The sequence below is a fragment of the Gracilinanus agilis genome, chromosome 1 (assembly GCF_016433145.1).
Source record: "Gracilinanus agilis isolate LMUSP501 chromosome 1, AgileGrace, whole genome shotgun sequence".
In the NCBI taxonomy this organism is placed as follows: domain Eukaryota; kingdom Metazoa; phylum Chordata; class Mammalia; order Didelphimorphia; family Didelphidae; genus Gracilinanus; species Gracilinanus agilis.
The window spans coordinates 523,011,404-523,064,034 of record NC_058130.1 but is presented as its reverse complement, the minus strand read 5'-3'; the positions used below and the strand labels follow the sequence as shown (position 1 = coordinate 523,064,034).

The 52,631-nt window shown below is 36.0% G+C and overlaps 1 protein-coding gene across 1 annotated transcript; it reads right to left on the bottom strand.

Annotated features, from left to right (window-relative positions):
• Positions 1-17,736: 17,736 nt before the first annotated feature.
• Positions 17,737-42,799, bottom strand: EFCAB1 (EF-hand calcium binding domain 1). Its single transcript, XM_044682785.1, has 6 exons — positions 42,727-42,799; positions 36,474-36,629; positions 35,761-35,865; positions 22,266-22,417; positions 21,672-21,776; positions 17,737-17,787 (listed from the first exon to the last, which is right to left on the bottom strand). Exons 1-6 carry the CDS (start codon positions 42,797-42,799, stop codon positions 17,737-17,739), a joined length of 642 nt encoding a protein of 213 aa, XP_044538720.1.
• Between the last annotated feature and the right edge of the window lie 9,832 nt (positions 42,800-52,631).

The window sequence follows — 52,631 nt, the reverse complement described above, 5'->3', positions numbered from 1 at the left end:
AGTAGTAGTAGTAGTAGTAGTAGTAGTAGTAGTAGTAGTAGTAGCAGTAGTAGTATGGGGCCGCATGCCAAGGATGAAATATTTGCTGTAGTGTAGTGTAGACACTGTGCACTATAGATGACAATTCTACCTACATTAATTTACCTATTTTGGTTTATTAAATACAGTTATATATTATAATTATATATTTTTGTTATTTAATCTATAAATATCATGAAATTATGTTGGTTTTTTTCAAAGTGACACACCACTCAAATTATGCTCGGTTTTGTGGTGAATTTTGACACAACAAGCTCAAAAGGTTGCCCATCACTGACCTACTGCCTTTACATTGTGTACATACAACATTGCATCTAGAGTCAGAGGATCGAAGTGCTAATCCCAGGCCTTCTACTTGCTCCAAATGTGATCCCAGGCAAGTACCATAACCTCTCTGGGCCTCTGTTTCCTCATCTATGAAGTGAGGTGGTTAGACTAGATCTCAAAAAGTCCTTTCCAGACATTTATTTATAAATCTGTATTAGACATACAGCTGTAATAATCACAGATTTTTACCATTCTTATCTTCTTAGGAAGACTTCAGCCTTCATGAATGACGTCCAGTCTTCATCCACAAATGAGCTATGAGATGTTATTTCTGAAGGCAGCCTCTGCCTGAAGGTCTAGTTCATAACCCCACCTGTGTCCTGTAATCTCAAGACTGTTTCTAGCTTTCCAGAATTACTGCCTATGCACATTAGGTCTTTTTTTTTTCTTTTCTGTTGGGTCTTCTGCAAAAAGACGAAAAGTGATAGGAAAAAAAAAACAAAAAACAAAACAGAAGCGAGAGAGAAGAGAATCAAATTACAGCTGCATTTGTTGCCTTCCCAAAATCAATGTACGCCAATGGAATATCTTACCCAGAAAGCTTCCCATATGGGGCCATTTGGAGATGAAGAAAGGCACAAAGGGTAGCTTTGTGGATATATCATGGGCCAAAGTCAGGCCATGTAAGAAAATCACCCGAAGCTCTCACACTCACTTTGTGATTTGGTAGCTTAAAAGAAATGATCTTTGAGACAGTTGTCTCCTGTGTGTTGTTTGTATGGCATTCTATTCCTAAGGAAAAAGACCCCTGGGTATGGCTGTGGGTGGTTCTTACCCAACAGTGGAACTGGTTTGGCCCAAGTTAAGCATATCATGGAAGCTAGCCAGTTGGGTCTTAGCTAAGTATATTTGCCAGGGAAGCTGTTGGTTTATCATATAATGGGGATGATGTATCTTCTTTAATCAGTTACTCATGGGTAGCTCAACTTGCACCTGCCTTGGCTATTATGAGGCATGCCCATTTATGATTGCTAATCCTTGGAGGAATTTCAATCCTTTTCAAGGATTGAGTCAGACCTTCAGTCAGTCAGCCAGGCAGTCAGTCAGCAGTATTTATTGAACGAACACTTCCTAAGTTCTTGGGGTGAGGGCTGGGGAGGTTACCAGGGTTATGGTCCCTGATTTTCAAGATCTTACAGTCATAAGGAAAAGGCAAGGCAGAAATAAATTGAAATTTTACAATCATAAGGGAAAGGTGAGGCAGAAATAAATTGAAATATACTTAATACACATTCATATTCATATAATTAATCATCTGCGTACATGCTAAGGGTCGTTGGAGCTAAGAAATGCTAGCCAAGAAAGGTTTTATGCTGGGGAAAAAAATCCTATTGCAAAATAAAATAAAAATATAGCTCAGGCCCTTCAGGAGATTTCCAGGATGCTATAGTCAGTCACTGACAGAATTGATTATTCCTCTACAGACACTTTATCATGATCCTATGATTTCCAGATACTCCACATGCATTATTTTCTTTCTTCCAATTCCCATGTGGTCAAAGACAAAATGTGGTTCCTGAATGGAAGTGATCTTTTCAATCAATTAACAATTGAACGAAAAAATCATTTATTAGGCACTTACTATGGGAGTGATAGATTATGGGCTAAGTGTTAGGGATACAAATGCAGAAAGCCAAGCAGTTCCTGCTTTAAAAGATTATATTTGTATACTGAAAGACAACGATAGGGGAATGGTGTTGATCAGAGAGGGGTGTTTTGGCATGTGAAGTCAGAGGGATGGCAAGTGGTACCATAGGCAAATTCCTTTCCAGGAATGGTAATGTTATTTTGATTGCTGTTCCCAGAACTAGAGGTGGAAAGTGAAAAGTAAAAGATGAAGAATTATTAAAATGGTGGGGAAGCAGCATAGCAAGTATGAGATGGACTAGAGAAGGATAAATCTCAACAATCTGGACCTCTGGGACCCCAGGCCCTGAGTTCTACCATTCCTTGGTCACTCATCATAGTCTATCATGGGATAGATACATATATACATACCTATATAGCATATATCTCTTGGTAATCTTATTTCTCTCTTAAGTTGTAAGCTCTTTGAGGGCAGAGAGTATACCTTAAGCATCCTTGCATAGTTGGAGTGAGCTTTGAATAGGGTAGTGCAGGAAGAAAGAGATACAACTCTGTTAAAAGAAAACAAAAACATGGAGATCTCTGATGAAAGCAACAAAGGGAAAAATAGCCGAGGGGTCTTAGCTTAAAAAAATAACCAAAAAAAATTGGAGAAATGCAGAAAGTTTATTGATTGAGATTTTTCCTTAGTGTAGGATCTTTTCTGGTTCATAGAGGTAGAGCTGTATGGATATCAAGGCAATCTGGTCTACTCCCTCCATTTTACAAGAGAGGAAAATGAGGGGGCCTCCCAAAATTAAATGATTCCCTAAGCTCATTCATTTTAGGGCTAAAGGTGAAATTTAAAACCCCAGTCTTCTGATTCCAAGTCTAAAGCCATTTCCACTATTCCATACTGCCTCAATCAGTCTTGGGAAATAATCTAAACTCAAAGCTCTCTGTTTCCCAGGTTGTTTCCTACCATTTCCATCTTCTATCTTCTTTTTAGTCCTTTTATTTTTGAGAAAAATAAATACTTGTTTTTAATTCAGGCTCTTACAAAATGTTGAACACCTATCCTTGGACCTTCTGGCCAGAAGATGCCCCTAGAGCCTGTTTAGCCCTGGAGACCAACATGCCCACACAATTATTCTATTGCTTCCTGTCTGAGCTGGGTGGTGTTGACATTGAGGACAGAGGCCAAGAAAAGGGAGTTTGGAGAGCAAATAACAAACTACGTTTGCTTTTGTGTAGACACAGTCTTAGTGAGCAGGACTCATAGTTTTCGCAAAGGCTAGGCCTCAGATCTGCTTTGCCTCTCCTTTTGGGAGGTGGTCCATCTCCTCAGGAGTAGAGCACCTGGCCTAGCTGAGGAGGGGGTGGGGCTGGACTGTCTCTGCTGCACCTGTTCTACCTGTGGCTGTGAAATAATGCATTTCCACTCTTACCTCGTAAGCTCCTTTCAGGGGTACTGTTTTAGTGCTATACTTTAAAAAAAAAAAAAAAGGAAAGAAAAGAAAAAGGAAAGAAAAAGAAAAAGAAAGGCTCACTTTCTTCCGGTATCCTTAAGGCTCTGCAATTTTGATTGTGCCAAATTCTGATTTTGCCTGTGACTACTAACACCCCAGAAAACAGGGCTCCCCTTTCAGCATTTTTAAGGGGTTTGACATTTTTGCATTCTTCACTGAGAAGGAACACGTCCTGACAAGGCATGTGGTTAGAGCAGATGCCTGCATGCCTTAGCTGGATTGGGAGGCCAAGGAAGAGGAGGGGGCAGAGGGAGGGAGGTAAATATGGGGAGCAATGGAGGGCAAGAACTCTGTTCACCTGAAAAAGAATTCAGCCCAGAATCATTTCTTTTTCCTCTTCGCTAAATTTTCTTTCTCTTCATTCTCCTTCATATCCCACACCCCTACCCCAGATATTTCCTTTTAACACAGAGGTCCCCCAAGGCTATGATGTAAGAGGGAATGCTCCACTGTTTAGTGCCTGCAACCCTTTGTGCTGCCTCTTAGTCATCTTTCTATTTTCAAAACCTGTGTATTCATAGAACTTCCCTAGGGGACCAATCTTAGGACCATCCCTCAAATTGTGGCATGTGCAGAGTGGGTCTCCCTGAGTCCAGAAGCTGTGAACTAAGGAAGTCAAGTCCCCAAAGCTAAGCATGTCCGGTTCAACCCCTCAAGAAATTGAGGCCCACAAATAACACTTGACATATAGTACTTTAAGTTTTACAAAGCTCTTTCCCTATTAGGTAAGTAGTGTAAGAATTAGTGTTCTCATTTTATGGATGAGGAAACCAAAACTCCAAAAGGTTAAGCTGCTGGCCCAAGTTCTGTAGCAAATTATTGGTAGAATTGGAACAATTTTTTTTTCCTTTAAAAAGACAACTTTTTATTTCTAGCCTTTTCCTTATTTTCTTGTTGGCTTCCTGGATTATATCTCCTCCACTTTAATCCACTGGAGCCCAAAACATAAATGTGATTTTGATGGATCACTACCTTTTAGTATAACATGAGGGAATTTGAAGAAACAAATTATATATGTCTGGGAAATATCATCAATATAGTTTTAGGTTTATTTTTTGACAGTTTAGCTCAGATTTAAATGCCCCCAATCACTCTACCACTGATTTAAAAATATGAAATATTCTTTTGGGTGCCACCTATCTTCACTCTTTACTTTTTCACCCGTTAATCCAGGGTCAAGTTAGGTTTCCTTCCTGTTTGGGGTCCAGGTCCAAATTTTTGGCTTCTGCTTGAAACCACACAGAAATTACGGCTACTTCTTTCACTGTGCAACTGTCTTACTCTGCCTGAAGCCCTAGAAAATCTAGTCTTCCTACTGCCTCTACTTTCTTGGACTATTTGATGGGTATCTCTTGGCTCCATGGCTCCACTGAGCTCTTTCTTTACCCTTCATTTTTTAAAATAACTAAGAGAAGGAGCTCCTGTTCCTTTACAGATTGAACTCCATCTCTTGTTGTTATCATCTTTTTGCCACTCTAATATATAGATATTTTGTATATAATATATATGCATATATATACACATACTTCTCTAAAACCACTTGGGACACCTTACTTACTCCCACTTTTGTCCTTTATAATTTTACAGCTTCAAAGCAGCCACCTGCACACGTCTCATTCTCTTAGATTTGAAAAAATGCCTGAGGCCTGATATTTATAGGTGAACGCATATATCTTTGCAGTGCCTCTCCCAAAACACACTCATCTTTCAGAAGAGGAGGTATTTTATCACAACCTCACAGAAAGCAATACTTTGCCAAAGTGCTCGTGATTGCAGGTCATCAGAGCAGACTGCAATTCTCAGCCCTTTGTCTCAGACACCACACTGGGGAGGCCAGGCTCTGCCACACCGGAAGGAGGACCAAGTGAGCCATATGGTCCTGGCACCCCACAGGGCTCTGAGCTGAGAGTGAGAGCGAATTCAGAGGCAGTCTTTTGGGGAAACAAATCTATAGAAGGCGGGAGAAAAGATACACCTGGGCTTGGATGAAAGGTAGCAGATGCTCTGTTTGTGACTTTTCCCAACATAACAAAGTGTTAAAAGGGGATATCACGCGGGTGACAGAATGCAAAGCCTTCAAAGTCGAGGCTGAGATACCACGGATGTTTGAGGTTGTCAGATTTTGTTAACAGAATTGAGACTCGTGTCAGACAGACATCTGGGCTACCCCCCAAACTTGGCCCTTGTCGGTTCTCTCCAAAGCAGCCTCCTGAGTCTCTTTCAGCTCCAGACCACAAGTTCTGCTGGCCTCGAGTCTCCCAAAGACTCCAGAATTGGAGGCTTCACCAAACCACTCATCTTTCTCCCCGCCCGCCCTCCCCCGCCCCATGCCCCACTGCAAACCATAATCTTGCAGGCAGACAATAAAGATAGAACAAGTATTCAAAAAAAATGAGTAGCTTTGGAGTCTTAGAACGTGTCCCAACATTTTCTGCTGGTTTTTCTTTTCCCCAGGCACTCGGGGCACTGCCTGCCTCCTGCACCTGCCACAGGCAAGTGTCTCTGTCTTTCAGTAAAATTACTTTATGCATTTTTAGTGCAGGTCCTGGCCTGCTTTACATCCTGCTTTACCCGAATGATTATATCTTCCTTACTTCATTAACTTTTCAGCAGACTTTGAAAAGCAAAATCATCTCTCTGATACCTGCCATTTGATATTCCATAATGTTAGCATGAAAACAGAGATGGGGAAAAAGAAGTCCTTGGTTTGGTCGTGCTTCCCTTCCTCCATTCACTTTATCTGTTCCTAGACAGATGAGATAACAGAGAATACTTTGCAAACCTTAAAACCCTACTTAAGTGCTGCCAATTGTGACTTTTCTCATTAATTTATCCCCAATGTGCCAATCATGGTATTTAATTAGAGGAACTCCAGTATAGAGGATAGAATGTTGGGTATGGAATTAGAAAAACCAGGGTGCAAGTCCCATTTCAGACTCTTAATGGATGTGTGACTGGACGGTGTCCTTTTTCATCTGGAGCTTCAATTTTCTCACCTATAAAATAAGAATGAAAACAATGGCATGGAGTATATATAATAGGTAGCATAGTAGATAGAGCACTGGGCTACCAATCAGGAAGACTCGTCTTAATTTTCATCTGGCCTTAGATGCTTACTTGCTATGGCCCAATGCAAATTGCTTTACTCTGTTCGCCTTAGTTTCCTCATCTTTAAAATGAATTAGAAAAGGAAATGGCAAAAACCACTCTGCCAAGAAAACCCCAGATGAGGTCACAAAGAGTTTGTCTGACAGGGACTCAATAACAACACATGAAGTGTTGAACTCATGGTCAACAGGCCATAAAACTCCCGAGTACACCAAACTAAATTAAAATGCAATGTTTTCCAATTCTGTGTAACAAAATAAATATGCCTACAATACAACAACAAAATAAATAAATAAGGAATGTTTGCAAAGCCTCAAAAAAAGGTGCTGAATCAAATGAGATACATATATATGCAAAAAACATATGCATTTATCATGGAGGATATGAGATTTATTATATACATATTCCTTATAAATTGTAAATTGATAAATAAATGGTAGCTACGATTATTTATACAGTCCAAATGCCTTTTCTTTTAAGGACTAGAAGATTATCAGAACAGTCTGCAACTGGGTGATGACAGAAATGGATAATGACAATCATTGGAAGGGCTGCAGGAAGACAGGCATGCCAATCATGGAACTAGAAACTGGTCCAACTATTCTGGAGAACAAATTGGAAATATGTCCCCCCCAATCAATAAACTGCCTTTTATTCAGTGATATCAATACGAGATCTATACAGCAGAGAGGGGGGAAAAAGGCCCCATATGTATAAATGTATTTATAGGAACTATTTTTAACATAGCTAAGAAATTTTAAACTAAGGGAGTCTCTGACCATTGGCTGATCAAATTACAGTTTATAAATGTAATGGATTACTACTTATACTATAAGAAAGAAATGAGGAAAGAGATGGAATTAGAGAAACCATAGAGGACTTATATGAACTCTTATAGAATGAAATGATCAGAACCAAGCAAACCATCCATAAAGAAACATTGTAAAGAAAAGTAACTTTGACAGAAGTAAGAACATTGATCAGTGTTATGACCACTTATGATTCTAGATATCCTTAGATAAAACCAAAGCAGTTAGTTGTTACATTGAACAGAGTATAATGCATTGGAGTCAGGAAAGCTTGAGTAGGTCCAATTCCTTGTCTGTTTTTGGTTTCTGTCTAAGGTATATGTATTGATGGACAAAAGAGTAATCGAAAATTAATTTTTAATTCTTTACTCCTGAGCAGAAGGTGGCAAACATTCAATCAAGCTGAGAGCAGGATGGACTGAGGACAATATATCAAAAAGAAGAATGCCCTCTTCTGCAGAACACCAACAGTGGCAAGGTCTAGTCAAAGAAAGTAAAATATAATCCATTTGGTATTATTGTAAGAACTCAGTACCAAAAGCTTCCACTTCAGCTTAAAAATGCAGGGCTTCTGTGTGCATCCGAAGAGGAAGATACTGTATCCTGTTTTATATCCTGCTTTGTCCAAATGAATATATGAGTCCCGCCATGGTGGTGACATAGAGATAGCAGGGGACTGATGCTCAGCAAAGTAGGAAACTAGGGGAGTGCCTCTGAGATTCTGCCTTTCACTTCATAAACTCCTTGAAGGTGCAATGGGCCAGTGCTCAAATATTTGTAGATTCGGACAGATTCTGTATGCTATGAGCATTCCTTAATCCTTTAATAGAAGAGGAAAAAGAAAAACAGCTTTCTGTTAAAGTTACAAATCTTCTTCAGAAAAGAGAAAAGGAAAATGCCAAAGGACAGGGTGGCATATTTAAAAACAAGATGTTTCCAACTCTCGAAAGCATATGAAAAGCTTGTCAAAAGGTTTTGGTGAATATTTTGTAAATAGATTATCTTACTGAAATTAATCTATTTTATTTGTGTGTGCATATGTATTTTTTTTTCATTTTGGAAAGAAGATGTAGAAAATTTCCTATCTGTGTGTCCCTGGAAGTCACTTAACTTCAATTGTCTAGCCTTTGACACTTCAATCAACGTCCACGGAATGGGAAGATTATCTAAGGAAGAAGCTCAGGGTGAGAGCCCATATATCCAAGTTAAGTATTTATCATGAAAGAATACCCTGGCAATGAAATTCATTATCCCATTCACAAATTGTAGTTCCTGTCCTTGAAGTGAGCTGTCAGTGGACTATACAAGGCTCTGTGTATAGAGCTCAGTTACAAATACAGAGGAACAATAACCCACTGATGAGTCAAATTGACTTATAGCAATTAGAGATGGGTAGTGACAATAATCAGGTATAAATTCAGGACTTATTACTAGCCAGAGAAGATGAACATGGATGTAGATGCCCTCTCCCAAAGGTTCTGAGTTTGAACATATTATAATGTCCATGGAAGGGTGAAGAAAATCTGTGACATATTAAATCATAGTTGAGAGTCTCAATAACTAGATGTTGTAAGGATCTGGACCTGGAGTCAGGAAGACCTGAGTTCAAATTTAGATGTGTGACCCTGGGCAAGTCACTTAACCCTATTTGCCTCAGTTTCCTCGCCTATAAAATGAGTTAGAGACAGAAATGGCAAATCACTCCAGTACCTTTGCCAAGAAAACCCCCAAAAAGGGGTCACAAAGAATCAGACATGACTGAAAATAACAACCACACAATGAGAGTCTGAGACTTCTCTTGGAAAGTATGCTTTTGGCACAAGTCAACACTGCAGTATTGTAGCAATCCTCATTACCCCAACTATCCTTGAATGATTGGCAACTAGAGTAGGTGTATGAGGAAAGTCTATAAGAAATGAACAAAAGGGGAAGTATGATCCTTGGATGATCTGACCTAGCTCTTCAGAGGAGATTCTATCTTTGAAAGAATAACAAAAGGTAGAGATATGCAATGGATTATCTACCATAAATGAGGTAGGAAAACTTCAAATGATCCATGATTATGAAAGCATTTCCATGACTATTTTGGACCCTAGACTAAGGCAAGCAGAGACACAGAAGCACTGACTCCTCTCCTGCCTATAATTGATAGTTTGACTATTCCTTTGTGAATTTCTCAAGAAATTTCTTTTTCCCCACTGGTTTCTTCTTTTTTGTAAGAGATTGCAAGCCTTCACATCCAGAGAAAGAACTGTGGAAACAAATGCAGAAGAAAAACATGATTGATCACATAGTTTGATGGGAATATGATTAGGATTTTGATGTTAAAAGATCACTCTACTAAAATTATGAATAACATGGAAATAGGTTTTGAACAAATGATACATATATAATCCAGTAGGACTGCTTGTCAGCTTCAGGAGGGGAGAGGAAAGAGCTGGGGGAGAGTGGGGGGAGAAATCATGAATCATGTAACCATGGGAAAATATCCTAAATTTAAAAAAAAACAGAGATTACAAGCTGATTTTGTTTTGGGTGTTGGGGAGACTGAGGATGATTCTATTGCCTTTTAATTTTTGGTGAATTACCTTGTTGAAATATTTTACTATGTGACTTGTTATTCTTACACAACTTGTGAATTAAAGATGCACTTAACTGGAGGCCAAAGTACTTTTTTTTCATAATTGGTTAATTGTACTGACACTAAACCTTGAAGTAGTGAGAAGTCTGAGAATTGTTTGGAGGAGGGGTTACACAAATGTTCACCTCTAAAGAATTCATTTTTTCAAATTTAGACTTCCTTCAGGGATAAAAATATAAACATATACACAAAAAATTGAGGGCACAAACCCTTGTAAACACACACTAATCATTAAGTTGGAAAGGACATCCTCTTGTAAGACTCATTTACTCCTTTTCTAAATGTTATCACTTCTCTTCTCTGTACTCTAGAAACTTGTCCATGTTTGCCTTTTATCCTCTACCCAAAGAGATTAATCTCTCCCTGACCAGTTTAAAAATTGTCCTTTTCCCCCCAGTTCAACTGGCTCTGGCTCACCTCTTCAGTCCTCTGCTAATATTTATCTGGCTTCTTTCCTTTTACCTTTAATTGATCACACAGTCACCAAGGTTTGGTAGCCAACTACTACTTTCTCTGCAACTGCTATCTGTGCTTCCCTATGTCTGGTGATTGGCTACTTCTGTAATCAAATGACCAAATTCCTCCTGACAGTCATGCCAAAGAAGACTCGTCAGGAAGAAATTGACTGGACAGTTTTTATTTATACTGATAACTGCCTTTTAATTTACTGTTCATCACTCCGATCCAGATATGGAGAACAGTTTGGTAATAAATGGCCATGCCTCAGCTGTCACTGTTTTGACCACAACAATGATCAAATTACAAAAAATCACTCTTGATTATTTGACTTGAAAAGGCCTTTTCTCATATTAATGAAGCTTTCAAATATCAGTTAGTGGTTTCTTTAAGCTCCATTTTGACTAGTTGTGAGGTGGTATAACTCTCACCTATTTGATTGATGCTTCAGAATCTTCATCATTCCCTGTGTATATTTAATGCTGGGGCCAGGTGATGCTCCGAAAAGTGTAGCCTAGGTTGAGGGAGGAGGCTGTGGGGTCTATATTTCACGCGTGTTTTGCAAGTGTACTTCATCTTGACAAGCCCCCTCGGATGAGGGAAAGCTCTGTGAGCCTGGAGGAGGCCACATAATAGGGGCAGTGTCGGGCTAAAGAGGCATGAGGGAGGCAAAAATCAACAACAGTATGTGTGTCTGAGGGGGAGGAATATTTTCTTGACGGATTAAGTAGGAGGCTTAAGGGTACACAGAAAGCCACAAATTACCTAGGACAGAGCAGTAAGAAGCTAACTGACACAGAAGGATGTAATGACACCCTGTTGAAGAAATTTCAAAGATGAAAAAAATCTCATTTTTCTTCTCATTATTTCAATTTTATATCTTATCCCCCCCACCCCGATCCTAAAGAAAAGTAAAGAAGTTTTATTGGCATAGTTTAAATGGATAAAGGAGGTTTTAATTTCTGCATTTAAGGTTATTGAAGGTAGCAACCATGTTTTATTCTATTATATAGTTTACTCAACCTGGAACATGGGGTCTTTAATGTAATTTAATGATCTTAATTCTGGACTATCTTCTTATAATATACTGATGTTATATAATAGAAATTATATAAAATAATGATAGCATATGATATTAAATACGTAAGTAATTATTATATAATGATAAACCTAAGACAGACAGATTACTCTCTTATCTTCTGAAATAATTAAGGATTCCAATTTCCCAGTCAATTCAAAGGTTTCTTCATACAGACAATTAAGAGTGACTTCCTTATATTTGATCAGACATGTTTCATTTGTTAGAAATGGAAGATTATTGGATAACTAAATGCACAGACTATCACCACTGACAATACCTCAATAGTTTCTTTTTCCTTGACTCCTGAAACATAATGGTACCTTGATGCCCTGTTGAATACTTAAGGAAGATAGTCCCCCAATTCTTCCTTTGGTCCTCTTCTTTTTTTCTTCCTTGGCAATTCCAATATATCTGAAATTTTTCAACTTTCACATAATGCAAATGACTTCTATTATCTATAGCTCCAAATCTGACTTGGCTGCCTAGCACCAGACCCACATTCCTAGTTATCTGTAGGATAATGTTACTTGTGTATCATTTGTGGACTTTGCCACCATGCTTCAGTGGCCTTCTTCCTCTGCCCTTGTGACTCTTTTCTTCTATTAAAGAATTCCTCCTGGAAGAAAGGACCAGATTAGCCATGTTTCATTCTCCATATTTTGCCACTGTACAAATGTCTCCTTCCCCTAATCTCCTTCAGTATTTTTTTATGTTGTTTTCCTTTTTTAGAAAGTCACTTCCTTGAGGGAAGGGACTTCTTTTTTTGCTTGTATGTGTGTCTCCAGCACTTAGTACATTGCCTGTCACATAGTAGTGTTTAATAAATACTTTGAACTCAACATTTCCTTTTTTTTTTTTTTTTAAACCCTTACCTTCCATCTTGAAGGCAGAAGAGTGATAAGGGCTAGGCAACAGGGGTTAAGAAACTCAACATTTCTTAAAGAGAGCTTTTCCTTAAAACCCAATCCTCTCTTCTTATTTTGTTGTTCCTATCAGTGGCATAGAATTCACCATTTACCATCTTCAAAATCTTGATTTACTTTTGATTTCCTTCATTCCTCCATTTTTTGTAGTCAATTGGCTATCAAATCTCATCAGATTCATCTCAGCAACATCTCTTGATTGCCAGTTCCCATTGCCACAACGATCCTAATTCTGCTGTTTTCTGACAGATCTTCACATCTCCTCTTTCTAATTCTTCCAATGAATCCCACATATTGGTAACTGATTTATTACTTACTATTTATATTTAGTTCTTATATATGTTACATATCCCATTTAGAATTCTATCCTCATAAGGGCAAGTACTATGGTTTCTTTTTTTTTTTCTTAAACCCTTACCTTCTGCCTTAGAATATATACTAAGTAATGATTCCAAGGTCTAGGCAGTTGGGATTAAATTACTTACCCAGAGTTACATAGCAGGGAAATGTCTGAGGCCAGATTTGAACATAGAACCTCCCCTCCCCATCTTTGGTTCTCTTTCCACTGAGCCACCTACCTGCCCCTGGCTTACTTAAGTTTTAAATCTTCCCCCAGCATGGAACAGGATGCTCTGCTTAAGTGTTTGCTATATGCTTGTGAAATTGAATGGAATGAGTATGTGAATGAATACAAAAATATGAAAGCTGGCAACTTTAGGGAGATCAAGAGGTCAGAGACAAGGAGGAAGCATGAAAGTAGAAGACAATTCCCAGAAGCCTCTTTTGTACGTTTAAATTGAATTTTGTGCTAACCCAAGAAAAAAAAACTAGCATAGGGAAAAGCTGGGTGTAGTCCCCTGGTAACAATTGAGTTAGAAAGGGGGTGGCTGCAAAGAGAACAGTTTTGACCTGGAACTGAAGGGGAAAAGTTAGAAAAGATGTAGGAGAATTTTATTAGGGAGGATTGTTAGGCTATTGATACTGGCATTACTTCAGATGCATGATTACCATCTGGACACATTCCCTATCTGCACCCAGCTAAAGTGAATACAAATATTGTTTGTAATGTCCATTTTGATTACAGTTAATAAACTTTAAGATCTCTGTATGCTATGGGAAATAGTCTTTGTACCCAACCTAACTACTAGTTAAAAGTTGTTGCCTACTTTTGTGGAGAAAATAAGCTCACAGAATGTTACTTTTTCTTTCTTTCCTCCCTCGTTCCCTTCCTTCCTTCCTTCCTTCCTTCCTTCCTTCCTTCCTTCCTTCCTTCCTTCCTTCATTTCTTCCTTCCTTCCTTTCTTTCTTTCTTTCTTTCTTTCTTTCTTTCTTTCTTTCTTTCTTTCTTTCTTTCTTTCTTTCTTTCTTTCCTTCTTTCTTTGTATTGGGACACTTTACAGAATCTCCTGGGGCAAAGTTCTTTTTTTTTTTTCTTTTACTTTCTTCTGTACCAAAATATTGCCTGGTACATAGTAAGTGCTTTATAAATACTCAATTGTTTAATTGAATGGAATAAAATATATTTAATTGATTTGCAAAAAGAGGAGTTCAGGAAGGCACTGACAAAATAACATAGAATAAGGGTTGGTGGAATTCAGGACACAATCTTCAAAGGAGAAACTCCAGTTTGCTAACAAAATTTCTTGGGAATATTTTGCATGGGGACTATTGTGGCCTTTTTTTCTCCATATGTGGTTTTGTAACATTAGTTGACTCAATGTCTTTAATAAAATACTCAAAACAAATTCCTCTTCTTTTTGATTAAAATATGCATATGAAATAATGAAAATACAAAGCCTAAAATTTGAAGTTGTGTGTGTGTTTTGGGGCATAATTATAGAATTGAAGAGTAAAAGGAGGGATGAGAATGCTATGAAATAAAAAATAATGAAAATATGAAATCATGATTCTTGAATGACCTCGAATTGTAAGATTGTAAACTGTTTAAGAATAAACTCTATTTTCTTATTCTGTGTGGGTTACATGCAAAATAGGTACCGAAAATTTTGTGGTGATTTTATGAGGCAAATAATGACAGGATCAATTTCTGACTAGTATAATCATATCTTTAATCACATTATTTGGCTAAATGAAGAATGACTAGTTTTCAGTGAAAATGAAAAACTGTTAGTAAAAATATGTGTGCATATATATGATATATATGTGGCACACGTATGTATGCATATGTATACCCATTTGTTTGCTTTCCAAAGCGAATTGTTTAGTTCAGCAGGAGGGGTGACCAATGCATGACTAGCCAAAGAGACCCATACCCGGGCTCTCCTCCATTTATTGCATATCACTGTTTATAACCTGGCTTCCTTCAGAAACAGCTGGAATGAGGAAAAAGAAGCCAAGATTTTGAGTATCAAGTAAGGGGAAGGCTCCACTCTGTTCCTTCTAACCACAACACCTCGTCTAGAGCCCCAGCTAAGCTATTTTCAGAAGGGGGAAGTAGGAGGGCTTAGCCAAAGTTGGATACACTTACTGGAAAGAGAAGCCAGGTCTGCATCTGGCAGGAGGGAAGGAAAAGCAGTAGGAAAAGAATAAGGAACAAAGAACATGTCACTAAGTAGAATTTTGTTAAATTTCAATTTGCCAATATATGAGCAGAGGATAGATTTTCTCTGCTTTTGCCAAGTGCATTTTGAATGTACTTAGACATTCTGGCCATTAATTTGATGGAACGTCCTACATCAAAGAGAAGCCAGGGAAGTGTGGTCTGTCATCTATTTTATGAAATCTAGAAATCAAAGCAAGGGGAAGTGGAGTTGGAATTGGAAACAAGGAGCGAGGAGGATTAATTCTATGGATATGGGGAAGCTCTAAACCAGGACTGTGCCTAGTTAATCAATGCAGACTACTCTACGTGTTTTTGCTACTAAAGCATGGCCATCATCAGTCTCAGTGAAAGGTCTGCCTTCTGCAAGAAGCTTTTTCTAGTCTTATTTAATCTAAGTACTTTCCCTCTTAGATTATCCCCAATTTATATCTAGTGCATACAGAGTTGTTTGCATGTTGTCTCTCTCATTAGACCTGAGAGGACCTGTTTTTGCCTTTCTTTTTTATCGCCAATCATTAGCGCAGCCCCTACACACAGTAGTGCTTAATAAATGCTTTTTAACTTGACTAAATCATACTAATTTTTTATTCATATAATACAAAGTAATCTAGGTATAAATATCGACTTGCAAGGCTACCTTGGTTTTAATTAACAATAAACACACCTCAGTTAAATCTCCTTGACTATGTATGATACTGCTACTGTGCAAAGCTTGCAGGGCTGCCTTGGGCCATGAAAGCTAAAGGAAGATATGAGTGGTGAAAACCTACTCTTATTTAGCCTCAGTTTTTTCAGATGATTATTTCTTTGGCCAAGATCATGTAAGAAACAAAGAAAAATAGAATAATATCCCTTGTTGTGGTGCTAGAAAAGTAAGGCTTCAGCCCAGTGGTAGATAAGTAGGCAGAGGATGCTAAGAATGGTGTACTTTTACATTATGTATAAAACTAAACTGTGGTATTCACAATGTGAAATGAATCTATATACCATTTGATCATTACCAATACTGAGATTTTTGTTGTAAATGAAATGAAAACAAGGATAACTTCAGGTTTTTCATTTAAACTCAATTCATTTATTAATTATTCCATTATATTCAATATATATTCAATTATTATTACTCAATTATTCAATATTCAATATTAATTAACCAATGCATTTATTATCTATTCTGTACCACACACTCTACCATATTGTTACAAAGGATTGAGATTGAACTCATTAATATACTTCAAATTATATATGTGTATATATGCATGTAATATGTATTTATATATACATTATTCGTGTTTATGCATCTCTGTGTATGTCTATAGTTGGCTTATACTATCAGTACCACTTGGTGTAACCACATCAATAAGATGAAGTTTAGAATGTCCTTAATATACGAAGAATTTTTATCCCAACTACCAGTGAGGAAGGTAAGGCAATTATCATTCACCACATTTTACAGAGAAGGAAATTAAAACTTGAAGCTTCTCCATTTTCACAAAGTAAATCTTGATGTTAAGATTACAATCATTGGTCTTCTGACTCCAAATTGCATTGGGTTTTTTTGTGTATATATCAATATATTGGCTCTCCTAAAAACTAGGACATTATCAGCATAATAAATAATTATGTCTGAAAACAAGTGTCAAGAAATCCTCTGTTGAGAAAATATTAGTCTACACAAAAAGATTTTTTTAATCAAGAAAACTGAATAGCAAAAAAAGCACCAAATGTTTTATTTCAAGAAAAAAATTTATTTAATTCAATTATTCATCATGATATTTTACAAATTATAATTTTAATATTTATACACAATTTAGAATGATGATGCATAATATAGACAAAGAATATATCAGTAAAAGCAAATGGTCTGTGATTTCATTAGCTGGGGAAACTCCCAGTATGGAAATTCTCTCCAGGAAGCAACCTATTTATAGAACTTGATAGATAAATCCTAGGGAGTAACCAATCAGAAGTTAAATGACTTGCCCCAGATCACACAGCTATTAAGTAGGAGAGTCAGGATTTGAACACAGGTCTTCCTTACTCCAAGTTCAGCACTCTATCCACCTTGCCAGTATTGGCATCTGAGCAAAACTGTTTGCATTATCTTTCCTCCTGCTGCTTATTATATATGTGCACTAAAGAAACAGAGACAAGAAAGGAAATAATAATTTAAAAGTAAAAACAAAAAGTTTCCTTAATTTTTTTTGTTTTGAAAGAAAACCACCCTCTGATAACCATTAGATAAAGATATACCTGAATTGCTCATTCATATAAAGAAAACTATGTACCACTGGCACAAAACCAAATTTAAGTTGTTTTCATATAAAAGGTATTAAGTATTTGGGGTTACTTCCTTTAATCTGGTACTCACAATCATACAGACATACTACTGGTGTCTTGTGATAGCTCTTTTTTGTTCATGATATCAAATTATTATTCTGGGTTCATATAGAAATGTATAGCCCTGTACATGATAAGTTGTAGAATAAATGTAAATCTTTTTTTTGTCAACAAGCATAACTGCTGGTCTTGAGTTCTGATCTTCCATCAGTCTGTCAATAGTTTATATTTAAATAATATATATTTTAAAACATTATCGATGCTTATTTAGATGACAAACTATAGAAAATAAGTATTTGGGAAGTGCTTTTTAATTTGCTGTCTTGAACCTAACACAGATGTTTAGATGTCCTTATTCTAGAGATCATGGGGGTCTTTGAAGACCTGGGCTTCAAATTCTAGATGTCTCTGCAAAATAAAAGTGAAAAAAATTAGATATAGCTTACACTAAACTCTTGTCGGATTCTTAAAGTGGCCCAGTTCAACTGATGACTTGGTCATAAATTTATTAAAAAGTAAAACAATGAAAATGTTTTAACCCTAATAAGAAGGGTAGGACATTTGGGGCAATGATGAGGAGAATTAGGAAGCTGCTGAGGGGAAAGAGTTATTGAACTATTGGAAGAAAGTATTTAAAAGTTTTCAAGTCCAGGGTCAGCTGGGTAGCTCAGTGGATTGAGAGCCAGGCCTAGAGACAGGAGGTCCTAGGTTCAAATCCGGCCTCAGACACTTCCCAGCTGTGTGACCCTGGGCAAGTCACTTGACCACCATTTGCCTACCCTTACCAATCTTCCACCTATAAGTCAATACACAGAAGTTAAGGGTTTAAAAAAAAAGTTATCAAGTCCATTCCATATTATAAGACAATGATCTTATTATCTGTTATGAATAATTTAAAAACAAAATATACAATTATCTACAAGTGATATCATCTATATCCAAAGATTGATTTCCTTACAATGCCTAGAAAGGTAGTGAGGGAATAGATGAAATGTATTCTTTTAATATCTTGGGAAATAATGAGAGAAATCTCAGTTCAATCCACTTCAGAGGTGAAGCCACTGACTTCCCTTCCCACATTGTCCTATCATTACTTATCCCCTTCTAAACCTCAGCCTTTAATTACTCTCAGTTTGATACTTTCACTCTTTTGGTCATTTGTTCCCGAATGACTTTAGAGTAAAATAAAAACTCCATTGTTGATGTTCGAAGATTTTCATAATCTGGTTTTAGCTTATCTTTCCAGGCCGATCATATGTCACTTTCCCTTTATGCTCCTATCAAATAGCTCTCTTTCTCTTCCTCACACAACATTCCTTTTTCCAGCTCTTTACTTTTGTACAAGCTATTCCCAATGTCTAGAGTGCTTTCGTTCTCCCCATCTCTACCTCTTAGAATACATAATTCCTTCGAAGGTGCAGCTCTTTTGCCACCTCCTTCAAGAGGTCTTTCCTGAAGCCACTAGTGTTGCCATTTGCCAAATCACTTCATATTGTTTAGATGTATACTGTATTTGTTGTGTTCAGTCATTTCAGTCATGTCCAATTTTTCATGACTCCTATTTTTGGGGAGTTTTTTTGGCAAAGATACTATTTTTTTGTCCAGTTCATTTTACAGATGTGAAAACTGAGGTGAGTAGGGCTAAGTGACTCATCCTGGTAGTGTCTGAGGGTCAGATTTGAACTCAAAAAGATAACTTTTTCTGACTGCAGGGTCCATATGCTACCTACAGATCCACCTAGCTGTTGGATGAGGCTTTATAAGTAGCTAAGAAAGGAAAAGATATACCCAACTGAATGGAGAATTCCTGAGAATAGCAGGCAGAGATAAGATTTTCTGAAGTGATCAATGCAGAGAAATAGAAACAAAATGGGAAACATAATAAATATCTTTAAAAAAATCAGAAATATCAATGTAATGATCCATGCAAAAATGGGCATGAGAAAAGACAATATGATAGAGATTTAACAGAAGTGGAAGAGATGAAGAAAAGGTAGCAGAAAAAGAAGAAGAACTCTACAAGAAAGATCTTAACATCGCCAATAACCATGATCTAGGTTACTGACCTAGAGGCCAGACTTCCTGGAGAATGCAGTTAAGAAGACCTTAGGAAACATTGCTAACAATAATGCTAATGAAAGTCACAGAATTCTAGACAAGCTGTTTAAAACTGTGAGAGATGTTGCTGTTACAGTGTTGCACTCAATAGGCCAATAAATTCAGAAAACTCAAAAGTGACCACTGGATTGGAAAAGAACAGTTTATGCCCTAGTCCTAAAGAAGGACAACACCAAAAGAATGTTTAAACTCCCAAACAATTGCATTCATTTAAAAAAAAAAACAGAAACGTTATGCTTACGAATCTGCAAACTGGGTTTCAGCAATATGTGAACAGAGAATTACCAGAATAGGCTAGTTTTTGAAGAGGAAGAGGAACTAGAGACCAAATTGCCAATATTCAGTGAATTATGGAGAAAGCAGGAGAGTTCTAGAGAAACCTCTACTTCTGCTCATGGACTACACTAAAGCCTCTGACTGTGTGGATCACAACAAAATGTGGCAAGTCCTCAAAAAGATGGGAGTATCAGATCATCTTACTTGTCTCCTCAGGAACCTGTATGTAGGTCAAGAAGCAATAGAGAGAAGTGAACATAGAACACCGTATTGGTTTAATATTGGGTCTACTAGGCTGTATATTGTCACCTTATTTAATTTATATGCAGAGTACAACATGCAAAATGTAAGGCTGGATGACTCAAAAGCCAGAATTAAGGTAGCTGGGAGAAATATGAACTATCAGATATGCAGACTATATATCTCCCTGATGGCATAAAGTGAAGAAGAATTAAGAAGTCTCTTTATGTGGGTGAAAGAAGAGAACATAAAATCTGACTTTAAACTAAAAAAATCCCAAAACTAAGATCTTCGTGACTGGTCCCATCATTTCCTGGCAAATAAAAGGAGAAAAAATGGAAGCACTATCCAATTTTATTTTCTTGACCCCAAAGAACACTATAGACAGTTATTGCAGCCATGAAATTAAAAGATACTTGGCTTTTTGGAAGGAAAGCTATGGCATATCTGAATAGAATAGTTTATTAAAAAGTAGACATCTCCTTGTCATCAAAGGTCTTTATAGTCAGTTATTTCTTTTCAATAGCAAGGCACAGCTGTGAGAGTTGCACTATAAGGAAAGCTGAATGCCACAGAATCGACACTTTTGAATTGTGGTGCTGGAGAAGACTTTTGAGAATCTCTTGAACAGCAAAGAGATCAAATCAGTCAATATTTAAAGAAACAAATTCAAGCTCTTCACTGGAAGGTCAAATATCAAAGCTGATGCTTACTTTGGTCACATAATAAGACAAAACTCATTGTAAAAGGTCATGATGGGAAACATGGAAGGCAAAAGGCAAAGGTGACAGCAGACAGTATAGATGGTGTCATGGAAACAATGAATATGAACATAGAGATTCAGGAGATAGTGAAGGACAGAAGAAACTGGCATTCATGGGATCATAAAAAGTCAGACACAAATGAACAAGAAAACCTGCTATACCCTCCCCCCTTGATTCAATGAAAGCACTGGAAGGCAGAAATCATCTCACTTCTATATTTGTATAGCCCCCTAGCTAGGACAGTGCCTTGTACATAGAAAGCATTTAATAAATGCTTGCCAACTGATATATGATGAAAATTTGAGGGGTGGTTCAAATGACGGGTTAGTTTGATTTTATGAATGAGGATAATAATGTATATATATTTTTTTTCAGGGAAGAAACTAGTAGATAGGGAAAAATAAAAAAAAATGAAAGAATGGGATTAATTGAAGAAAAAAGTTCCTAGAAGAAAAAGTGAGGGAAGACTAATGTCAAGATTAAAGTCTTTAGAGAAGAAAAAAGACAAGCCATATTAGGAACTTGACTGAAGGAAGCCCTGGATGAAACCTCATCTTGACAGATGGAAGCTTAAAATATATTTCCTGTGACAAGAGAGGACAACTGGTCTTATCCTAGTTTCACTGTGAGAACTCACCCAGCTCCTTTGGTATTTTCTTTCTAGGATTGAAAAAGTTCTGCAGAAGCTACAGAAAATAGCAGAGTTGGGAGAATATTCTAATAGGAGACCCTACATGCTTCTTTCATGTGGGTAGAGATTGCTAATCCACTGGCTCTTTCATGTGGGTAGAGATTACTTTCTCCACGTGGGCAAATTTATCTTTGTATGGCCAACCACTTATTTAGTCAAATCCTATGGAATGAATATAGATGTTTTTCAGTGACTGTTAATACCTTTGGGTCAGGTAAACATGGACCAAATGCTTCCAACAAAAGACCTTCTTCTCTTACAGCTTGTTCATAATCTGCAAAGGATAGCTTTCCATCATGGTCATAATCCTAGGAAATATGAAAAACAAAAAATATTAGATATGATAATAGTGGTTTTGATAACATGCTGTCAAATGTTATATCCTACATATTGTAACATTATTTAGATGATAAAAAAGAAAAATATGTGTATGTGTATGGTTTTTCTTTTTATTAAAAAGGAAAAGTTACAAGGCACAGTGGTTGGAAAGCCAATCTCAGAGCCAGCTTTTGGGTTTTAAGTTTTGCTTTTGATAAATGCTTTCTGTATGATCCTGACCAAGTCATTTCATTTCTTCATGCTCTTGATATTTCTCTAAGGCTATAAATTGATTTGCATTGGCAGAGACAGTCATCTCATGAATAATTTTTCCTACTAATGAAACCACTGATTCATTCTCTATGCCCTATCACCACCAAAGGAAATAATGGTTACTGCATTTCCCCTTTATGCTTTCCTTCCATACCCAATTGTTTTGATTGAAATATGCTAATAATATTTGGCCGTATTATGCTTACCATTTTCTTAAGTGTTATATCAACTAAATCTTTAATTCCTTCATCAGGATCTTCTTCACTTGGCTGCTTGAGAAGGCTGTTTTTCAGCATATGAAACATTTCTTCTCGTGAAATGAAACCATCACCATTCAAATCGTAAGCTTCAAAGCAATCTTTTAAAAACATAATAAATTGTAATTTTGTAAAGCTGACATTCTTAAAAATTTTTCTCAAGCAATTTTAGGACATTTTTAAGGTGGGTAGCTAAGACCCTAGACAATTTAATCATTTTCAGAAAGATTATCCTAGTAGGTTTAGAATTATCATTGCTGTTATAATTTTGATTCAGAGATAAAATTCATGTTCAGCTTAATATTAGTCAATTTTATTTTCAAAAACGCAGCATTTAAACACATATCCAAAACCTAATGCTGCAATTACAGCTTAGTATAGAGTATTCTTTTCCTTTCCACTTAGAAGCTCACTACATTGAGTAGATTGTCCTCTCAAATTACTTGCTCCCTGTAATCATCTTTCATTACATTCAATATATAGTTTCTCTGAAAAGGCTGGGCTAGGCTTAAGAAACCCAGAGCGTATAGTTCATTTCCAGTATTTTCTTAGACAGTGAAAATGTGGCCTGACTCTGCCCACCTATGTTGATCTATGCCACATGCTTTAGGCCATAGTGGCAACATCTGCTAACTTGATGAGTGTTAGAAGATTTGACCACATTTCAGGGAATGCAAAAATATAACATTCTGTTATATGCCCTCCAAATCTTCTCAATGTTGAGGTGGAATATGTTTTTATGGACTATAAAGTTCAAGGGCACCCGTAGTTCCTGGGCTACTTTGGGTTCTTGGACCTTTATCAGCTTAAGAGAGTTGGTAGAGTTTTTGTTACATTGAATATTTCCATTTCCATTTTATTCTGAACAAAGCAAAAAATATATATATTTTTTGAAATTGAGACCCCTGCCAAAATTCAAAGTATTTTGTATCTTCCTCTCCTCCCCTCCCTCCATACCAATTCTATCATCCTGGGTCACTAAAAGTCTGACTAAAAGTCAGACACAACTGAACAACACAATAAATACTATTTTAGACAGAGAAATAGACACAGGCCAGACTTAGAACGTAGAACAGTTTGAGACAACATGGTGTACAAGAATGCACGATGGCCTAGGAGTTAAGATTTGTAATGGATTTGTAATCTTCCCTTTTGCTACTCTCTACATTACCAAGTGACTGAATCTTTCTGGGTCTCAGAATCTCCATCTATAAAGTGATGGGATTGAAATAAATGACACGAAAAATATCTGTTAGCTTGAAATTCCACAATTCTACTATCTAAGTAAAATGGATGGATGGGAAAACACTGATTTGACAGTTTCAAAGCACAGAATATGTTTCTGACTATATATGAAATTTGTGTTTGCTAAAAACACTTTTTAAAAATCAAGTGAAAGAACAACCATTTTCATGTTGAATCCCTATTGCCTTTTGAACTCCTGCTACAATGATAAATTTTCACAAAGTTAAAATTACAGTATCATTTGTTTCAAACAACAATGCTTCACCTTAGAATTCTTTGCATTTTCTTTTAAAATAAGATGGTCAACTCATTGGATATTTACTGTTTGGTGTCTTTATTATCTCTTAAAACAGGAGTCAGCAACGTATGGCTCTCGAGCCATATCTGGCTCTTTTGAGGGCTAGATATGGCTCTTTCTGCAGGAGCCATAAAGTCAATTTTTTTTTTCAGGTGCTGTTACAGGAGCGCGCACTGTGAGCACTGGACAGCTCTCACGAAATTACATTTTAAAAAATGTGGCATTTATCGCTCTCATGGACAAAAAGGTTGCTGACCCCTGTCTTAAAAGATATGGACAAGGGGCAGCTAGGTAGCACAGTGGATATAGTGATAGACCTGGAGTTAGCAGGCCATGGGTGGGTTCAAATCTGGCCTCAGATGCTTTTTAGCTATGTGACCTTGGGCACCTCATTTTACCCCAGTTGCTTAGTCTTTACCACTCTTCAGTCTTAGAATCTATACTTATTATTCTTAGATTCTATGACAGAAGGTAAGAGTTTTGTTTTTTTAGTTTATTTAATTAATTCGGGATATTTTTCCATGGGTACATGATTCATGTTCTTTCCCTCCCCTCCCATAGCCAACACACAATTCCACTGGGTTTTACATGTGTCATCGATCAAGACCTATTTCCATATTATTGATATTTGTACTAGGGTGATCGTTTAGAGTCTACATCCCCAATCACATCCCCATTGAACATGTGATCAAGCAGTTGTTTTCTTTTGTGTTTCTGCTCCCACAGTTGTTTCTCTGGAAAGGTTTTTTTTTTTTTTTTTTTTTTTTTTTTTTTTTAAAGAAGATATGAACAAGAGATAGAGAGAGCACTGTGAGACATAAAATGGATGGTTTTTAATTACACTGAATTAAAAAGTTTTGTACCAATGTGGTCAAATTAGAAGGAAAGCAGAAAACTGGGAAAATCTTTTATAGACAAGTTTCATGGATAAAGATCTCACATCTCAAGGATATAGATAACTTTGTCAAATTTATAAGAATATGAGACATTTTCCAACTGATAAATAGTCAAAGTAAATGAAGGACAGTTTTTGGAAGAAGAAATCAAAGCTACATATAATCATAAGAAAAAATTCTCTATTCAGTATTGATTAGAGAAATGCAAATCAAAACAACTCTGATATACCATCTCATATCTATCAGAGTGGCTCAAATGGTAGAAAGGAAAATAAAGAATAATGGAGAAAATGTGAAAAAATTGGACACTAAAACACTCTTGGTGGAACTGTGAACTGATCCAATTTTGGAGAGGAATCTAGAATTATGCCCCCGAAGTCATAAAAATGTGCACTCTTTCATCGAGCAATAAGCACTATTATATCTGTTTCCCAAGGTGATCAGAGAAAAATGAAAGGACTCTACATATTTAAAAATATTTCTAGCAGCCCTTTATGCTGGCAAAGAATTGGAAATTGAGGAGATGACCATCAATTGGGGGAATGGCAGAATAAGCTATGTTTTATGATATATGTTCAAAGGATGTGAAGGGTAGGTTTTAGAAGAAGAAATCAAAGCTATAGATAGTCTGTGGTGTAAGAAATGATGAGAAGGTTAATTCTTGAAGAAACATGGAAAGACTTGCCGGAAATAATGAAGAGGGAAATGAGCAAAAGCAAGAGAATGTTATATATAGTAACAGTAATATTGTTCTAAGAGTAAATGTGAATGATTAAATTATAATGTTATATGAATATTCAAATCAACTATCAGGAATTTATGAAAGAGGAGGTTATCAAGCTTCATAAAAATAATATATAGAGCTATGTATTATAAAGGTTCATATATATATTTGTGTCAAAAATTTGTCTTTATTATGGGGCTAGGCAGGAAGAAAAACTACTTGGAACTCAAAAGTAACAAAAATAAATTAAAAAGAAGATATAAATCTATGCACTTAGTATTGATATTTTACTCAGGGTCTTACAAGATAATGATAAAAGCATAAAAAAATTTAAAGCAGTGGTTTTCAAACATTTGTTGTTGTTCTAAGTGCTTTATTCTTTGCTGAAAAGCATTGCAGCACAATTACCATTTAATTTTAATTTTAATTTGATCTCACAATAGGGGAGTTAGAAAATTCATATGTATAGAATTTCTGTTCAATAAAGGTGGTCATTTTTTGTGAGTTCAAGGTCTGAAATTTTTTGAGGCTACTACATGATTCTATTAGGCAAAATATATTTTTTGTTTTGAGTACTGTACCTAGGATATTACACATGTTGAGCAAGCAAAATTTCTATTAAGCTACTTATACCACTTTTTATCTGCAAATAATATCCAAAATTTCTCAGTAAAATTAGTAGGACCTATAACATACTCATTGAGAATTACTGTACTAAAGCAAAAACAAAACTCATGAGAGTTGTATTCAGATAATGCATTAATTCAAGTTAACATTAACTGGTAGAATCTAATAATAAAATAATTTTGCATTGTTTATTTCAAATAAGAAAATAATGTGGAATAAAATATTAAATTAGAAAGCCAGGAAAACTGCAAATACTTCACAAAATACTATATTGTGTTCTGCAAAACAAAGTTCAGGGGCATTTCTAAGCCATATATTTAAAAATAAATTATGAATAAAACTAACATATTAGAAAGCAAAAAGGTTGAAATGAAATTTATTTTTAGATAAATTTTAACTTTGCTAAATTATCCAAAAGAAATATTTTAGAGAATTTTTTGAAGATGGTGGCCTATGCAGAGTAATGAGGACATCACATTCTTTTTTTTTTTTAAATAGAGCAAAGAAAAGAATGGCATCCCAGGCAGTAAATCCCTTCAGTGACATACCCTACATCCTGCCCAATGTACACACACATACACTTATACACACTCACACACATATACGTCTCACATTATAAATTGGTTTTAAAAGGTAGGAATGTCATATCCATAGAAAGGGAGATCTGTGGTATTTTGGGCTCATTTTAAAATATGGCTTTAGATTGTCTTTTCCCCATGATTCATAGTAATCAAATGTTTATATTCATATTTTTGTTACAAAACTACATTGTGCTGATGTAACTCACTTAAAATGTAGCTACTGATGGTTCCTTGTTGTATTTCATCTATGCAATATTACACTGCAGTGCCCAATTTTTGGGAGACAGCATGCTTAGCCTCCACTTCCCCTGGTATCACTTCAATATGAGATTTCTTGAGAGAAGCATTCCCTGTTCTCATCACTGACAATGCCTTGATTTTCCAAGAAGTCGTGCAAGTTTAAATCCAAGAAATGGATCTGGAGTAACATGTTACATTCCATAATTTTATGGGCTTTGAGAAGATCATCGACAATTTCTTGGTAATGTTTTGCCTTGTAGTTTCTCAAAATGAATTTAGTCATAGAAATATGTTTTTATGACTAAATTTTAATGACTAAAAGCTAAATATATATGGGGGCAGCTGGGTAGCTCAGTAGATTGAGAGCCAGGGTCTAGAGATGGGAGGTCCTGGGTTTAAACCTGGCCGCAGATACTTCCTAGCTATGTGACTCTGGGCAAGTCACTTAACCTCCATTGCCTAGTCCTTACCACTTTTCTGCCTTAGAACCACACACACATTATTGTTTCTAAGATGGAAGGTAAGAGTTATATATATATATTTTTTTTTTCCAAGTTGCTCCATCAAATTCATTCCCCTGTTCATCACAATGTCCATCTTTTATCACTTCAATGTTTAAAGAGTCCTTCACATCCTTTCTTTTATTTTAACTTGTTGATTTTTGGAATTTGGAATTTTTTTGCTGATAGAAACAACCTTTATCATTTTACTACACTAAATTGACAAATTTTCATTAAACCAGGTTTAATGGCCATAAGAAAACTTTTTCAAGACCTATCAGTAGTTAGTAGTTACCACATTTTTTCTTTCTTGGAGTCATTCTTTCTTTTTGAAGCCTGTGTTAAGGTAGTATGATTTATTTTTGTTTCTGCTGTTCCATCTAAACAATAAAGCAGTTTTTGGAAAGCAGGATTTTTGGAATAGTCAAGATACAGTCCTAGCAGTAAAAGAATAATCATGTTTGGAGCTCCACATTTATTATTTCTCATACCTACTGAGGTGTGAGATAAATTTTTTCAGTTATTGATTCAAAAAGTGAATTTTCATGTTTCGAACATTTTATGTCCCATCTTGGAGATTATATTCTTTTATCACAGAAGTAAAAAGTTCAGCTTTCTTTTTGTATAAGATAATGAACAAGGTCATTTAGAGCTGTTTGAGTTACTAAATGAGCATGGAAATACAGAGAGGTTACTTCAAATGGGAAATCATGACTTGGTTGGGCTCCTAAGGCTTAAGATCTTCAGGTTCTCCTTCATTTAAGTTTCAGATTTCTAATGGTTTTAGACTAGTTTTAATTTGTTTATTTGCTTTTGTTTGTTACCATTTATATATAATATGTAACATAACAATAATATAATACATATGATTTGTTATATAAATGTAATAAACTATCATATGCTTATCCAAGAGAAACAAATTCTCCATTAGCTATATCCAAAAATATATCTTATTTTTTCCCTCTCCTATCCCACTCCTCTGCTCTCCCCAAGAAGACAAGCAGTATAAGTTGTACATATAATATCATATAATACATATTTCCATGTTTACCATATTGTGAAAGATGACATATACTGCTTACACTAGGGAAAAAATCATGTAGGAAATAAAGTAAAGAATGGTATGTTTCAATATGCATTCAGACTGTCACTTCCTTCTAAGACCATGGATATCTTTTTTTGTCATGAGTCCCTTGGAGTTGTTCTGTATCCTTACCTTGTTGATGACAGTTCATTTATTCACAGTTATTCATTATATTCTATTATTACTGGGTAAAATGTTCTCCTGATTCCGCCTACTTTACATTAGTTCATATAAGTCTTCCAGGTTTTATTGTGATTCATTTTGTTTAGGATCCATCTTAATTGTCATTTCTTATGGCACAACAGTATTCTATTACAATCATATGCCACAACTTGTTCATCCATTCCTCAATTGATGGACATCCCTTCAGTTTCCAGTTCTTTGCCATTACAAAAAGAACTGTTATAAAGAATTTAGAACATATAGTTTCTTTTCCTTTTTCTTGATCACCTTACGAAGTAAATCTAACAGTAGGGTTAGGTTACTGGATCAAAAGGTATACACAATTTTATAACTCTTTGAGTATAATTCCAGATTTTATTTTATCTGTTTTGTAAAAGAAACATCTTTTGGATATACCATGCATTGTGAGTTAGGCTTGGCATTTAAAAAAAAATTTTATTGGTATTTTCTGTTTCTTATATAACCATAGTATCATCCCATGTATCCCTCTGTCTATCCCTCTCCAAGTAACATCTCATATGATAAATATTATATTTTTAGAGAGGAAAAACATTGTTAGCACCATTTATCCATATATTAATGTCTGAAAATGTGCAATGTTTAATATCGCTGGACCTCCCATTTACATGAAGAAATAGGTTAGAGGTATCTTCTCATGTCTTTTTATTTGTGTCCCACTTGAACTTTTTAATTTTGTTAAAATGACTTTTTTTTTGCTGTGTCCATTTACATTATTGTAGTTACTATGTGTATATAATATATATATATGTATACTACATTATGTATACATATATTTTTTCTTGGTTCTGTTTACTTCTCACTCTGCATCATTTCATATAGATCTTTGCATGCTTTTCCAAATTTTTTCCATTCATTACACACATCATTTTTTGCAACACAGAAATATTACATTATATTTATCTATCACACTTTGTTTAGCCATTCTCTAATCGAAGGCTATTGACTTTGTTTCTGATTTTTAGCTAACAAGAAGTGCTGCTATAAATATTTTGGAGCACATGAGAACATGCTTCTTAGCAATGACTTCCTTATGGTATAAGTAATAGTGTCTCTTGTTCAAAGAGTATGGACAATTTAATTACTTTATTTTTATAATTTCAAATAACTTTCTAAAATGGTTTACCATCTTATCACTGCACCAACAATGTATTACACCAACAATGTATTATACCAACGAAAATTCCTACAATCCCTCCATTTTTTTCATTTTTGACAATTTTCAGGTTGTGAAGTGAAACCATAGCATTATTTTGATTGCATTTCTTTTATTAGTAGTAATTTAGAATATTTTTTCCTATTTTGAGAACTGTTTGGCCACTTATCTATTAGGGAATAGCTATTAGTGATGAGTGTGTGTGTGTGTTTGTGTGTGCGCACGCGCCTGTGTGTAGATTACATATCTCGGAAAGCAAACCCTTAGAAAAGAAAACTGATAAAAAAAAAATCCCTCATGTGACTACTTTCCTTCTTATCCTAGATCTGTGATGGCAAGTGCAGAACCCTCTCTGTGGGCACTCCTGAAGTCATGAACCAGAGTTTGTTACTAGAAAGCCAAAGAGATTTGGGATGGAGCTGATTCCCTTCCCCTATGTGCCTGAGGACATTCCTCACTTCACCCACCCTTCTGCTCAGCAGACAATGGGAGTGCTTCCCTCCCTCCCAGTCTGGGGTAAGGAGAGGGGCAGGTCATGGGGAGATGGCACAGCACTCAGTCTGGGGGACGTGGCAGGGGTGGGACCTAGCACTCCATCTCTTAAAAGGTTCACCATCACTGTCCTAGATGCATTAATGTTTGTGTTGGAAGTCTTTCAATTTCAAGTAGTCAAAGCTATCTCTTTTATCTTTTGAAATTGCCTCTATCTCTTATTTGGTTAAATATGTATATCCCTTCCAACAAAACCAATGCAATCACTATTAGAAGGTAAACAAAAGCTGGTGAAAATTTTTTATAGTAAGTGTCTCTGACAAAGACCTAATTTCTCAAATATGTGGAGAATTGAGTCAAATTTATGAGAATACAAAAGGCATTCCCCAAATGACAAATTGTTACAGGGTATGAATATGCAAATCTCATATGGAGAAATTAATAATATCTTTAGTCATATGAAAAAATATTTCAAATCACTTTTAGAGAAATGCAGATTAAAACAACTGAGGTACCACTTCATACTTATCAGACTAGCTAATATGACCAAAAAAAAAAAATAAAAAGAAAGAAAATGATAAATGTTGGCAGGAATGGGAAAAAATTGAGATAGAATGACAACTATTATTACCACTCTTCCTTCTAAATCTCATTCCTTTATCAATAACTACCTACTAGATATTACTAAATAAATGTTTCAAATCCAACATATCCAAAAAAGGACTCTGCATTTCCCCCCAAACACTTCTCATTGTAACTTCTCTATTTTTGTGGAGCATACCACCATATTTATGGTCACCTGAATTATCACTTGGAGTAATTCTTGATTCAACTATACTTCACCCCTTCACATCCAATCAATTAATTGCCAATAGTTGATACGACCTCCATAATGCATCTCATATCCATTCTCTTCTCTCGACTCACACAACCACCACCCTAGTCAGGCTTACCTCACCTCTTTTCTGGATAATCTCTCAATCTGTCTCTGACTCATCTTTCCTGTCACCAATCTGTACAATCTCCTGCCAGACTGATATTCCTATAGTAAAGACTGAACACATCAAACCCCTGATTAAGCAAATCCTTAGCATCCCTTTTACCTTTTGTGGATAAACTAAACATGATTTACCTTTTACCTCAAGGATAAGGTATAAATTCTTTCCTTTTAAAGTCCTTCATAATCTGGGTCCAATCTGTCTTCCCAGATTTATTTCATATTATTCTCCTTTATACCCTCTACCTTTTGCCCAAATGATTTGCTTGCTTGTCCCCAAACACTACTTTTCATCACTAATCACTGTGCTTTTGCACAAGGTTATTCTCCATTCCTGGAATATACACTTGTCCTCACTATAAAGGCCCCTACTATCATCCTTCAAAATTCAGATTGAGTATCACATTTAAAAGGAAGGCCATCCTGTCTTGATTCTCCCGAGTTGCTAATGTCTCTGTCTCAGAAGCCCGATTGCATCTATTTTGTGTTTATGTTTTATGAACTTGGTGTTTCCTTTCACTAGAATGTAAAGTCAGTGAAATCAGGATTTTTTCATTTTGACCTTTTTTCCCCAAAGCTAAGCACATAATAGGTGATTAAGAAATGAATTATACCCATTCATCTTAATTTTAGAATAAATAACATTTATTAGTGTTCCACTGTGCTAGGTATGATGCAAAACAAGTTAAATGACATGATAGCTAAATAGACATGATAGCTAATTTCATACTTGTCTAGATAAGAATTTTTCAAATTTGGTTCATTTTATTTGCCTTTCCAGTTTAAGCTAGAATGGCATCTCAAATGCTCTAATTTCAACCTTCTATCATCATAAAAACGTGATATATTTAAAATGATGATAGAATATAATTTCATTTGTTTAGATAGTAATCTTAAACAAACCAAAAAGTTTTAAAGTACAGTGTATGAAGTTACCTTATTAAAGAATACACAATACAGGTATATTATGTCATGGAGTTCTTTTAAATGTTTAGAGTAGACCTGGAAATTTATTTTAAAACTACTTTAGGGAGAAAAAGGCAAAAAAAATTTTAAATGAAAATGTGTCAAATAAATTAGCTTTTGAAATAGCAATAAATGCCTTCTTTTGTCCTTAGCAGAAGTCCTAAATAGGGTCACTGCTATGAATATCTAGCATATTGTCCTTGTATATAGCATACATGATTAAGAAAAGGTCTTGAAGGGAAAGCTCCCAAACCTGATAAATTATGTTTGTTTTATTTGTGGCACATATACTAATATGTGGCACATAGCTGTAATGAACATTTTACTTTTATAATTTCCATAGTGTGAGGAACTCCTTTCCATCAGGTCAAATTACAAATCATCTGTGGCAGTAAGTCTTAGGGAAGTGCTTGAGGCACTTAAGGGGTTAAGTGGTATGCCAAGGATCACATAGCTAAAGAAAAGGTAGGATTGGAACCTAAGTTCCTGAATGAATAAAGTATTTATTAAATGCTTTCTATTTGCAAAGTACTCAGCTAAACAATGGGGATATACATAACAATGACAGCCCCTTGTTCACATTAGGTTCATATTCTAATGATGGAGACAACATACCTGGAAGGTTTTAGTTGTGAGCTAACCTGGTCCTTAGGGGACAGCAGCAAAGCTGATAGTAATGGCTCTTCTTTAATGCTATTTCCATGGACAAAATCATACTAGTTTCTAATTTAAAAGTCTAAACAGCTTAACTATCTGACAGTTCCAAGGACTTTTGCAGCAAATTACTTTTTTGTAGGTCTTTAGCAATTGTAGACCTAGCATTTACAGGCTGCATCCTCTTATTGGTGGCTTCCCAGAATGATGGCTTTGGGCACTGGGTTGGAAGGAACTCAGAGCTCTTGGGTTCAGGGGCCTGGGCTGTCTCCATCAGGTTCTGAGGGGCAATGATGGTCAAGGTGGTAGTGGCTGTTTGATTGATCAGGTACAACCTATCTCTTGGGGTTTTTCCCCCCTCAGAGTGCCCTGCTACCTCATCTAGGCTGGCATGCCCACCCTATGAGTGGCGATTGGTAAGCATTTGATATACATGGCTTCTCTGTACTCCATGGAGTTTCCTTGCCAGATGATAACTGTAAAGGATGAGATGCAAGCAGGACAAGTGATTTTGTTAGAGGTGGGGAGGTCCTTCCACTTCCAGGTCTTGTGAGTCTAACTGCCTTTGGGTGAAGTTGGCCAGAAGTTGTTGCTAGTGATGATGAGAAAGGTGATCCTCTTCTCCATAATGATTCTCCTCAAGTGAGGACTGCGGGGGCAGGGTTGAAAGCAGGGGTTAGGGTTTGAGGGACACTGCTATTTCAAAGGCTCTTGGTTTGCTTTCTCCTTTATATCCATGGGGAGATAATAATAAAGATGGTGGTGGTTTAACTTGTCTGGCACATGCTTTCTCCTGACTCTTTCAAGGTGCCTTGTTATTTAAGCTAGGCTGGCTTGCCTATCCTGTGAGTAGAAGTTACCTGGTGATTAGTCCTTTCTCCACAGGAGTCATATTCTTAGATGACAGTTATGAGGGATAGGCTCTAGGCAGAACCAGTGATCTGAGCGTGAGAGTTTTTGCCATTCTCTAGATTCCTGAGTTTATAACTTCAAACCTAGCACTCTACCCACTGATAGGCTGCTTCTATAATTGATAATTGATAAATTAAAAGTCCATAAATATTTTTAGAAGTATATACATTATTAGAGGAGGAATGAAGACTGGGTTTAGAGGAGAAATTGCATATCAACTTATACATATACATATATATTTATGTAATATGTGTACATTTATTTTTTGAAATAAAATGGTAGAAATTTTTGAAAAGATCACTGAATTTAGATGTTGCATGTCCTAAATTAGAGTTGCAGCTCTCCCACATATTAGCAATATGATCTTAAGCAAGTCATTTAATATCACTGAGTTTTCTCTTCTGTAAAATGGAAATCATAATACATGTATCACCTACCTTACACATTTTTCCTTAGGAATATTTCTGTAAACTGCGGAGCAATATGGAAATATGAGCCAGCATTTCATTCCCCATGGTGTGTAGCCTAGTGCAACAACCATCACTTCGAAGTGAAGTGGGGAAAATGGCTTTCCCAGGGTCACATAGACAATATGTATCAGTCGGGACTTAACAACCCATGTCTCCCTGATTCTGAGGCAGGTATTCTATCCACTGCTTCACCTTACCTTCTGCATAGATGATAGGTCCTTATTATATGAGGAGCTGATACCCAAAAATATTTGGACTAAATTCTTATATATATATATATATATTAATTTGTATATATATTTGAATATTTGAATATTTGAATCAGCTATAAGCAAATGAGTAAAAAGCACCATGATGAATGCTAATTTATAATGTCTTACCATAAAAATTAAACTAGAATACAAATTAAATATTAGTCCTAAATGTAATTGCTAAGTAAAACAAACCAATCTTTAAAAAAAAATTAATTAAGTTAATATTCTCCATTAAAAAGGTCATATGTGGCTTAATAAAATAACATTTTGTTGGGAGTTAAGATCCGTGATTGTAATGATGATATAAAAACTCCTTCCACCAATACATACAGGCTACTCTTGTCTAACTTATGGTGAAATAGACTAGGTGGTACAGTGGACAGGGTCCCTGGGCTAGAATCCAGAAATCAATTTGAGATGAAATCTGGCCTCAAGTCACTTGCTAGCTATGTGACCCTGGAACAAGTAGCCTCAGTTTCCTCATTTGGAAAATGAGCTGAAAAGAAAATGACAAACCATTCCAGTATCTTTGCCAAGAAAACCCAAAATGAGGTCACAAAGAGTGATACATTGCTGAATAACAACAAGAATTGCCTGAGGCACAAGGAGGTCAAATAACTTGTCCAGGATCCTACAGAAAGTACACCTTAAAGGGGAGACTTAAACCTGGGTTTCTCCGATTGGAAGACTGACTTTCCATCTATTACGCTAACCAACCTCTTTAATAAATACTTATTGGGGTTAACTGAATTGCATTCTCTATTGGTACTTATCTTCTACTGTAAAGACTATGCCATGATTTTTTTCATCCAATGAAATAATTAAAATTCTAAAAATGAAAATGTGTATATAATTAGTATGAATCTATATCAACTATGCTGTTAATTTTCTGGCAATCAAAATAAAATTTAAAGTTTTTATTTCTTAATTTTTCTCTTGATTGTTCATTCATTACCTAGTCACTGTCACTGACTAATATTCATTACAATACACAGAGTTCAAAGGAAAGATATTGTGAGGAAAATTAGTGTTACCAGAAATCTCTGCTCGTCCAAAGTTTAGATAACTGCTAATCAAACAATCCTTACATATTTTAAGCATAAAATTAAGAAAATATACATTTCTGAATAAATTACTAAAGCCTTACATTTCATTTTTTCTTCTAAATTCCCTCGAAGAAACACGCATAATCCTGTAACCCATTCTGTTACACTCACATGGCCATCATTGTCTTTGTCAAAAGCTCGAAATACTATGAAGAAAATTGTAATATAAATACAATGATTTATATGAAAATTTTTAGAAGTTTTTCAATATAATGTTTTGTCCAAGTCTATTGAAGCATAAAAACATTTTCTCTACATTTGCATTTTCTCTGTATGTGGAAAAAATAAAAATTTTGGAAGTTTGATGAATTAGTTATACACAGAAAATTTTTCTCTACAGACATTCGTATAGTTATTTATGTCTTTTAAATAATATATTTTATTTGTAATTTTTGTACATAATTTTTATGCAAGATGACAGTATATTTTCTTAGATAAAAAAAACAAAAAAGATTAAAAACATATTATACAGAAAATAAGTTGTATACTAACTCGAAATATAATAAAAACAACTTATTTTATAACCTTTAGGAATTTTACTATAAAATGAGGAAAACTCAATATAAATTTTTTTCTAGTTTTAAACATGCTAAAATGTTTTTTGTCTCTCCACATGACTTACTAAAGCTTATTTTCCTGTGAAATTTTAAATATCAGATGCTAATTTTATTACCCAGAATTCCCAAACTCCAAATCCACTGAAGTCTGGTTTTCTGCAGGATTTGTTCAATTTGGATCAATTATATCTCCTTACCCCTGTCCATGATCATGTCATCAGTCATTCCAAATGTAGTATGTAGGATGTTTCGAAATGTATTACGATCTAGCCCCATGCAATCTGGTTTCTCAGCTATATCTCCCAACAGGGTATAAAAAAATTTTATGAGGCACTCTATTTCATGTCTGTTAACTGTGATGAAAAAGACAAGAGATGACAATGAAACTTATACAACATTGAATTTATCACAATTTTTACAATGAGTACCAACTATATAGTTCTCAATGACAGAGACTACTTTTTGATGTATTTTAGAAATTGAAGGGCAAAAGATGATTTCAGAAACTAAATTTAGCTTAACAAAAAGGGAGATTGAGAGTTATCTCTAATTTTCATTAGTAAAATTTTTGAATGTGTTTAATTCATAGAATTATAAAATCGTAGGTTTAAAGCTAGAAAGAATCTATGAGGTCATCAAGTCCAAGATCCCATTTTATAGATGAGCAAATTAAGGCACAGAGAAAAAAAGTAGTTTATTACAAGCACATCTAGTTACTAAATGTCCGAGGTCAGAGTTGAACTCCAGTGTTCCTGACTTGGGAACCAGCAATCATTCTACAATTCTATGTGGCTTCAATAGAGTCAAGACACATTAGAGTTAGGAAAAAATGATGAGTGGAAAACATTGGTAAAGTTAAGTAATGTCTGTTTTGTTGTTTGGTCATTTTCAGCTCCTCATGACTCTATAGACTGTAGCACACAAATACTGTCCATTGCATTTTCTTGGCAAAGATACTGGAATGGTTTGCCATTTCCTGCTTCGGTGGATTCAGTCAAACAGTGGTTAAATAGATTTGCCCAGGGTTACACATCTAAGAAGCATTTGAGGACAGATTTTTAACGTAAGTCTTTCTGACTCCAGGCCCAGAGCTCTATCCACTAGCTGCCTCAGATATCCATTTTACCAGGAACTTACATATGTTTGAGTGACAATATAGGGTTAGAAATGGGAAAATAAACCAAAAACTTGACTATTAGTAATACTGAATCAAAAATACTTCTATCTATTAATTATCCTTTCAACATCTTAATTATGAGATACCATATGAACACTGACTTGACTTCATATAGTGTTTCATTTTATTACCATGGGAATGGATTTCATGCAAACTATATGGGGACTAATTTTCATTTCAATTAAACAGAAATCGATTCATCAATACTTTCATCAAATGTAGAAATGTCCTTTCAAATAAAATTGTGATATTTATCCTATTACCACCTCCAAATATCAATTGATATCACTCAAAAATTATTTTATGCTTCTTCCAACATGCAAATAATCAGAAAAAAAAAAGTAAAAAAAGTATATACTGTAAAAATAATTTAGCTCGGAGTTAAGAAAGCAAGGCACTCTAACCTTGCCTCTCCATATGACTAGGCATAACCTCTCTGGCTCTCATTTTTTTCATTTATAAAATGAATGAGTTGGACCTGAGAACCCCTAATATTTCTTCTAGTGCTCATATCTTAAACTTGGGAACTATGGAGAAATGAATAATTTCTTTGAAAAAATATTTATATTGTAATCAATCTTTCATCTCATTAGAATATTTCCTCTAGCATGGAAAATCACAAATCATTCTCTCTCACATCTTTAAAATGTGGATGTATATGAATACACACACATAGATATGCTTTATACATACAAATATATCTAATATCTATCTACCTATCTACTTATCTATCCATTCCTCCATTCATGTATCTATCTATTCACCTATCCATTTTATCTAGTTTTCTATCTATCTATCCATCTACCCATTCATCTAGTTTTCTATCTATCTATCTATCTATCTATCTATCTATCTATCTATCTATCTATCTATCTATCTANACCCATTCATCTATCTATCTATCTATCTATCTATCTATCTATCTATCTATCTATCTACCTATCTACCTATCATATCTCAAAAGTTAGTTTGCAATATTGTTTTCTGTCATTAAAAGAGTAAAACTGAATTAAGATTCTGGGTCACTATATATACACCTACATATTTATATCTAAATCTACGTATGTCTCTGCCTCTATATATTCATACACACATATATGTATCCACATATATGCATATAAATGATGCATATATTCTTTTTCAGGGAATTCTTTATAAAGTAAGCTTTATAAAATTTTGCAAACATTCACTTAAGTATACAGGTGTCAGTCTCTGCTATATAACACTGAGAATTTAAAATTAACATCTAAATATGGATAGAAGTAGAATTAGAAGCTAAGGAATGTTCATTTTGAAGTAAGATGGACTTTCCCACTGATTTTTAGAAAAAAAAAAGCATGGTATTTTGCACACATTGAGGAACAATAGCAGGCAGTTCCAGCACCATTTAGAACTTTCAGATGAGGTCCGTGTTTTGCTTCTGGGCCTCACAACTTAGAATATAAAACCCTCAAAGATTCACAACACTGAAGGTAAAAGGGCTAAAAAAGATAAATGTCTATGATGAAAGACTAAAGGAACTGAGACTATTTACCTGGAGAAGAGAAGCCTGAAGGATAACTTGATCATCATATTTACATATATGAAAAAATTATACAAAGGATAACTTTTCAATTCTCACTGAAGACACTGTAAATAGAAATGAGCTAAAGCTTATGGCAATGTAAGGTTAGATATAAAGAATAATTTATTGACTATGAAGTTGCTTAAACATTGAATTCTATCATTAAAGGGAAGTAAAACATTTAAAAATATATTTTTTCCTTGTTGTGGTGAAAAAAGATTCTAGAAATGGATCCACCTGCCCTAGGTCTGAACACTGGTCCTATTATTGACTACCTTGGGCAAGTCATCAAACTTCTCAGAGATCTCATTTCCTCATTTATACAGAGACAGTTGAACTAGATGCCACCTATGGCATATATTTTACTCTAAATCCTATGATCTACTGGCATTGGTGTAGTTCTAGAAGATTGACTACATGATTTTTAAAGGTATTTTCTGGTTCTAGGATTACATAAAGCTTATCCATTTAAGGATGATGGCATAATTGTCTCCATAATCAAAATACATTTGACCACCAGAGACAACATGATAGCTATATATTCAGTAAAAAGATAATATTTCATATTTCATTTCCTCCCTAATCTTAAAGTCAATTTGTAGAACTCTTTCAAATTTGATCAACTGATCAAAAGACATTTATCAAGTACTTAATACGTGCCAGGTACCATGCACAATACAATCAAGTAGTCATTAGGGTTTCCTTTTTCCTTTTATAGAAAAACAAATAGCAAAGGTGTTTAACATCTTTTTTTTAATCGCCAACTTAAAAATGTATTCCTTTCCCTTGCTTGTTTGTTTCATGAAGTCTGTTTACAACATTCTACAAACCTATTGCAAAAGGACAATGTTTCGTTTAGAGTCCTGCATGACGCTAATGGTATTTTGTGAGAATGTTTATTAAAAAACAACTATTGGAAATTTTAAAAGTAATTTTTTCCCTAAGGTTAAAAAACATTTTAAGTGGGAAAAGCATCAGATTATAATAATCCTAGTAATACCTTAAATGTGTATGGTGTTTTCTTTGTTCTAAGGAGTTAAAATGCTCTCCACATAGCATAAATTTTATTTAAGAACTCTCTTTTGTTGCCACAGCCAAAAAGTAAACCATACTCATTACATTAGATATTAATGATAAGAAATTGCTGAGCACTACATCTCTAGGACAGCCCCTAATCAATTCAGGGGCACTCCCAGGTTCATAGTTGCTTCTGTTTTCTTAGGTAGTCACAAACAAGTATTAAAAAAAAAGTAAACAAATTTTCCTTATATAACTCTTAATTATCAAAATAACTTTAATAGATTTTTCTGACTTCTATGTTCTAGCCCTTTTGTAGTGCAAATTTTCCATTTCATTCTGGAAGGGTTGAACCAAGAATTTCCAAAGCTTCTTTTTTGAAAAAAAAAAAAAAGCTTTAAACCTTCTTGAATACTCTTGAAGACTGAGAGCATTGGCATACTCTCTTCTTTACAGAGAGGAAATTTAAACAATTGTGCCCAAAATTAGCATTCAAGAAGCAAATCAACAAGTGGATATAGAATACTTGTGGCAGGTGAAAAGTGAAAAGACTGAGTAAACAAAGGTTTGAGCTTCTGAACATCAGTTTATTAAATTTTAAAAGTGTGGACCTGCCAGGTATAGAGACTTGTGATTGATTTCTTTGCTAGAAGGAACTTCCAGATGAAAATATTCTCTCTACTAATGCAGGTAGGTACTTTATCCACAATAACCTCAGATCACTGTTTACAGCCTTGAAAGGTTCAGTGACTTGCCCAGGGTCTTAAGAGTCAGTACTCAGCTCAAAGCAAAGCTTTGAAAATATGTGTCTTCCAGGCTCCAAAGTAAGCTTACTTCCAGAAATATGTATTGTATGTTTGTATATAATATATACACATCATATAGAATTCTTATGTTCATGTTGGGCAATACTTAATGCCTGTATCAATGCTATCAATCTAACCAAATTCCCCCAAAATTGCATCAAGGGCCCCCAAAGGGCAATTTTTGGATTCAATTCATCTCGACTAAATTGTACAAATTATGCACCTAAAATGTGTTTCATACTGTGAATACTTAAAAAAAATGAAATAGTCTGCCTTCAAGGAGTTTACATTCTACCTAAAGTTAGAATCAATCAGTACACAAATTAATTTGATCTAGGATAATTTGAGGAAAGAATACTGACAATTTGACATGCATATTCTTTATAATTTATACATATATTAAGTTGCTGTCATAAATATGCCTCTAAGGAATATTTATAGAAGGAAAACTTTATGAAAAATTATTCATTTAATTTAAATTATTTATTAAATATTCAGGAAATATTCAGGAAAACCTGTGATCCTGAACATCATTACAGAATGGAGAGCTTGAGAGAAGTCAAAGAAATGGTAGTTGGAATGGGGAACAGATGGTAGAATAATTTGTAATAAAGAATGTGTGATAGAGAACATTATGAAATAAAACTGAAACAAGTAGATTAGGGAGCTAGATTACAGAGGATCTTAAGTGACAAGCTGAGCAGTTTTAAGTTTTATCTAAAAAGTAGCGGGGTATACCTGAACATTTTTTATCAAGATAAGTGATTTAGTTAGAGCTATGCTCTAATGATACTAAGGTGGAGGATGGACTGGGGTAAGGGTACAGACTGGAAGTGTAGGGGAGAATTGCAAGGTGATATAGTGCTGCCTCAAAAAGTTTGAAAAATATTATCCCAGTATATTCAGCTTGGCTCCATTGTCATAATGGACCCCCAAACTAAGCTGTGTGAATTACATAAAGCATATATACTATTCCTACTGGTCTTCGTTTATACTTCAGTAGAATGCATACTCTTTGAAGGCAGGCATAGCAACAATTTTGAGTTTCTATGTCCACTGGCACAGTACAGGGTCTAGAACACAATAACTTCTTAATCAATTCTTACAGAATTGAAAAGAATTGTTCTTGTCCCAGGTTGGGGGCACAAAATATATGACATGCTATAGGCTAATTATGCAACTTTCTTGAGCACAGTATTATTAGACTAGAACTAATTGTGGTGAGAAGCCACAGATGTCTTGTGGGAATATGAACTTCTTTTTCTTTATCCAAAAGATTATACAAACAAGCCAACAGGAGGTTAGGTTTCTGTGAAATGGGGTTGGGGGTAGGGGGCTCAGAGGGTAAATGCTAATTTCTGACTATAGAAATGGGTTCCTGTCCTGAGGAATTAAGAGGGGAGGGCAATTGCATAGACTTAATGCCTTTTCCCCCCACTCTGCCCAACTTTTTCTCCATACAGCAGATACTTAAATTTGTCTCCTGTGAGAGAAGTTACAGGAGGGAGGGAGTTCAGGTTCTGAAGGTCTGGGGGAGGGATTTCTCTTAATGTAAACTGAATGAAATATGGGGAGAAGGCCCTGCTGGATTTGGCAAAATTTGGGGCACACACTGGGGTACAGACATCTTGGGGCTTGGGAGCGGAAGGTCACTTTTTAAGTTTTCCTCAAGAAGTAAATTTTAGGAACCAGGGGGAAGCCCGACCAACTTCTATGAGGAGCTGATTGACGTGAATGGTGAGGGGCCCGGGGAAGGAGAAAATGGGACAACCTGACCTTGGTAGAGGCCCAGGAGATGGAGCTAGGGTTTTCCGGGGGGGGGGGGGGGGGCAGTCCATCCCAGGGAATACACGCGGATGATCAGGGATGTGATCATTGCTACTCACAATGCTTGTTGTTGCTGCTTTTACTCAAGGTGTTCGTAAGCTTCTGCAGTCTCTTCCGGTTCAATGCAAACATTGTTGAGACAGGTGAGGAAAGAGTTGATGTTTTCTGGATGTTCTATCACTGTGAGTTTTCTGGAGTTACCTGGTGCCTCCCACCAGAACCCCTCTAGTGTGGTGGTCTTCAGGGCAGCAAAGCACTTCCCTGTCCCTTCCCCACCCCCACCCCCCAATACCTGCCTACACCCGCCCCCACTCATTGCGTGCCCCGCCCGGCTCCAAACAAAACAACGTGACCATGGCAACCGGCCCAAGGACCAGCCTGCTATTGGTTGGCGGAAAGATCAGTTGCCTAGCGCGTCAGGAGAAACCGGTCCCTGATTTGAGGGTAACAACTTGCCGGGTGTTGATAATTGCCTCTGTTCCCGTGCCTTCGGTTTAAAATTAAAAAATAAAAAAATCTATCTATCTATCTATCTATCTATCTATCTATCTATCTATCTATCTATCTACCTTCTTTACGTTCATTTCTCTCTCTCTGTGTGTGTGTGTGTGTCTGTGTCTCTCTTTTTCTGTCTCTGCCTCTGTCTCTTTCTCTCTTTCTCTCTCACATTAAGTGATTTGCCCACAAGTCTCATAGCCAGGATTAACTGAGTCTATATTTTCCTTGACTCTGAGACTTGCATTTTGCTCACTGAACTAATGAATTTAACTGATTATCAGAGATGCCGAAATCTCTATCTGACTTTCATAGGTGATGTTTTAACAGCCTTAAGTTTGAGATTCATCTTGGAGACAGTGAGAGCTCTGAGAGTATTCATGTTCAGCTGTTTAGACTAGATTACCTAAGGAAAAGCTTATTGACTGAAGCCAGAAGCCTTCGGGTTGCTTCTTACTTCTGAATCTTACTATTTGTATGACAGTGGGCAAAATAAACTAAATTAACGTTTCCTAAAGCTCAGTTTCCTCACCTGTGAAATGTGGAAGTTGGACAGGCAGTCAATAAACACTCATTAATGCCTACAATGTTCTAGGCTGTGCTAAACACAGGCTATGAAGAGTCAAAAGAAGAGTCCTTACTCTTAAGGAGCTCACAAACTAATAGGGAAGACAATAAGCAAACAGCTATGTACAAATAGTCCATATGCAAGATAAATATGAAATAAGAGAGGGGAGGAACTAAAATTTCAAAGGGTTAGAAAAGCTCCCTATAGAAGATTGGGATTTAATTGTGGCTTAAGAGAAGTCAGTAGGTAGAGAGGAGGACAGAAAGTGTCTAGGCTTGGAGGACAGCCAGAGAAAATGCCTAGAGACAAGAGATGGACTGTCTTGTTTTTGGAACAACCACAGATGAATTGAATTGAATTTACTGAATTGAAGAGTATTTGACAGAGAACAAGATATAAGAAGGGAATAAAGACTGGAGAAGGTTATGAAAGGCTGTGTATGACAAGCAGAGGATTTTGTATTTGATTCTTGAGGCATCTGGGTGTCACTAAAGTAGGGGAATAACATGGTCAGGCTGACCCTTATGGAAAATGATTTTGGTAGATGAATTGAGGATGGGGAGAGACTTCTGGCAGGCAGATCCATCAACAAGATATTGCCATTCTCTGGGCAAGAGGTGACTAGAATTTACATCAGAGTGGTGGCACTGTCAGAAGACAGAAAGACTGAGATATTGCAAGGGTAAAATTGACAGTGGTGAAGAGAGGAAAAAGGAGGGTCTAGGATAGAGTCATGAAGGACACTTGCAATTAGAAGGTATGATCTTGATAAGGATCTAGCAAAAGATGCTGAAGAGTGGTCAGAAAAGTTGGTGGAGAATCAGGGAAATTGGTGTCCTAAAAATCTAGAGTGAAGAGGGAGAGAGGGTGATCAATAATGTCAAAGGTTGTAGAAAGGTCAAGGAGAATGAAGCTTGAGAAAAGGACACTGGATTTGATAACTAAGATATAATTGGTTACTTTGGAGAGAATAATTTTACTGGAAAATGAAGTCAGAAATTGCATTACAAGGACTTAAGAAGAGAGTGAGAGGAGAGACTGTGAAACATCTATTTTAATGGATATTTTCAAAGAGTTTAGCCACAAAGGTCAGTTGATAAAAGATAGTGGGGATGGAAGGATCAAGGAAAGGTTTTTTTTTTTGGAGGACGTGGGAGTCACACATATTTGTAGGCAATAGGGAATGTACTAGTAAACAAGGAGAGATCTACAATAAGTGATAGAATAGAGATATCAGAGGGGACAATCTTTTGGAGGATACAAGTTATAATGAGATTGTTTGAGCAGGTAGAGGCATTGTCCTGGGAAAGGAGTAAGGCAACCTTGTTGTGTGAGACAAAGTTGAAGGAGAAAATGGTTGCAGAAGTTATCTGACTGGTAAGAAAAATAAGAGCTTGTGGTGAATGTCCTCAATTTTTTCTATGATATGAGAAAATCTTTTTAGCTGATATTGGAGGGGGAGAAGGAATCATGGGAGTTTTGAGAAGGGATGGAGAGGTTTAGAAGAGTCACTGTGAGAGTGGAATAATGTATTGATGAGGGAGGGTTAGTATGACTATCTTGTATCAGTGATGACCCACTTTATTCTATATAACAAAAATTTGTAGTGGACCCAATCAGAACAATTGCATGATTCCCCCCCTCCCCTATTTTTGTTTAGCAGAATGAATGAATGAGAGTGAATGAAGTACATGGAGTGATTCAAAGCTGAGACTTGGCAGGGCTCAATTGTCAAAATGATTCAGGGGGCTAGGAACTTAAGAGAAGAGGATATAAAGTTGAATTGGTTCATCAAGGAGACAATGTGGGGAAAGGTATAGAGAGCGGTTATTGCAGGAAAGATGGCCTGGGAGAGAACTGAGGAGTCATGGGTTTGGAGGTCATGGTATAAATGAAAAACAGGGCTTGGAAAGGGAAGACAAAGGGAGAAATGGAAAGCTAATAGCTTATAGTCAGATAAGAGAATTTTGGAATTCTTGAACATGGAAGTGCTACATTTCTGGGTTATGATAAGATCAAGGGTATGATTATCTTTGCATGTTGCTGGGATGGGGTGGAGGAGAAGATCATAGGAAGTGAGTGGATTGAGGAACTGAATGATTAGGGTATTTGAGGGAGACTCAAAATGTATGCTGAAGTCCCTTTTGGTGAGAATAGGAATTGAGGAGGGAAAAACTGGCCCATGAGCAGAACTCAATAGGGAAGGAAGGGATATGTCTTGAAGGATTATAGACAAAAGCTAACAGGAGTTTGGTTGAGTGGTATTGATCAACAGCATGGACTTCAAAGGACAAGTTCACTGAGAATTGGAGATATTGAGAGAACCTGCAAGAGACAATGGGGAGGTAAGAGTATTCCAAGTCCCCCTCTCTTGATCATTGAGCAGAGGAGAGTGATTGAAGATACAGCCAGTATTAGAATGAGTATCCAGGGAGGCTGTCATCAAGGGGAATCCAGTTTCAGTAAAAAATTGTAGATGGAAGAAGGGGAAAAAGAAAACATTTAAGATGAGTAGTATTTCGTTGCCTATGGAAAAGGCATTCCAGAGGGCAGGGGAAGAGAAAAGTGGTGTTTGGTTAGTATTTTGTGGTTGAAGAGTTGAATAAGATGGGACTAAATAATTAGATGGTATAGGCTGAAGAATAGGGTTTGGGTGGCGACCTACAGAATTCATAATCACTTGGATTTTTAGGGTATGCCTGGGTCTAGGATGTTCATCACTGTGTCAGGGCTGCCATTACTCTTTCCAAAAAAGGCTGGAGTACAACATGGGAAGGAAGGCACACGTGGTTGGCTGGTCTCATTCTACTATTCTTTTTCCCTAGGAAGGATGGAGATTAGGCAGGAAATGGCTCAGGAGATGGAAGTTGAACTGGCACAGCAGAAATAGGAAGTCTCACTCCTGACCAACTTTTCTCTTGCTCTTTTTTTTAAAGGACAGGTACAATAAGAGGTAGAAGGCCTGAGGCCAAAGAGAAGATTGCTCCACAATGAGAATGTGCTCCACAGGACAGTTTGGAGATCAGATTGGGAGCAGGAGGTGGAATTTGCCATATATGGGCACAAATGGAAGTTGGCTTGCCCCTTTTCACCTTCCTTCAGGGTACAGAGACAGCATGAGATAGAAGGTGGATAGACAGAGGAATGTCTGACTCCTCTTCTCCTCTAATTTTCTACCTCTAGATCTGTGAACAGATGATCCTTTCAACTGTTAATTTCTGGGCTTCTGACTTGCTTGTCTGCTGAAGGGAGTGAGATAGTCTTAAGACTTCCTGGGCTCTTGCCTTTTATGATTTTCTATGTTGCCAAGTAAGAGGCTGGAATTGTTGAGAAATAGTCTGCATGGGGCAAAGTAATGAAAGGAAGACTGGTGAAAAAGTAAAGGAAGACAAGAGCTAGAGCCACAGAAAGGCCAGACGTCAGTCTTATATTGTAAAGTGAAACCAGGCCTTGTGGTCAAGGGAAAGGGTCTAGAATAATTGATTTTCTGCTTATTCTAAATATAATCCCCAGGGCAACAAACAAAGCAGAGTTCTCTCATTTCTCATTCTCACATTTGAAATTTGTGAGTAATTGCTGGTCTTTTAATCTATGCATTTGCAACATCCTCTTTAGGACAATAATATAATGCCCAGGTGTCACTGGCAACAAAGATAAGATGTCATTTCTCTTGAGAGAACCTGAAAAGGGCCTCAGAAATCTACTACAAGCACCTCATTTTCACACCGATGGCTAGTATGGTTAAGTGATTTGCCCAAGGTCCTCATTACCTCATAGCAATTGCTGGTTGGTCTACCTGCCTAAACTTTCTTCTGCTGTCTGTCCTGCATTCAGCTGTCAAACTGATCTTCCTTAAGTGCAGGTCTGATGTTGCCATTCCTCTATTCAATACACTCTGGTGACTATCACCTCCAAGATTAAATATAAAATCTTTTTTTTATTTTTAAAGTTCTCTTTAACTTGCCCCCTCCTTTTTTGCTGTTACCTTTTCAGTCTTCTTACATTTTATTTCTAACCATTTACTCTGCAGTCTGGGGACTGGTATCCTTGCTGTTTGTAGACTAAGACATCCTGTCTTCTGACTCTGGACAGCTTCACTTTGTCTCCCAAGCCTGCAACTCTCTTCCTTATCACCTTTATCTTCCAGAGCCTCTCCTTAAAGTCTCAGCTAAAATCCTGTCTATTACAGGAAGCCTTTCTTACTCCTCCTTAATTCTTTTGAGAAAACCCCAGATTTAGTCAGTATGCATATTATTTGTACAAGGTTGTTTGCATGTTGTCTCCCCCATTAGACTGTGAACTCCTTGAAAGAAGAGATTATTTTGTTCTTTCTTGAATCTCTACCACTTAGCACATTGACTAGCACATAGAAGGCACTTAATGTTTCGTAAACTCACTCATATAAGGGACCATTCACATTGTAAGGATTTTAATAAATGTTTGTGTTAGCACTTTATCATTTAGTCTCTTTTGTCTGGTGCCAGAACAGAACAGTACCCAGTAGGAAGGAAGACTTATGAACCTTTGAGATCCTGTAATATACACTTTATGGTATAAATTATCTAAATCATTCATCCCAAATGGGAAAAGTTGTCTCAGATGCAAAGTCAAATGCATGGATTGTTGTCTTGGAATGGTTACTGCAATCAGGGCTGATATTGTTTGGCAAAACACATGGACATATAAATATACCTAAGTTTTTGTAAATGCTTTGTTATATTAAATGGTATCAAGAATTAGTGTGAGTATGCACCAGCACCTGACTTAAATCGTATATATTTGTGTCACCTTGGCTGATAAATTTTTTTCAAACCCTTACCTTTTGTCTTATAATCTATATTAAGTACTGGTTCCGAGGCAGAAGAGGAGTAAGGGCTAGGTAATTGGGGTTAATTAACTTGTTCAGGGTCACACAGCTAAGGAGTGTCTGAGGTCAGATTTGAGTCTAGGTCCTCTCTTCTCCAGGTCTGGCACTCTATCCACTGAGCCATCTAGATGCTGCCTGGCTGCTAAATTCTTAATAGAAATAGTAGAAGATAGATGGAAAGGAATGCAAAAGCAATGTGATTTCACTTAGCTATGATTCTCCAGTGGCTGCACTCAGCTATACATTAAGTGGAATTTCTACCTATTTTCATAGGAACCCTTTTGGTAAAGTTGATCCTCCCCTTATTTCAGAAAATTAAGAGCCGAAAGGATTGTTTTAATGATTCCTAAAAAGCCCACAAGCCCCACCTGTCTCCGGCTAGTGTCTCTTAAGTACCACCTAGCAAAGCATTCTGAACATGTAGAGTTGTCAAGCCTTAGTGGTAGGCAAGCCTGCACTAGTGGATAGCACATTTATGTGGTGTCCACATATCTTGACAAACATTCTGCATACTTATCTTGCTGGGGAGCACCCACAGAGTGAGGTAATGAGTTCTTATTTCACAAGCTTTAGGCTCAGGACCAATCATCTATGTTCACTTGAAATGGAAAATGGGATTTGTGGGTTATCATGGACTCGGGAACAAAATAGTTAAGTCTGATGGCAGCAACAATTACTCATTGAGAAATCCTTTTTTTGTGAAGCAGAGATAAAACCATGCCCTTTGCCATGCATAATTTTCTGTTTTAAACCCAATAGAAAAATATCCACTATGAGTTAATGTCTGAAACTTAGAGCTCTCTTTAGAACAGCCTCAGTTACAGTGCTGACCTCACCATCATGCTTGGCAAATCTTTTTCTCATCTTGTGCTAACAGAGGCAGAATCTAATACGCCAGTGGCACATTTCTTCAACATACTAATATTTAAATATAGTGATTTCATACAGGTCCTGTGCAACTGTCACATTTACAAATTTTATTAGTCAAGTCCCAGTGACAAACATTTATTAAGCACTTACTATGTGCTAGGCAATCTGCTAATCCCTAGGAATACATATATAAGCAGAAAGACAATTCCTGCCCTTAATGAAAGAGCTTATGTCATAATATGAGAAGAAGAAACCTAAAAGAAAGCTGAAAAGCTGCAGAGTGCCAATATAGGGCCATGTTGGAAAAAAAAATGTCCATAGAGTCAGGATTGTAGTGTAGAGAGGAATGGACATATAACCTTATATCCTGTGTGTCCTCATTAAAATGGATGTTCTGTGAAAAACTAGCCAATCAGAAGAAGTCACAGGATTGAAGGATACCTTCAGGGTGAGGTGTCTAGGGTTAGAATCAGGGGTATTCTAGTAAATGTTGAACAACCAGCTTAGGGGATGGAATATAGCATTACACACTTTTAAGTTTTACCTACATTATTAACATTTGCTCCATCACTTCCTTAAGGCTAGGCAATCATCACAACAATAAACCAAGCTCAGATTTGTTGATTTCTAAGGTGTAGATGATCTCACTGAATTTTTCTTCCCTTTTAAACCCTTACCCTCTGTCTTAGAATATATACCAAGTATTTGTTCCCAGATAAAAGAGTAGTAAGGACTATGCAATTGGGGTTCAATGACTTGCCTAGGGTCACACAGCTAGGAAGTATCTGAGGCCATTTTTTTCTGAACCCAGGAACTCCTGTCTCCAGCCCTGGTACTCTATTCCCTGAACTTCCCAGCTGTCCCTATCAAACTGGAAATTTAACAATTGGTTCTCATAAGCCAGTTCAAGCTGATCTTAGTGTACCTGTGAGTAGAGTGAACTTCCAAGGTAAAGAGTTTTCTATGGAATAATTATAACAAAATTGATTAGAGTTGTTATGATAGAAACAATCTGTTAGGGATATTTAAAAAGAAATTATATTGATTTATCACTCCTGATAAGGATTCAGTACTATTAGCCCTAGGCAGGGAGCTATAACCAGGGCAGGGTAGTTGGGGACGTGGCCTCAAGAACTAAATTTGATGGGTGCTAACTATATTTGCATTCCTTTACACATAGATGCAACTGAGCTTAGCACCTAGTTAGCCCCTAAACAGAAAGCTACCAGGTAACTTGCTTTTCTTTCCTCAAAGTTTATTTCCAATGACATTGCAGTTGAGTCTCTTTCTTGGCCTAGCTACATCCTATTTCTTCTTATTCAGGTTGTCTTTTTGCTACAGGCCAATGTCTAAAGATCTCTTCTTGCTGCAACTGAATTTACCTTAATAATAAAAAAAAAAAAAAAAAAAAAAAAAAAAAAAAAAAAGCTGATTTGAAGGCTCATTTTGTGTTGCTTGCCCAGGGTGCTAAAATTGCTAGTTACAGATATAAATAGAGGATACAGTTTATCTGGCATATCACAGTAAGTCTTTTCCCCCTTCCAGTCATTAGAAGATATGAAACAAAAATTATATTGAATTCAAATGTAATATGATGTAAAACCAAAATATAGCTGCTTTTTATGTCATTTGCCATTTTTTCTTTTAATATCTATAACCTAAATTGTTCAGGTTTCAAAGTATACTAAAACTTTTTTTTCAAACATTTATTAATATTCATTTTTAACATAGTTACATGATTCATGCTCCTCCTTTCCCCTTCGCCCCCCGCACTCCCTATACTAAAACTTTTGACAAAGATCTGAGAATGAAGAAAAGATTTAGGAGGAGAGAAATATAGGGAGTAATAGAAGGCTAGCAGCTAAAGGTCATATAGAATAATTTAGACATAAACATTTTGAAGATAAAACATGGTGTTGATGAGGAAATCAAGTTATGACCATATTAAATTGAAGATAACTGGAGAGGAACCAAAGATAGAGGGACATAAGTTTTTTTCATATAATTTTCCTGACTAGACAGTAAACTTCCTAAGGGAAGGAATAATATACTACTGAATATAGTTCTAAGTATTGAGTCTTACCCATAGAAACAAAGGATCATAGATTTAGAGCTAATGAGAGCCTGGAATCTTATTCAATCTTTTTATTTTATCATGTAAAACAAAACAAAAAAGGTATAAGGAAAAAAAAAAGTAACTTACCCAAGATCACACAGAACCACATCAGAACCAGAGTTCAAACCTGGAGCCTTTTGAACTGGATTCTAAGCAAAGTGTTCTACTATACCATACTGCCTCACATAATAGGCACACAATAAATATTTATTGCTTATTTCTTTAGTATGACCCTTTTGTCCCTATATACATGGACCTGGCGCTTTCTATAAGACAAATGAGACAGAGTGATTCTTTATAATGAATTCATGTATGATGGATTGTTTTAGAAAGCTGCCACAAAGGCATAATATTTATGAATGAGGAAGTCTACTTGGAGATAGTCATTATATCTATACAAAGTATTATTAAATACATTAAGGAGATGATTAAAACAATATTCCACTTCAGTTCTCCTTCAAGGAAAACTTGCCTTTTATCTAAAAATTAATTGGAATCTTGCCATGACAAACACCATAGGATTGACTTTTTAGCTGATGAAGTGATATTTTAAATAGTGTAATCTTTTATGTATGGGAGAATGTTTATAATATGACATCATGCTCTTACTCTAGGCATATTCTAAATCTCTTTTGCAGTTGTACTAATGGGAGGAAATTAAAACAGTTTGTTATCTGCATTAATTTAAATTAAATTTTATTAATAAAATTCCACAAATAAGACAACTAATGGATAGATTGGGTGGCCAAGCTGGAGAATGCTATTGACAATGCATTGCTTGCTAATAATTCAGATAATTTGAACAGTCCATCCCACCTGCCTGGACTGCATTACTTCCTGACCTCTGTTTTTGAACCTTAAAAAAAAGAAAAGGATTCTCAAAGTTTGGTGATGAGTTAGAAGTGATCAGTTTATTCTAGGAGGGGCATCTTCTTGAAACCAGGCAGAGTTACAGATGGAAATTGGATATAATATCCTTCCTTCCTTCCTTCCTTCCTTCCTTCCTTCCTTCCTTCCTTCCTTCCTTCCTTCCTTCCTTCCTTCCTTC

Excerpts from the sequence above, each read along its gene's own strand:
- EFCAB1 (XM_044682785.1), bottom strand. The coding sequence starts at position 42,799 with ATGTTTGCATTGAACCGGAAGAGACTGCAGAAGCTTACGAACACCTTG. Across the intron at positions 21,777-22,265 it reads ATATAACACTTAAGAAAATG|GATTATGACCATGATGGAAA; the intron begins GTAAGCATAATA and ends CATATTTCCTAG. Across the intron at positions 17,788-21,671 it reads CATGTTTACCTGACCCAAAG|AGACATCTAGAATTTGAAGC; the intron begins GTATTAACAGTC and ends TTTATTTTGCAG.